The sequence below is a fragment of the Pithys albifrons genome, chromosome Z (genome assembly GCF_047495875.1).
Source record: "Pithys albifrons albifrons isolate INPA30051 chromosome Z, PitAlb_v1, whole genome shotgun sequence".
Taxonomy (NCBI): Eukaryota; Metazoa; Chordata; class Aves; order Passeriformes; family Thamnophilidae; genus Pithys; species Pithys albifrons.
Genome location: NC_092497.1, coordinates 79,490,569 through 79,562,657, shown reverse-complemented (window position 1 = coordinate 79,562,657; position 72,089 = coordinate 79,490,569). Strand labels below are relative to the sequence as shown.

The following is a 72,089-nucleotide window of genomic DNA, read 5'->3' as shown; positions in this document are numbered from 1 at the left end:
TCAGATCCTCTGCAGAGTGCATCCTTGCTGTGCCTGTATCTGCCCCAGGAGTGAGGTCAATCTACATCTTGTTCTGAGAAAGTGGACCAGTGATCCTGGCCTACCTTAGCATTAGATCTCTTAGTTTTAATAATAGCAGTTCAATGTTCAGAATCAGAGTTAATCAGGTCAATTCTTAAAATTGGTCTGATTAATTCAGTCAAGTCACTTCCCTCCAAGAAATGTGTGCTGCTTAAAAAACCCTATTAGGACTGAGTGTCTAAACAAGATAAATTACAACACTATACTTTTGATAGAAATACAATATCCATTACCAGCAAAAACATCTAGTTTTATGCTGATTCATTCTGTCTCACTAGAGATTGAGCCAGAGCCAATTGAATTCACTGTAAATCTTTCTCCTGCCTTGCTATCCATGCTTAGAGATCAGTACTTTCTGATGGACACTTGTAGAACTTAGCCTAGCCTGCACAGAGGAATTCAAGCCTACTATAGGCTGCATCTTTTCTCTTCAAGAAGTTATTTTAGGCTGTACAATCTGCAGGGAAAGGGTTGAATTTTCCAGCACTTGTAGCATTAACATATTCTAAGCCATTAAACAGCAGTAACATTAACTAGCCATCCCTATGCCTGCAATAAGTTTTCCAAGAAAGTGGCTTCACAACTTAGTATGTCTGACATGGGATAAATGTTCTTGTCCCCATGAAGGGACACTTTGCTCCACATCATGTAAGACCACCTACTGAACCCTATTCCAGCATTAGTTCTCAGCCTAGATCACTCCCCTTTTATTGCTCCAGTTCAGGCACCAGAGTCATCCAGCTCCCCCTTTCTCTGCCACCCCAAATAGGCTTTAGTCTACATCAAAGCAAAGTTGCCTTTGAATTCTTCCTTTACTAAGTATTTTTGCACAAATTGCCACATGGATCCTCACAAGTCCATTGGACCAGATGAGATCCACCCAAGGGTGTTGCCGACCAGGCTCTAGTGAGATCACACACACCAATATGATGTTCAAGCAAATCCCAAGTTTATTCAAAAACACAGGTATATATCACGTCAAGTGACCCACCCCAGGTAGAATGGTCTGACTCCAATTGGTTGAGGCTGGAAACATGTCCTTTTAAGGTGAAAACAAAACTTGTAAGGTGGTCCTTTGGACCTACCTGAATCAGAGGCTGCAACATCTCCCCCTTTTGTTTCAAAGAAAAAAGCGAAAATGCAAACAACATAATACCTAACTTATCCAATGGGGAAATTGTTACCATTAGGATACTATCCAGATTCATGCATATTGCAACTTGAACAGAAAGGCTGAAAATTTTGAAAATTGAGAAATAACATTTTGAAAGTCTTAGATTTTGCTAATTCAAGACTTAGGGTATTTTGCGGGTTACACATCCCTACCTCCCCCTCTCTTTTCAAACTAGACCTTTGGAAGGAGGTACAGTAACCTTTGTAAACTAACACAAACCAATACATGACTAAGACATGTATGTTTGGAATTTACAAACTTACAACTAGTGCAAAACAAGAAATTTTTCTTTCACGCATGAAGTTGTGGTCTTTCTGTGCAGTCATCACCGCACAGACCACTGTAAACAAACTACAAATTTTATTAAATTTTGTGCAAAGTGTCCAAGAGTGCAGAGTGACTTCACTTAGCAAAGAAGTAAGTTCAGTCCAGCTGAGCTAAATCTCCATATGCTATAGTTCAAGGTCCATTCTCAGAACTTCTGTGTGGCCAATACAGAGGTTTGAGAATGAAGCTTTGATTTTTAGTCACTTTATATACTCTTGGTAAAGCAGCAAACAAGTGTGAATTCACAGAGAAAATTCACAAAGGCTAAACATAACTACTTGCATTGTGCAGAAAATGTTCAGCAGCTGAGGGGACAGGTGTCCTTATCCCTACAGCCTGCTGGGCAACTTGGCAGTGCAATAAGCTTCAAACTGCACTTTAACTGAAAATTAACAGAATTTCAAAATACAGGCTAAACAACATGCTAACTTGAACTGGACTGTTCTTGTTTGATTGGACAGTCTTGTTTGATTGTTTGATTGACTAGTCCTGCAAATAAGAACAATCAAACAAATCATAATAACAGCCAGGATCAATACTCCTTGTATCAGCGCTGCTTCTTGCCAGCTTATTAGGCTCAGGGAATGAACCCATTTCTTTAAAGGAGAAATGTTAGCTGTTAGCTTGTCAGAATTATTTTTCACTGCTTGTGCTTCTTTGGAGTGTTTGCTTAATTCTGTGGAACATATCCCTTTAAACTCATCACATTGGTAACCATGAATCATCAACAAGAATCTCAGGGCTTCTCTGTTTTGTAATACTGCTTGTTCTATCCTATCAGCATCTGTTGAGAAATCATTAAGCATTTTGGCAATGATGTTTAGTTGTTCCTGCACCCAGTAGTTAAGCATTTGCACTAAACGTAATGCTCTGTCTACACCAACTGGGGAAAAAACTGCTGCTAGCAAATTTCCTGTATCACTCCAATGTTCTATGGTGTTTTCCTCAGCTTGAGGACTAGACCACTTAACATGCTCTTGTATTGATTGTGTAAATTTGGTCAGCTTGCCTAAGTAACAAGGTCCACTTTTTACCTGGGCAAGTATTCCAGGCCATGCTCTATTACCAAAAATTAAGAAATATCCAGAAGGCAACGCTCTTCTCTGGTTACCTTTGGTGTGAACCAATCTTGGTTTTGCGTAGCTTGTATTTTGTGAACCAACAACATTCCAACACCAACTGTTATTGGTGTAACTCTTATTATGAGGAGTGACATCTGTGCTTCCCACAGGAAAATATTGCTGTGACCAGTGTTTGTTTGACCATTCAGATACACTAGAAGGCACTGGGTGAAATTCAACACATGACTCATTTCCAGGGAGAGCTCCTACCAACTTTAGCTCTCGCGGATCTCTCTCTAAGGAAGTATTCAATTGCCATATGATGTCTGCTATGGTTTCTCCAGTACTACAATAGGACACTTTTGCTTCCTCAATACCAAAAGGAATGAAATCTTTGATGTTACGATAAGCTATTCCTATAAGGCACACTTTGTTTGGTTCTCCTGCTTTAACCATGTTATCTGAGCAGAAATTTTCTAGATTTGCCTGTTGAGAAAGCATTATCCATACATTTTGATTAGTAACAGCAACAAGTCACAAATGCAAGAGATACACTTAGATACTCTCTGGATTTAACTACCCTTTGTATTATGGTGGTTAGATGCTTTTCATCTGGCTTGACAATAGCTGTGAAGGCTTCTGAAATGGTCTTTTGAATTACCAGAGGCTTCCCTGTTCTAGGAAGGTTAGAAAAGGCAGCTAAAGCAGCATTCTTGGATCTTTCAAATCCCTTTTTTACTACATCGTGATTCTTGACTCCCCCCAGCATGTCCCAAACAGAGGCTTCTTTTTCTTTCGGTGCCGTGCTTTTAAATGGCTGTGATGTTGCTCTCCATTCTGGAATGCAGCTGGTGGGTGTGGCTGTCGGTGATGGAGGCTGCAGGTACCAGGTTGCCGGCGCAGGGGCAGTCTCTACCGGCGCGAGGGGTTCCAGTGCCGGTGTTGGGGGCTGCGGGCAGTGTGCGGCTATCAGGGAGGGGGTCCCCGCCAGCGCTGCAGAGCTTGTGTCTTGCGCGCCCAGCGCTGTGGGCGCTGTGGACAGCACACAGTGGATGGGACGCGCAGGGGCGGCTCTGCTCCACTGGGGTGGGGCCCCTCCCCTCTCCATGATGTAGTCTATCCACGCAGGAGGTGGTGGGGGTGGCACGGGAACTGATCCGCCCCTGGGGCGGGCGAATTCGGAGCCGACCCTGGCCCCTGCGGGCTGCGGGGAACTCGCGCCTTGCACATGCGCCGTGATTTGCATGCAGTAGGGAGGGGGGTTGGGCGGTCCTTGCGCCTCGTGGTAAGGGCACGCAATTCCTTTGTTTGATTTTGCGGGCTTTTCAATCACATGGTCTCTTTGTTTTCCTGGCCACGCGGTTTCGAGCCCTGCTGAAATGTCTCCCGCGGCAGTCTCCTGCCGCAACGGAGCGACTCCGGCGTACCCGCGGGGTGGCGGGGAGTGCGGCGGAGGCACCCCAGCCCTGAGGTACCCACAGGGCATTGCCAGTGGTGGCAGTGGCAGCAGCACTGAAGGTGGATGAACAGGGGAAGAGAAACTCCACGGGGTTTGTCCCCCCCTCCACATGTCTCTCTCAGCTGAGGGCATCTCCCATTGCATTTTCTCGGATTCAGGATATAAATAAAAGTCACTCATGGCTTGGCATGGCTGGATGCTTTCTGCGGCGTGTCTCGTGGGGTTCCAGGGTTGCTGCTGAGGTCCGGCCGCTTCTACAGCGGCAGCCGGTGGTCTCATTTGCTGTGCATAGGCTGTTTCTTGGTAGTTATAAGGCGGTGCAAAGACGACTTCTTGGCTTTTTGTGGTGACGGACGGCGTGGAAAAGCTTTGATTCCATGGTTGCTGTGATTCCGTCGGGTTTTCCAGAGCGGGAGCGGACAGTGCCGCACGTGGGTACGGGAACGGCACAGCACTGGCTCCGCAGCTCGGCTCCAGGCTCCACTCTTGTGGATAGGGCAGTGGCGATGCCGAAGGGAATGGCAGCGAGGGTCCGACGGACGACACGGGTGATGCCGAGGGGTACCACGGCGGGGGTTCCGCGAACGGCACGGGCGGCAGCGGTGTGGCAGAGGGGTACCGCGGCGTGGGTCCCGCGGGCGGCGGTGCCCATGGCGGTGCAGAAGGGTGTTCAGGGGAAAAACCGCTCTGCAGAAGCAGGTTTTTTTTCCTTCTCTCGGGTAGTTCGAGGTTTTTACAGGCTCGTTCTACCTCTAACAGCATTTTCCTTATCGCTGTATGTCAGAGGAGACCCGGGGTTTACACAGTGGCAAAAATACTACAAGAGATGGATAGACGAGGACGCCGAAGTCCAGGAACCCGGCTCCCCGAATATGGAAGCTCTGCAAGAGATTTATAGGGACTCTAATAAGCTCACACCCTATATTGATGCTTCCCCAGTCTAAATGTTATACCCTTAATGTGGCTACCCTGGTTATTTTTCCCTTACTCGTTCCTTATCCACGTTTCCTCTTCCCACAAAATCCTCCGGGTCGCAGCCCCCTGTCCTGGCCCAACCCGGCCATGGGGGCGGTTGCCGGCGGGGTCGCCCATGAGGCGCTGCTGGAGCCCATGCGGGAGCTGTCCCTGCCTCGGAGTGCCAGAAGCCCTGTGGTAGAATTTCCCCGCCCATCTCATTCTCCCATTGGTCCTTTTGCCGCTCCTCCCCTCACTCCTTCCCTTTGTTTGCATGCACCCAATGAAGTGCGTTACTCTGCCCCATCTCCACCCCTCTTCCCCGCCTACATCCGGGGAATTCCCATGCTCTCCTCAAAAGCTACCGCGTGGCAATAAACTTGGCTTTTCTTCGTGGACTCCTGGCAAGTGCGGACTTGCTCCGTTTGGGGCGGTCGCCGGGCCAGGGGCGGGAGGAGCCGACCTCGCTTCTAAGGGGCCTGATCCTAGGGGAGCCCTGCTTGCCGCTTTCCTAGCCTTGCTCCTGGAAGCAGAAACCTCTCCACTGTATCGGTGTCTATTTACAATCTGCTGATGGCTGTATATGATGGCATAAGATGCAAAAATTCTTCGGGTGCAGTTTGTGCTAAATTCCACAAATCTGCCCCAATGTTATCACACAATTCTATGGAAAACATGGAATTGGCATCAGTTAAATGCCCCCGACTATAGCACCAGTCCAAAAATTCCTGTAATACTTGTCTTTCAATGTTTGTTTTTGTAACACGAGCTAGTTTTTCAAATTTATCAAGCAATAAGTTCGTTTTAGTCGAATTGGAATTTCCCATGTTTCTTTAACTCACTGGTTTGAAGGTCGTGGTTCTTTCAGTCCACGTTCTTCCAGCAGCTCTCAGGCCACTACAAAAAACTTCCAAGTTTACGGGAGACAGAAGCTCTCGGAGGTTTCTCCACAAAGCACCCAAAAAAAAAAATTGGGGCACAGCAGCTCTCGGGGGCCACCACTTAAGGTTCTAGGCAGGTCTGCAGATGGCTTCCATGTCCTCAAATCACGTCGAAGTCCACCAATTGTTGCCGACCAGGCTCTAGTGAGATCGCACACACCAATATGATGTTCAAGCAAATCCCAAGTTTATTCAAAAACACAGGTATATATCACGTCAAGTGACCCTGCCCCAGGTAGAATGGTCTGACTCCGATTGGTTGAGGCTGGAAACATGTCCTTTTAAGGTGAAAACGAAACTTGTAAGGTGGTCCTTTGGACCTACCTGAGTTAGAGGCTGCAACACAAGGGTGATAAGGGAGCTGGCAAAGGAGCTTGCTAAGCTACTCTCCATCATTTACCAACAGTCCTGGCTTACCAGGGAGGTCTCAGATGATTGGAGGTTGGCCAACATCATGCTGATCCACAAAAAGGGTCGGAAGGAGGACCTGGGTAAACTACAGGCCTGTCAGCCTGACCTCTGCCTGGCAAGGTGATAGAGCAGATCATCGTGAGTGCAATAACACAGCACCTACAGGATGGGCAAGGACTCAGACCCAGCCAGCATGGATTTAGGAAGGGCAGGTCCTGTCTGACCAACCTGATCTCCTTTTATGATCAGGTGACCCACCTGGTGGATGAGGGAAAGGCTGTGGATGTGGTCTGTCTGGACCTCAGCAAAGCCTTTGACACTGTCTCCCATAGTATACTCCTGGAAAAGCTGGCAGCCCATGGCTTGGACAGGGGCATTCTGTGCTGGGTCAAGAGCTGGCTGGATGGCTGGGCCCAGAGAGTGCTGGTGAATGGGGCTGTGTTCAGCTGGCAGCCGGTCACCAGTGGTGTCCCCCAGGGGTCTGTGTTGGGTCCAGTCCTGTTTAACATCTTTATTGATGATTTAGATGAGGGGATTGAGTCCATCATTAGCAAGTTTGCTGATGACACCAAGTTGGGAGTGAGTATTGACCTACTGAAAGGCAGGAGGGCTCTGCAGAGGGACCTTGATAGGCTGGAGAGATGGGCTGATTCAACAAGGCCAAGTACCTGGTCCTGCACTTTGACCACAACAACCCCATGCAGCGCTACAGGCTGGGCACAGAGTGGCTGGAGAACAGACAGGTGGAAAGGGCCCTGGGGTTTGGGTTGACAGGAGGCTCAACATGAGCCAACAGTGTGTCCAGGTGGCCAAGAAGGCCAATGGGATCCTGGCCTGTATCAAGAATAGCGTGGCCAGCAGGATCAAGGAAGGGATTCTTCCCCTGTACTCAGTACTGATGAGGCTGCACCTCGAGTACTGTGTTTAGTTCTGGGCCCCTCAGTTCAGGAAGGATGTCAAGGTGCTAGAGCAGATCCAAGAAGAGCAACAAGACTGGTGAAGAGACTTGAGCACAAGTCCTGTGAGGACAGGCTGAGGGAGCTGGGGTTGTTTAGTCTGGAGAACAGGAGGTTCAGGGGTGACCTCATCAATCTCTACAACTACCTGAAAGGAAGTTGCAGCCAGGTGGGGGTTCATCTCTTCTCTCAGGCAACCAGCAGTAGAACAAGAGGGCATGCGCTGAAGCTCTGCCAGGGGAGGTTTAGGTTGGATATTAGGAAGAAATTCATTACAGAGCCCATTGGAATGGGCTGCCCAGGGAAGTGGTGGATTCTCTATCCCTGGAGGTTTTTAAGACAAGACTGGTTGTGGCACTTAGTGCCATGATCTAGTAATCAAAGTGGTGTTGGATCAAGAGTTGGACTTGATGACCTCAGAGGTCTTTCCCAACCTGGCTGATTCTGTGATTCTATGAAATACATTTTTACCTTTATTTCTTTTCACTAGTTGTGTAGTAAATTCTAGGTCAGTCGTATAGTTGAAGACAGTGAGAAGAATTTTGATGTCCATTTATTTAATTTTCATTGATCTATTCACTCAAGATTATTTCCCCAACACAAACTCACACTGTTCTCCTAACATAGTAAGATCTTCCAGCAGGAGGACATCTCCCCCTAAGTCACAGTATGTCAGCAGAATCTCTTTATGGTACTGAATCAGGCCTTTTATCATATTGAACAGTAGCAAGGTCAATTGTTTAGCTGCACAGAATTTCCAAAATGTTCCCTGGGAAAGACCAGTAGATTTAAATCTGTTCATACAGAGTAAAATCCTACTTGCCTTGATACTTCAGGGAGGTACAAACTGCAATAGTTTCTCCTCCAGTAGATTTTATACTCTCCCCCTGTGCTAGCAAATCTCTTGAGATGAGACTTTGGTGTGTAAAGCTAGACCTTGCTCTCTACTCACTCTTTCTGAACCTCTGAAGGTTGCAGACTAGCAGAGGGAAGATAGGAATGTAATACCCCTCTTGGGGCAGCTGACTTTCTTGTGTTTTTCTTCACTGAGCAAACAGGCAGGAATGTTAACCAAATTATTTTTTTCATATAGCTTTCATTCTTGGGAAAAACAACAAAAAGCCTCACACAAAATCAACCAACCAACCAACCAACCAAAAAACTGCCAAAAAACTGCCAAAACCAAAAAACCCCACCAAAACAACCTCCTTCCTGCAACAAAACCCAAACAAATAAAAAAAAATGGGAAAAAAAAACACCAAACCCCTGAAAACCCCAACCAAATAAGCAAACAAACAAGCAAACAAAAAACAACCAACCAAAACCCCAAACCAAGAAAGCAACCAAGGAAACAAAACCACCACCAACAAAACTCCAACAACATTGTGGAGAGGCAGAACGCTGTTATAGGTGGTTTCTTTCTTTGTCTAAATGCTCCTGGTTTTCATGACAAATGCCTACATTCAGGTAGATTTGAACAATTGGAGAAGTTTAGATAGCTTTAATTAGAAATACATTTCATCAGTCACTCTTGTTTTTAGTAATTTCTGAAAGGTTAAAATACATTAAAATCAATGTAAGATACTTTAGTCAGAAGTGTATTTTGCTATCATTCTCTCAATTCTCTCAGTAAGCTGTAGATCACACATACTGTTCTAAAATGCCAGCCTAAGTGTGTAAGTGTGGATGTAGGTATCTAGCTTTAATAATCAAGACCGAAAATGTGCTTTAGAAAGCTCCCACTATCTTCCAGCTGTCCCAAGAGATTCAGGGGGATGTCAAGGGGCAGTTTATATCAAATGTCTGTCATGCTACTGCTGCAGTTCACAGATGGTGACTGATGGTCTGTCTCACTCTGAAAAACACTGAGTTGTAATGCTGAACTCTGCCTTTATCTCCAGAAATCCATATGTACCAAGATCTATGCTACCATGGCTTAAGGTCTGCAAGAATATGCTTAACAAAGAATGCTCTTTTTTAAAAAAAAAGGAGGTGGGAAGGGGAAGACAATTCTCCCTTTACACACATTATGGTTAATTTGTGATACTTGAAATGCCACTATGGTGGAAAGATGAGAGGACAGAGGAAAATAGTCAAGAGACTATTTGAAGATTCTCTGTCTTCTGTGCTTTAGGAAGACTGATGTTTTCTGGAGTGCATGTAGCAGTCTCTGCCAAGGCCAATCCCATCAGCTGCTTTCTCAACAAAACACTCCTCATTCCTACAGTTCTTTCATGCAACTATCACATACTGGGATATCACAAACAAATTCTTCAGGCAAGTTGCCATATCAAATTCTTTCTCTTGTGGGTGGTCCTTGAGATAAGTAGAGCCCTGTCTGTATTACCAGTCTTGGTAACAGACTGTTTACAATATTGGGATTCAATGGTTTAGATTTTTTCCCTTGCTGCAGATTGCTTGTCTAGACAGATTTGAAGCTCCAATCTTTATGAAAGTAAGGCTTTAACTCAATTACTTATGTAATCTGCTGATTGAGTGCAACATATTGTTAAAAGCAATCCTGCACTGCATAGTTCCTGTTCCCATTAATCTAGTAGTCTTGCAGAATGACTAGCTACATTTTTTGGAGTAATTTTCTTCTTTGTTTAAACATGTGACTAGTGTGATAACTGAAATTTATGTGAGACAAAGATTTGCTGTTTGTATCCCATAACTCTAAATTGTTTTAACTTTACTCAAAAAATAGTGATTTTGGGGAAAAGCAAACAGAAAAATAGTCAAAAGTTAAAAAAAAAAACACACCAACCCACACTCAAATCTGTACTGGCCAACACATTCAAAACCCTTAGTGAACACTTCCACTGTGATACATGAAAGAAGCCTGAAGGTCAAAAGACAGGATTTTCTCCAAACTGGGGCCCTTGTTGCAGACCAGTTTCAAGGCAACCCATGCCATCAATACTGTGCCATCACACCTGTGTGACCAGCCACATGCATACACACAGAGTCAAAGAAGGATAACATACCCAGTGTGAATGTATGAAGGAAAGTAAGATTCTTAAAATGTACATCATACTTTCAGATCCAAATTCTTCTTTCTATAGGTCCAATGCTTTTCATTCTATCTCCCTTCTGCTAACTCATTGCTCAGATAAGCAATGTAGGTTTAGTTCCCTTCAAAAAAATGAACAAACAAGCACTCTTTGGGAACAACTGTAGGTACAGCACAGTCTTGAAGGGCCTGTCATCCCATGCCTTTCACTTAAAACTTTTGTAGTGACATTAGTTGGGCGATTGCCTTAGGACCACAAACAAAATTGTGATTCAATATCCCTGGCACCTGGCCCATAAGGAAGATGGCCATGGCCAAGGGTCTTGTGCCATTAAGGTGCCATATCTGAGTAGAACTATAACTGATGATGATCTTTCCTGTGGCCTGCTTCCCTTGCAACAGGATCTGTATGGAGGTTTTGGGGGTTTTTCCCATTCATGACTCTGGTTGGGGCCAAAATTGACATACTGTGTGTAGACAGTTGCTGAAGCAGCCCTAAGAAACACAAGCCTGACTAGATGGAGCTCTTCTTTCAGCTGAAGCTCATGAAATTTCCCAGCATTATGTCACTTGGGACCATTTCTGTTTAATCTGTAATATAGAAAAATGGATCAAGTGCACCCTCAGCAAGCCTGTGCTCTTCCCTCAGCACTTGAGGGAAGGGGACCTTGATAGGCTTGAGGTGTGAGCAAATGTGAACCTTAAGAAGTTCAACAAGGCCAAGTGCAAAGTCCTGCATCTGGGTTTGGACAATGTCCCATCTGAGTACAAACTGAGGGATAAATGAATAGAGAACAGCTCTGTGGAGGACTCGGGTATACTGGAAGACATAAAAATTACATACGAGCTGGCAATGCGCATTTGTATCCCAGAAAGCCAACCATATCCTGGGTTGCATCAAAAAAAGTGTGGCCAGCAGGTTGAGGGAGGTGATTCAGCTTCTCTTTTCTGGTGAGAACAGAGGACCAGTGCACCTAGGGCACCGCGTGCAGTTCTTGGGTCTCCAGCAGATGAAAGGCACAGACCTGTTAGAGTAGGTCCAGAGGGGGGCCGCAATAATAGTCAGAGGGCTGGAACATCTGTCCTATGAAAACAGGCTAAGAAAGTTGGGCTTGTTCAAACTGGAGAAAAGAAGGGTTCAAGACCTCATTGTGTCCTTCCAAAATATAAAGGAACCAAGGAACCTTATAAGAAAGAGAGAGACTTTTTATCAGGTCTTAGTGACAGAAAAAGGAGTATGGGTTTTAAATTGAAAGAGGGTAGATTTAGATTATATGTAAAGAATAGTTTATGCACTGTAAGAGTAGCAAAACACTGGAATGGGTTGCCCAGAGAAGCAGTGGATGTCCCAATCCTGAAAATGTTTAAGGCCAGGTTAGATGGGGTCTTGAGCGACCTATCTAGTTGATGGTGCCTCTGGTCATAGGGGTGTTGGCATTAAGTGTTCTTTGAATGTTCCTTCCAATCCAAACCATTCTGTAATTCCATGATTCAGTGACCCTGGGTAAAGGAGGCATAACCCTCCACTGAAGGCATGGATGGCAGTTTCTCATCAGGCTCCCTGCTGGAGTCAGCATATAAGCACATAAGCAGAATAGAGTTTGACTTTAGGTGAATAGCCATTACTTTTGTTACTCAGTTTGAAGATACTCAACTTTCTGAGCCATGGGGCTTCTTAACAGGCTCAGGCTCCTTAGAGGACAGGGCTGAGGAGAGGTGAATACTGTTTGTTTTGAGGTGATCCTCCTTCCTCTTGGTGGCTTGTGGCACTCTCTGCACCTCCTCTTCCCACTCTGTAAACAGGAGTAGTGCTGAATCCTTCCACAAAGAGTCACCACTCCCAAGTATAGGCATTTTAGTTGTAATTAGCATTCTGACAGCTTTCTTTTTTCCTTCTTGCAAATTTCCTCAATTTTTCCAAAGAAACCAAGGACACAAAACACTCATTGAAAGCATGACAACACACTGCAAACAAGTTGAAAATAAAGCAAATTATCATTTTATGCATGAACATCAAATAAGCATAAATATTTGTGGCCTCTAAACTTATGTTAAAATAGTATATAAATTCCTTTAGAGCCTGTTTAAGGCCCACAGAAGCCACTGAAAGAGCTCTAGCAAATTTTATGCTCTTTGGAAAGGGACCCGAATTAATTTACTGATTGGTTCATTGGATCAAATCACATCACTTGGTAGGTAACTTAGATGGAGTTATGGCTCAAATTAATTTGATTCACACATACAGAGAATAGGTAAAGATGCATTTTGCTGTGATTTCCTATTGCATATCTTCTGAAAAGAATTACTCTGTTAGAGGTTCCTCCACCTCTTCTTCAGATAGCTGGTAAACACATGCAGGACTTCTTCTTGAGGTCTGTCACTGTGTAATACCCAAAAGGGGCAAACTGCAGGACACAGACCTTCAGAATAACCAATCAAAAACAATACAAAGGCAAATGGTTATAGAAAACTCTTGAAAGAAATCAGTTGAGTGTTCTGAAAGGTCACAGAAAGCAGAAAAAGAAAAAAAAAGTTACTGTAGACCTTCAGTATGTACTTTTCTCTTAGAGTGAAATGTTAATTCCTCTCAGTTTTCAGTAAATCTGTTCCCTTCCCTATACTTTAATTTAATGCTCATTATTAACACATGCCATGTATGAATACTTATTCCATTTTGTTAGCATCGTATTCTAGGGAAATTATCTTTCTCTGATAGCACAGTCTAGTTTTATGTCCTTCCTTTTCCCCACTAAAAACTTTTGAATCTGTTGGCCAAGTCTTGTGATGAAGCAGAAGTCTCAGAAAACTCCTTAACACGGTCGTGGGAACAGGCAGCTAGAGACAAGTTAAAGGTTAACCAGGTATCAAACTGAGCTCAGGTCAAGACATGTAAGTGGAGAAAACCATATTGTGCTGTTACCACTACACTTTACTTGAGTATTCCTCCCTTTATGTTTTACTGGTGCCCTATTAGCCTTCACAACACATTCTCTGTTTCTCATTTAATGTCCAAGGTCTCTGCAACCAGTCAACAGAACCCACTGAGCACAAAGAGACTTGTTTCAAGTCTTTGGAGCCCATTTACACACAATCAAATTCAATTACCAGAATTTCACGGGCCAAATACCCAAAAATCTCATCTCTAATGGTGACAAACTCCAGTGATTCATTAGTAAACTCTTGTGCTGTCTTTGTAATAAGACCAGGATTTTGGTACATTGTCATTGTAGCAGAAACACTGCAAGGACTCACCACCTAAAATATGAAATCATAGTTAAGAGTGTAATGCCATCTCACACTTCCATAAGTCCACTCACTCTGCAGAATCCCGCAGCACCTGACAAATTTTAACAGCACCATGTGGAACAAGTGATACTACCATGGTGGAACCAGGAAAAAAGGTGCATATGGGTAGGAGACAGAGCTTTGACAGGACCACCCAGCAGTATACTGAGGACAGCTACATGATACAGATTTAAGAATCTCAAATATTCTTGAAAAATGTGCTAAAAGGAAGGTTAATATGGCAAGATATAGCATCAGCTATAGGATAAATCCCTTTGCCTTATACTCTGCTTGTAGTGCTTTGGAAGAAGTGCTTATAAAAGTCATAGAATCATAGAATAGAATAGAATCATAGAATCGATTGGGTTGGAAAAGACCTCCAAGATCATCGAGTCCAACCCTTGGTCCAACTCCAGTCCATTTACCAGATCATGGCACCCAGCGCCACGTCCAATCTGTGTTTAAAAATCTCCAGGGATGGGGAATCCACCACCTCTCCGGGCAGCCCATTCCAATGCCTGATGACTCTCTCTGGAAAGAATTTTTTTCTGATATCCAACTTAAATTTCCCCTGGCAGAGCTTAAGCCCATCGTGCCCCCTTGTCCTATTGCTGAGTGCCTGGGAGAAGAGACCAGCCCCCACCTGGTTGGAACTTCCCTTCAGGTAGTTCTAGACAGTGATGAGGTCACCTCTGAGCCTCCTCTTCTCCAGGCTAAACAACCCCAGCTCCCTCAGCCTCTCCCCACAGCACTTGTGCTCCAGTCCCTTCACCAGCCTTGTTGCTCTTCTCTGGACCCGCTCCAGCCCCTCAATATCCTTTCTGAACTGAGGGGCCCAGAACTGAACACAGTACTCAAGGTACTCAAGTCCAGGGGAAGGATCACTTCCCTGGTCCTGCTGGTCACGCTATTTTTGATACAGGACAGGATACAGTCTAGAATATAACAAACAATTAGCATAGGAAACTAAGTGCTTTCATCTGTGCTCACAAATAAGTGTGAACACGTCCTTAACAAAAATGACCAAGCATCATAAAATCTAAGGCACAGTGCAGTGGTGGGAAACACAGAAATGAAGTTTTCAAGCTATGGTTTCTGCTGATGCACATGAGCAATGGCAAGACTTGATTCTTCTTCTGCACCAGAAAAGATGGAACCTGGCATTGTCCTGAGCTAAACATGTAACAAATATTACTGCAGACTGCACTGAAAGCTTTGACCCATTTGTGAAAAAATTGATATGTACATACCCAAGTCCCAGTTACTCTAGCTATTGTTTCATGTGGCTCTCTTCTCTGGATGACACTTATCCTGCCAGTCAGACACTTGCATTACTGTTTCTCTTGCAATAAAAAGGGTAGAAAAATAAAACTCATGCCTTCAATGTTTACCTAGTAGCATAACCCACAAATAAGATTTTTTAAGTCAAGTATTTCTTAATTTGTAGGGAGTTTTAGCTTCAGTCTTTTAGGTTTATCATTCTAAGTTTTTTTCCATATCATGAAAGTATGCATATACTAAATAGGAGCAAATGTTGACTGACAATTTATCATTCTATCTATCTATCATTCTATCTATCAATCTATCTATCAATCTGTCATTCACTCATACAGCACTAACAGCAATAGAAGAAATCTGACTGACTGATAGACTGTAAAGTCCAGAAGTTAATAATTAAAAAGAATAGGACCAATGAATATACTGAAGGCAGGAGTTAAAGCTATTCAAAGTTGTATACAAAATAATTTTTACCTTGGTTCCATCTGTTTCAAAATTCTTTTCGTCACCTGTAAGACAAATATTTTAAGAATTACATCCATTCTCCCTCTTTCTGATAGCATTTTTCAACTTAGTTTTAAGCCTAAGACTTTTCACTTGATCAAACACCAGACATAAAAGTACACCTCAAATAGGTAAAAGATGGCACATTCAAAATTTTGGAAAACATTTAGAAATGCTAATGGCCTGCAAATCATCTGAATTGTCAAAAAATTCCAAAGGTTAGTCTTCTAAGCAGTGGAAGTCTTATGTTTATTCAAAGGTTTTCAAGAGTTTCTGAATTTTATCACTTCTCAGTATGGAATCATAACTATAAGGAGAAAGTCAATTCCATGTTTGTTTTACACTTTCCCTTCTGGCTCTACCTGAATCAGAAATAGTAGAAAATCATGAAAAGAAAGCATTTTTTCTGCTACCAAAAAGAGTTTTAGGGATCTTTTCTGATGCGTATTGTTTAACCATCCATTCTGATTTTAACAATAGACTTAATCATGCATCTGATTTTTACAGTGAAATTAAATCCATTTTTTTAGGTGAGAAAGCTGCTTCTGTTTTTCCATTTGAAAAGAAATACTGACAGTAAACCTAAGTCCCTAGGGGAAATCATGCTTGAATCATCTTAGAATAAGAGTGTGCTCTAACTTGTAAAGGGCAGTAATGAAAAGTAGTGCAAATTAATGATGCAGTTTAATTGGACAATCATTTTTCTTTTTGCTTTTGTTTCAGTAATGATAGTAGGAGAGCAGTGGGCTTCACAAAGTATGACACTGCATGTTGGTCACATGAGCATGGGTGAAGGGGAATTTCCAACTAAAGTGGAAAACATGGGAGAAGGCCCTTGTTTTGCAATGCTGAAGATCCCACTGATGTCTGTGGGAGCCAGGATACCTGGAGCTCAGGATACCTGGAGCTCAGGATACCTGGAGCTCAGGATACCTGGAGCTCAGGATACCTGGAGCTCAGGATACCTGGAGCTCAGGCATCACACAGCGAGAAGTGGGGAACAGGATCCTAGCAGGAATCCAGACAGAGAGGGGAAAGGAAAACCCAACAAGATTTAAAGATTATTTAGACAAAACCATGAGGAATCCTGGTTCAGAGAATACTTCCTTTTTTGTAATTTGGATGAAGGTGAATGTTCATGAAAGACTGAAAATCCTAGGACCAGAAAGTTAACCAAACTACTTACCCAATTTGCTTCAAATGATTGACATCACATTGTTTCCTATCTGAAGTCATTAAACAGCAGTACAGATTTGGGATGTAAATTTTGCTTGCTAAAAAAGACAAACACCTGTTGTTAATTTTCATATCATGGTTAGAAAAACAGGAAAGGCATGAAAACCTAGGCTGAAATGAAGTATAAAGCTTTTCTTCTGCTTGTGTTTATGTTGACGTGCTGCTTGCAAACAGCAGAGCAATATAAATCTTAATTAGTTGGTGTCTCGGTTTGAGGGGAAAAAACCAAAATGTTTTACCCACAAGCAGGGGAGGGGCCTCCTCCACGATAATCACACCACTCTTTATCAAATTTAAGAAAAGGAATTTTAATACAAGAAGGATAACTGTTATATATATATATATATGTAAACAGACTAGTGCAACCCACTTCCCCAACACCACAAGAGAGGAAAAAAAACCAAAAAAACAACAACAACAAAACCCAGCAGGTTTTTTCTCCGGGAGGAAAGGTTATACTCAAGTGTTCATATCACAGCCCGGCTGGCTGCAGAGTGAGTTTCAGTCCCTCTCCAGCGAGACAGACGAGCAGTGGGCTTTCAGATGGACTCAGTCTCTTCCCCCTGTGTTCCCCGTCCAAGAAGCAGAAAGGTACGAGCAACCAGCAGCAAATCCAAGGCAGGCAGCAGCAGCAGCGCGGCACGAAAAGTAGTCCGGGGTAGGGAGCGGCAAGACAGCCAGGAAAACCCCAGCAGTAACCAGCAGGGCAGCTGCCTCCTTGGAGCCCCCACTCCCCCGTTCCGCCGAGCCAAGACTGGGGAGAATATCCAAAAAAAAAAAACCAAAAGAGACAAACCTGCCCCCACCCCAGCGATCAACAGTTAACTGCTTCTTTTGTTAACCGCTGGCCTGGGCAGTTAAGTGGCAGGGGAGAGAATTTACATAATAACCCCAAACTACAACAGTTGGAAAGCATGAAATACTAAATGTTCTTGTGAAGGAAGTAGCCAATCAAAATTAGCACCAAGAGGTAACAACACTGAATTGGGAAGCAGTTCCTGTAGTTTCTGTCCTGTATTAATACAAAAACATTTTTGCAGAACAGAATTGTGACAACAATTGCAAGTACTGTGCTTGAAGTCAAACTGCAGATCTGTCTGAAACAAATCTGCCTGCATATCCAAACAAATTTTTGTAAAATGTTTCAGCTGTTTCAGCTGCAGTGCAGCAATGTGTCTCAACCAAGCAACTATGTTAGAAGTTTCTAGTCATCCCTGATCAAAAGTTTTCATAGGCAATAGAAACAAATGCAATCCTTAAAATACCAGTGACATTCCGCTGAAAACCATTATCTGCTAATGAATTAAATGAAAATACACAGAAAAGCTAGTTGGTCACTCTTGTGTGGGACTAATTTTTTTCCAATGAAATACATTACAGACCTACTACAGATGGGAGTGTGTCATGTACTGTGCTGGTTTGAAGGTGAACCAGCAGGGGAAATGAACTCACCACGAGAGAGATTATAAGTCAGAGCTAAAATTTAATAATAATATTACAATAACAACACTGACACACAAGGGAAATTGCTTTCAACTCACAAAATCCCAGCAGTATAACCCAGTGTCCTGGGGCACAAACCCAAGGGGGTTTGTTTGCCCTTGTGCTGAGACCCCTGTGGTTCCCCCAAGTCCAGAGCAAAAGGAAAAGAAAAACCTGTTGGTGCAGGCGAGGGCTGTGGTCTGGGCGAGAGCAGGGATCTCCTCCTGTCAAGGTCCTGCTGCTCCTCTGGATCCCACGAGAAGTTCCCAAGGTCTTCTTACCCACCACTTATGTACCCTCAGGGAGCACTCAATCCCTCCCCCTGGGCGGGGACTCACACAATGGGTGATTAACTCTGGGAGCCAGGGGGTGTTGAACTGTTGATGGCCCATTGGCAGCTCCGCCCCCCTCAGGCTGGGTGTGAAGGTGATAATGGCTCCCTGGGCAGCTGCTGCTAATGGCCCATTGACCTTGGGGAATGAATAGAGGGGGTAGAATACACAGCTTTGATCACCCCCACACAGGGTTAGCTGGTCCCTCCTGCTGAACTAGGACATGTACCTTTGTAACAGAAATAATGTTGCAGTAAACAAGGTCCTGCAAGAAGCAACAAAACAGTAAATTCATCCTTAACTCAGAGCTTTTAGCTCTCCTAGATAACAAAGTTAACAATGCCAAATGGAAAGTTTTCTAGCAAGGCAGGTGTTTTTAGAGTTGCTTAGCTTGCCTCAAATTGTTGCTGACTCTGCCTAGATGCTTTACTTAAGGGCAGGTAAGTCCTGATGCATGTTAAACAGTGCTCCTATCTGCTTTTCCTTTCTTTGATTCTGTGCACTCTGTTTTCCCAACCATGTCATTGCATGTGGCAAAACCAAAAAGCCTGGTGTCCAGGCAGCAATGGCATCAGCAAACCAAGCAGGATGTGGACAGGCAATAAGTGACAGGTGCCAGGCAGAGACTGAGTGGCTTTCAAGGACACAGGCCATGCAGCAAAAGCTCTGTCACACAAAGATGTCCTCCTGAGACTGGCAAGCAAACACAAGCCACAGGAGCAGCAGAGATGACATCATATGGCTGCCAGGTCTGAGAGAAGTAGCCTGCATGGGTTCTATGATTTGTAAGAGATGATGACATATAAACTGAATGCATCCTGAGACAGGTGCTAGCAAGAAATAAATACATTTAGCAGTTCTGGGGGTTTTCATTACTAATGTTACAGATGTAAATAACAATGTGGCAATGAAGATCCTGATGACATCCTTAATCCTGTCAAACTATTTTGCATGTGTAAATTAATTTGCCCCACAAAGTAAACTGTGTTTAAATGAGTTGTCTTTTTTCTACTTTTTTTTCTGGTTTGGTTTGGTTGTTTCTTTGTATTTTTCCACATACTTAGGCAAGCTGTTCCAAAGAAAGTAAGTTTTAATAATATGAACAAGAATCTCATATTTTCAGCTGTGGCTGTGAATAGGCTGGACCCCATTACACTAAAAGCAAGCAGTGAGCTGGGGGTCTGCTAATCCCTGCTACAATCAGACTAGCTATACTCTCCCCTCTATCACTGGATACTCAAATCTACCTTTTTTTTTTCTCTTGAAAGCTCTTCTGAGTGTTAAAACCAAATAAAAAATTCTTCTTCAGGCCGAGTTCTTTTCAAGCTCAACTGAACAGTTAATACATGCTGATTGTAGCAGGGGCAGAATCTTTCCTTTGTTCAATGGAATTCCTCATTGTTATATGAGAAGTAGAAATGCACAGAATAATCCTGCCTCATCTATGTCTGGTCCATTAAGGAAATGGCATGGAAGAGGATTGTGAGGCATTTCAAAGTTGTTAACTAGTCAAGGAATATATAGTGGTAAGAACCAAATCTAGACAAATTGCATAGTTCCTCTGGTTAAACAAATGGCTTCTCCTCAAGATCCAAAAGATTTTGAGCTGTATGGGAAGGGAAACACCGCACAGCATCAGGTCTTCTTCTCACTGACGTCACCAATGCTGATCAGTGCTGAACTCTAGTGAGCACAAAACCAGAGTATTGCTACAGTTTGGGGGTTTGTTTGTTTGTGTTTTGTTGTTGTTTCTTTTGTTTCACTATTAAAAGGATGTTGTCTTTAAAAAAATAGGAAAAAAGCCAGATTATGTTAGCTGCAGGCTCATTTCAGACTGAATGTAAGAATTGCACACTGCTGTAAAATAACCAATATTGAAAATTAATTGCTTAAACCTAAATGGGAAAGAAGTCACCCCACAAGTTGGGTGCTGCTTACAAAACAGCAGAAGAGGTGTCACAGTCAAGAACCCACTGTACATAGAAGTAAGAAGACTGGAGAATTCTAATTCACTTTTAGAACTCATTCATGATAAGTAATGTTCAAATGCATTAGGCAGCTGTATGCTTGGTTTTAAGCATTGGCTAATTTGTTATGACATCATTTATACAAAGGTCTGTTTAATACGCTACAACCATAAAATATTCTCCCAATATGAGACCTTAATGACTCACCCAGAACACCAATACCCAAGCCTTTCAGACTTTTTCAGTGTTCTTGTACACTGAATTCTTAGTGAAATCAGCTTGCATAACCTTCACCTTTTGACCTGGGGTCTGCCCTATAATTAAAAGCAAATGAAAAAAACCAAAATCAAAACCAAACCAAACCAAAATTCAAAACAAAACAAAACAAACAGCCAAAGCACCCCTTTTAGCATTGATGCAGAAAGATGGAGAGCTGTAATTAAGTAATCGTTACAATCAATGGTGAGAAACAAGATGATGTCTTATTTAATAATGTCCACTGTACAGTAAGCAATTGTTTCAACTTTGTTCCTTTAAGAAATAATACAGCACAAACATAACTAACCCTCAGTTTATCCAATTGTTTTCAGAGAAATAGCCTGGCAAATATAGGACGAATTTATGCCCCCAAATCAGTGGAATTTTTCTTATAAAATTTAAACAATATTTGCTCCTTCAGTAAGATAAAACAAAACAAATGCAGAAATAAACCACACAGGACTTATTCTTCTGGTTATCATAATATTTATAGATGAATATTGTCAGCATAGGTTAGACAAATGAATGTGGGTATCATATCCTCTCCATCAGCACAGTTTTGCAGAGTGGTTTAAAGTGTTTTGATGGATAAGATGAGCATTTTAACCAAGTGGAACTTATCTTTTTACACAGGAGGAGGGGAAATAAGTCTGAATGTGATGCAGTAATTTCTGCACTATTTTCAAACAATTCCTTGCCTTGTTTTGACATTTGTACTCCTGTGGACTGAGCCTTACCCAGGACTTTGCAGCACTAAAAGGCATTTTAGGGAGGGTATAGCTTATATGTTAAAAGGTCAATTTTCACAGAAGGAAAAGGGAAATGTGTGTGATTTTTCCAGTGTCATTGCTATGCAGGAGTGGAGCCCAGCTGTACATTACCATTTTTCTCAGCAGTTGATTTACTGCTCTTCATATTTCCAGTGAAGTTTCATGAGGAAAAGAAATAGATGCTCTCACTTACTCACTTTTAAAGGCAAGGCTCTCCTTCAAAGGGGCCCAGTAAGTCTCTTCTAACTACATGTTCACATTGTAAATTCTTGCTACTAAACCTGCTTTCAAGTTTTATGGGCAACCTGAAATCCAGATGAAGTTTGCTGAAAAAGTGACAGGTGAAGCTTGGAAATGTCAATAGAATATTGGATTGCAGGCCCTCTGCAAGTGGCAGGAATTCAGGTACACACAGATGGCAGAAAGGATGCTTTCAGGAAACTGTCTCCCCTTGTTTGAAGCCTGATTTTATCACACCGTAGACAGAGTGCATTGCCTTGAATAGGAATCAGAGATGCTGATCTCACCCCTTGGTGAGCTTTCATTAGGAGGAGACCTTGCATCAGCTCCTGCAGGAGACCAAGGCTGGCAGAAAGCTAGCTTTGGGTTCAGGAGGCCACTTTGCAACAGAACGGAGCCTTTGTTGGAGGATGAGATAAAGCTCTTCTCTCCTAATTGTTCATCTTTGCCCCTCAATAAACTGCAACTCTCTGCCCCCTTACACTACTCAAGTAATGCAGTTTGATGAAAACGCAGGCACTCTTGACTCCACATCTGAAATGTGTGTTGACTCTTCTGTGCCATTTTAGAGGACATCTGTCTCTATGACAGAAGAAAGGACCAAGGAGTGCCCTTTTTCTTGCCCTCTTTCCAAGCTGTGGTTCTGTGTATGAAAGGGACAAAACATCCTTTGAACCTTCAGTCTATAAAAGCAACTCTAGTGGCAAATGACCCCGTCATGGTCCCAGGCTGGGTGATTGGTGAAACTATAAATAAAAGGACATTATGAGAGTAAATGCAATGAGTGGGAAAGAACAGAGCAACAGCTGGAGCAGACACCTACAGTGACCTTCTGATTGAAGAGCTCTATAAACAAAATGAGATGGTCTTAAAAAGTGTAGTGATGTTGTGGCCATCTTTCTTGCGGGCAATCAGGACGGCAGCCAAAACTGGAGCAACACAAAAATGAAGATCAAACCATTGGGACTTTCTTTGCAGAAGAACTTGTCTGTACAGAACTGTACTGCTGCAGCCAGCACTGTCAGCCAACAAACAAATACTCCAGATGGCTTTCCTCTGTCTCATTGAAGAATAAACTAATATACTGAAAACAATAAAACTCTCATGTTTACAAATGAATTATCTAGGGATAGCTTTTCAGAAAATTATAACAATTCTGCAAAGGAGAGAGCCAAAAACCAATTTCCAATATTTCTTACATCTCTCCCTCTCTGTGACAAAGATTTATGACAGTCTTTGAAGACACAAGCCATTACAACTCTGTTTAAAAGTCCTAAGCATGCCAGAAGCAAAGAGAAGCAAAAAGCCTACCTTCAGCACAGGTTATTGTCATTGTTGCTCCATTTTGTTTTAATGAAGAGACAATTAATATAAGGAAAATAAAGAACTTGAACAAAGTTGTTTAATCCAATGTGTTATAAAATGTATCACTAAGAGGGGTACATCTAAATGCTGACCTGTGGAGACCACTTGGGAATCCCACTTGTCAGGTAGGATAATATGCTGCCTTTTGAAATTTACCAAAAAGGGGAATAAATCAGGATGAAGCATGAAGTTCCTTCAGATATAGAGCATTTCAGAAACTTGCCCTTTCTATTCAGAGGGTTACAAAGATCTACTGAAAACTCAAGGTAGCAAAATGAATGCCCAAATGACACAAAACTTGGTATTTGTAGAAAGAGAAAATCCTTTTGAAGTGCTACAGCAACATTTGAATATCACAGAATCACAGAGCATGCTGAGTTGGAAGGGACCCACAAGGATCATCAAGTCCAGGCATTATAGCCCCACACAGGACCATCCCCAAGAGTCATACCATGTGCTCAAGAGTATCATCCAAACTCTTCTTGAGCTCTATCAGGCTTAGTGCTGTGACCACTTCTCTGGAGAGCCTGTTTCAGTGCCCAAGATTTTTCCAATATCAAACATAAACCTTCCCTGACACAACGTCAGGCCATTCCCTCAGGTCCTGTCACTGGTCACCACAAGTGCCCTCAGCTGCTCCTCATACGGCTTCCCCTTGCACTGTGGCTAAGATGGCATTCATATTTTCAGTGGAAATTTGCACAAAGGAGGGCAATTTGAGAAGTTATTTTAACAACAGGAAGAGATTAAACAAAGATTTAAGATTTGGGAGAAATATAAAAAGTTCTCTTAGACTAAAAAGCACAAGTTTTGACTGCATTCAAAAGCATTTTGGAGAAATGTAGCTCCTCAGAAACACAAAAAACCAGTTTCAGAAATAACAAGGAAATAGAGAAGAAAAAAAAGAATGAGGGTAATATCAGGACTGAAAAAGATAACAGAAGATACCAGAAAGCACTGACTCAGTGGAGTAAAACAAACAAATTAAGCAAAAAAATACCCCAACACAGGAATTGCTGATAGTTATCAGAGCACACAGAAAATCAGTCAAGGTCCTCAAGTCTCTTCTACAAAGTAGTGCATATTGGGGAAACAGTCTTGAGCAGTAGCACTTTACCTCAAGAGATTAGCAAGACACAACAGACTTCTTTTAACAGCCTTTGAGGATGAGGGAGGGTTGTGCAAAGTGAGTCATTTTATGCTAGTCAGTGAACTCACTTTGCTACCTGCTTAGAGGCTGGAGCAGAAAGGACAAGAGGCAGAGGACACAGCACAGCAGACTGGAAACTCAACTTATAGCAGGTAAAACAGCTAAATGAATTAGCACCTACACAGGGCTTAGTGAGAGCAAGGCACATTTTGTTCTTCACTGGGTGGGGTTCTTTTTTCTTTACTACTTTATTCTATATTAGCAAGCATAATTTCTGCATGCTTTCCTGCATCACCAAATCCAAATTCATTAACTGCATGCTTAACTAGTCTAAACTGATACAGCTGTATTTTTACTGTATCTGAAGATCACACAGCATATTTTTCCTTAAACTAAGATTTATTTCTACCAAAAATACTCTGAAACCCCATGAAAACCAAAGAAACTACCCTCCTAAACCAAACTCAAACGAACCAATCAAAACAATCAAACAAAAAAATCCCCACCAGAGCCCACAAAACCCAATCACACTTTCTATGAAGCATTTTATATCTTAACAGAAATGTGTTTTTTGTTGTTTATTTCACATTAACAACCAAATGGTACAGATCCTGGTCACATATATAGAACTTAAGGTGCAACGTTGCAAGCAGGACCTAACCAACTCTGCATGTGCAGCTTGCTTAGGAAATATAGGCAGAAGAAATAAAAAAAGGAGCGCAGGTAAGAACATTACATCATTTCTAATTCCCTGATATGGCATTTGGATCAATGTTTCACAACCACGGTACTAAATGCATTAAATTAGCAGCATACTTGGTGTAATGGTTCTCTCTGATCTCTGTAACACTGACTTTCCTATCTTTTATCTCCTTTTAAAAGAGCTTTCCAGTGTGAACAAATGGAAATCTGGTTTTCTATTCTAGTGCATCTTTAGAGAAATGTTTTTCTTATTGTGGATTTCCTCCTGCACCAGCTCTGCATGCATACCTGTGGACCACAGGACTTGGAAAGCCAGACACTGAGATCTCTGAAATTACCCACAGTTTAGGTTCTTTTAATTTATATTATTCAGTATCTAAACTGCAGTGACAGAATGATTAGGAAAATAATACTATCTGTTTGAAAATGGAGGTAAGTCTTTTCAATATGGTTTCCAACTGACTGCAAAAAAATGCATGCTGTAGAAGTCAAGGAGGAAAAAAAAAAAGACGAAATAAGAATAATGTGTCCAGTCGTGCAACAAATAAATATTACATTTTTTTCTCTTTATCTTTCTGTGCCTTGATTTCCTTGCATGTGGGCTCAGGGCACCAATAGCTGCTTTAGGTGAGATACTTCATGTTTAGGTAGTTTAGAAAGAGAACATCACTGAGAGTTACAAAATGTAGAAGAGTACAATCAGTCTTGATTATGTTTCTGCTTCACTTTTGGTTTCTGATCTTTATTTACTCATAGCATCAGAGTAAGTTTAACTTTCCTTCCTTCCTAACAACTGCTCAGCTTAACTATAGGAAAGCTTGAGACTGAACATTGAAATCACCGAACATTTCCAAAATTTTACCATACGCCCACATCCAGAACTCCCTCCTGATTTCAGTGCCTCCACAAAAGATACACTATGTTTTCATCGCTGTATTTTTCTCTCCTTCTTTTTGTTTGTGCCATCTCCTTGTTGTTACATACTCATTTCCAACCTGACACAATAAATAACAGATGACTCATTCTGGACCTCAGCCAAAACCCACTGAAAACTGGAAAGATCTCGCTGGGTTTTGCCACCAATTTCAGCAATCTTTGGGGAAGATGAAGCCCACAATGTCCTGGTTTGAGATAAGCAACTGCCAACCCCCCCAAGCACAGAGAGAAAAGCCTCCCTCCTAACACCAGGGAAAGGGAGGAAAAGAGAGGGGAAAGGAAAAAAACACTTCAAACTGCATTTATACTAAATCTACATATATTTTTCACAGAAAGAAAGAGACAATTAGAAGAGAGTACAAATATACACTCCCACAAGTCTGCAACAACAAGTTCCCCACCTCAACTTCTTAACGAACACACAAATTCTACTGTCCTAACTACACATTACTTAAGAAGAAGCTTATTCCCCAGGGAGACAAACCCAAGCAGAAAGGAGAGACCCAGAACAACACATTTTACTTTCCTGAGGTACCCTGTGAGCCAGTGGTGGGCCTGGACCTCTCCATCCCCCCTGGGACAGCATCGTGAGTCCTCCCAAGAGGAGGCTGAGAAGCGACTGCCTTAACCACTCCCACACTGGTTCCTACTTCCCTGGAGATGATGTCATAATGTGGGATGGAATACAAAGTTACTGGCTAGAAGAGGTCAGCTGTTAGCTCAGCCCAGCTCAAGTCAGCTGACAGCTTCGGCCTAGTCCAGACTTCAGAGCCCAAATCTAGGCCCACCTGGGTGAACCCATGACACACAACCAAGTTGAATATAGTGTAGAAACCTGATGAGTGTAGCTTGAGATCCTGGATTCACCTTGGATTACACGGATAACACTGCTACTGTCACTGAAGCTTCCTCATGCCGGAAAGGTCACAGGTCACTTTTTGCATAAGGTGTAGGAGTATTTGCAAGTCAGGCTATCTCAGCAGTACCTTTCAGGACACAAGAAGTCCTTTATTACCTGCTGCTACACTGTTCAGAGCAGTATGGCCTCAATTAGGAAGCTGTCCAGTGGATGGCCTTGTAATAAATCAGAGTGCAGAGGAATTTACAGTATGTGTTCTTCCCAGCCCTCCAACATTTTTTTTCTTTACTTAGCTATGCTAGTCTAGGGAAACTATTGGGTTTTGTTCTTTGTGCCTCATTATAATTTACAATACTGAGAAACTAGAAAAGCTCTTAAGCTTTTTTCTTGAGGTTTCTATTGTTGCAATTCTCTAACATTTAGCTGCAAAGAAATGCAGCAATGGAACCAGAGTTCACCTAATTCCCACAGAAATTGTTTTTTATGGATGTTTACTTAAGAGAGACTAGTGTAGGCAATAGCCATATTGGTCTTATGGTTATGTGTTGCCGACCATGCCTAGTGGAGACTGTACACACCAATATGATGTTCAAGCAAATCCCAAGTTTATTCAAAAACACAGGTATATGTGACCTCAAGTGACCCCGCCCCAGGTAGAATGGTCTGACTCCAATTGGTTGAGGCTGGAAACATGTCCTTTTAAGGTGAAAATGAAACTTGTGAGGTGGTCCTTTGGACTTACCTGAGTCAGGGGCTGCAACAGTTATGGGTTATGACTTCTCATAATCAGAGAGTTCTTACTGTCCTCCTCAGACACCCTTTGCTTTCCAAGGGAAAACAGGTCTAGTTGGCATGTTGGATAGAAAATTTCAGAGTCTAGTCCTCGATTCTGGTAGCTAGACATTTAAAAGCTGGAGACTTTTTCACCCATTTGAAGTCTGCCACATCCCTGATAGATGCACTCCACTGAAGTTTTCAGGAAGAGAACTCTAATTGTCTATATATTGGCAGATTTCCCTTTGTCTACAAAATGTCTACTCAAGCCATTTCCAGTCTGACACATGGTCTCCGTTTCTGTGGTCACTTTCTTTCATTTGGGGGTGCCTGGATAGGGATTAATATTTGTGCCTTCAGACCCAAGACCAATCATCAGCCATGTCATAATACAAAATAAAAACAGTTTTCTTCACTCAGCTTTTCAGTATCGTATCAGCTTTGCCTGTGTATTTAATTTGGCAGAAAAATCCCTCTTAAAACATAAGTATAAAAGGATTTCTGTTACTAAGATTGTACCATGTTTCAGCTAAAAGGACATGTTAGGGGCAGTCTTATAAAATTGTTACCTCTCAGGCAAGAAAAATCTCTCTTGCTGCTGTGCACCAGACTACCCAGAAGCAAAAGGCATTTCTCAAGGCAAAGGAGGCTATACACCTGACTAGTCTCTTTTGCTTCCTCACCCACATAGAAAATGTACACCCTTTTCAGAAATGGACTTTGTAGGACATTGTAATTACATGAGATTCAAATGGATCCTCAAGCAAATAAAAAGAACTGTGTTTAGAATTTCCTAGCCATTTACAGGAAAGGTTACATCTGGATTCCTATTTCACATAAAGGTAACTTTTAGTGTAGAGGTCTTTAGCACAAAGAACCTTCCTAACATACAAAGGCTTTTGACATTAGAGGATGGCATTTCCCGTTACAGTAAAGAATAAACACTGATTCCCAGCACCACGTCATGTGAAGCTGCTTGTGTTAGGAAACTCTGCATCCCAGTGGCAAAGGACTGAAATGCTCCTGAGACTCAGCTTGCCAAAACGTTAAGATCATTATTACAGATTCCAGCCACAACAAATTATGACAAGTCAGCATTCAGAAATGCAGCTAATAATGAAGAAACTTCAAGGAGGGATCAGCGTTCTTGAATCCCACAAATGCATCATTAAAAAGTCTCAGCCTACATTAAATGAGTAGTAAATCACTGCACTTTTTAGCACACTTTTGAAGCTCAGTCTGAGTTGAATTTTTAAACAAAAAAGGCAAGACACAGGTTTTCATGAAAGGCCAGACACAGGTTTTACGTCAAATCATGCATGCAATTGCTACATTTACCCTGCCAAATTCACTGCATTCAACATGCATCATTAGATGTAATGCTTTAAAATGCCTAATAATGCCTTATGGAATCTGTAGCTGCCTACTGCAATTTTCTACCTATTAGAAAAGAGATTCTTCTCTCTACTCCAGGAGTGTGGTGATATGGCCTCAGTGTTTCACCCTCTGTCTTTCCTTACCTTGGGTTCAGACCTGTAGAGTCTTTATGATTCAAAGACTCATTATTTCAAAACCATCATTCAAATCTTTCAACTCTTTTTTGGTCCAGCAGACTAGGACTGGGATGACAGGGCACAAGGATTTTGTCATCTTTCTGCTAGTTCTGCATCTGTGGAATGCAAGTAGAATACCTGTATTTTCAGGAATAAATCCAGAATCAAGTGGAAAAAATAGAATACTTTTGCAACTGGAGCAGGAAAACTCAGATCATATTTATTACCTGTTATGATACTGCTAGTAATACTACTCATAGTTTCAGGGGAAAAACCCAAAGGTTTAAGACTTGAGTAACTGTTATATTAACAAGTTAATGCAGTGCATGTCTCAAAATGGTCTGCAAAACCACCGATTAAACACAAGCACTGGCCTGACTTCTATGAAATTATGAACTATTATCAACAATAGTGACCAAGTGAGCCACCAACATCCTGCTTATGTCCTGACATCCCATGAGAAGTGAGCAGAGGCTAAACTATAAATCTTAGAGTATGGCATGGCCTCATCCATAAACCCAGTGTGTCTGATGCGCTATGTCAGTTACAGATGCTAAAGCACATCTGTAATTGTTATATCAGAAAAGCAGAACAAATGATTACATCAGTACCTGAAATACTGCTAACAGTTAAGCAGGAATGTGACAGCCTAGCAGCATGCTCACAGGTGATTTATTTTTGTTTCTTGTTGTAAGTCACCAAGACTTGAGTTTAAAGCCCATCAACCCAAAACCTCATGGACCAAGTGTAACAGAAACCTGGCTTTTTAAAGAAGTATAGCAAAATAGATACAAAATCTCAGTACTCTGACATCACAATAGCTGGTTAAAAGGTCAGGGTCTTTATCCTCACAAAGACCAGTCCTTCAAAATCCCCCCAGTCTACTGGAAACACAGGGTCTTTAGAGAAGCCTGGATATTGATGCAGAAGAGGATAAGCTCAAGTTCTATGTGTGGCTGCCTCTCCATACAGCTTGGGAAACCAGAGGTCTGTGTCCTGGCATCAATAAAGCAGTGTTCTAAGACCTCACAGCTGCAAGTCTCTTCACACAGCCCCAGGCAGCTTTTGAACTTAGATTCTGCATAGGCCTGTATCTAGCCATAAACTAGACACAAGTGTACTGAACAAGCTAGAAACAAGTGTGCTGAATCAGTAAATATCCTAATGCTTCCCTGGACCTCAGTGTGCCGGGTTTTACTGATGAACCACATACTGGGATGTCCACATAAAACACTGAACAGAGAAACCCACATGACACTGGCCTTCTGAAACACAAAACCTGCTCTCCTTAGTATCCTGTAGCATATGTTACCATCAAATGTGGAACCCTTTAATTAGTTGTGAATTGTTATAAGCCCATGCCTGAGCTCAGGATGTCAGAAATCCATCACTTGATGTGAGAACTCAAACTCCAGAAGAACAGAAAACTGTGCTTGCCTTCTCATCAGCACATAACCCCAGAGCAACCTACACAACCAGAACATCAGAGAATTTTGTATCCTAACATTATAGCAGCAAGACAGCAGTCCTGAGCCAGAAACTCTGAAGGCATACAGATATCAAAACAGCAGGGTCAGATTCATTTATCCACAAGCCACACACAAGTGCGTGCTTCGACCTCAGCCAGCAAGATGTGCCAAGTATGAGCTCATGTGGTGCAGGCTTGAGATCTGTCCCACAGAGCAGTAGCTGAGCACAGCTTCAATCAAATGGACCACCTGGGGAGATTGGTACATCTCAGCATGGAAAAAGATCTCTCTCAGTCACCCTGCAAATGCCAAAAATAATGAACAAATGCTCCACAAAATCTAGCCAGCTCCAGGCAGGTTAAAATAAAAAAAAAGTTGGTTTACCCTTTCTCATAGTACAAAGCAGCCATTCACATGTTAGAGCTGGCCTTTTAAATGCAATTTAATCTTGCATACCACATACAGCACAAAGGAAGCAGAACAATGACAGGGGCTCTGATCTAGACATTCACAGGTTCCTGCATGCTTCACAAGGACAAAGTATCTCCAGGTGCTCACACACAAAATTAGTTAAGCAAGCTGCATGTATAGGGGACTACACACAGAGGCATGATGAATAAATATTTAAGCATTTCTGATGATTCCTCTCCCTTTATCAGTCCAACCCAATGCTCCCTTGATGTATGTATTCATCAGACTCATCCTATTTGATCATTACTACAGCAACTCAGTGAGTAGACAGGATGCAATATTTTCCCTTCTCTCCCATGGGACAACTACTGATTTTTGTCACAATTATGTCAAATGTTAAACTGTAATATCTGGTATTTGTATTTCTGCTTCCTACATTCAATGTTCTTTCAAAAGTAGTTATTGGACTGCCACTCCAAGTAATGGAAATCATGAGATAGGTGTTTAAACAAGTTTAAACTTGAAAAGACTAGTGCAAAAATCCTGTAAGTCAATTCAAAAGGCATCTCCTTTTTCTTTCCTGTGAGATTTATAATTTATGAGCAGAAGGCATCACATCTAAACTCTTGCACATAACCAGCTGCTGTCACCCTGTCACCTCAGCTCTGCAGACAGCAACTCGTTTCATTGCTGTTTAACTTCTAGAAAGGGAGACAGTTTAGAATGAAGACACGAAAGAGAAAATCCACCTCTTGGTCACTATCAGTAATACCAAGGCTGGTACAAGACAGTACCCTGCCTTCAGTGCTGAATAGCATGGGAGAACAGGAAGGTGCTGCTGTTGCAACTCTGTACAACAGCAGCTACAGACAGCACAGACAGCCTCTTACTCCTGCAGCCTCCTAGAGCTACTGATTTTTAATTAAACCATTAGGATTCCTTATCACTTTCATCACTTGTAGTTTATATTAATTTATACAGATTGGTCCCTTACTGGTTATTTAAGACACGACTTTCAATATGTTTTTGCAAGTGTAAAGACTATAAAATTACATTTTGTGTGTTAATGCTGGACCAGCTCACTGAAAGTAAAAAGGCAGATTAGCTGTGAAACTGAAGGAAAAAAGACAATATAGAAGACTTCCTACTCAGGACAGATATTCATGGATTATTCACTTTAGTTCCCTGGTTTGACGAGACCATTGAGGCCCAAATGACTTTTCTCTGAAATACAGTACAAGTTTCCTTTCAGAATTACATTAATATTATTCTGCTCATATAGGGGAGAAGGATTAGCACCATGTTTGTCACAGTAGCTTTGAATCCTAGAATAATTTTATTAACTTGTGGAGACTGATGGAGAGATAGCAACTGCCATTTTGTTAAAATAAACTGAAGGGTAAGTAATTTCTCTCAAAGGAATATGCTTTTACAAGTCCATCTCCTTCTCCAGTGACCACTGGAGAAAGCAACAGGAAGGATAAGGATTACATTTGAAGCTCTGCTTTAACTTTTTTTTTCTGAATCTTTTAATCATCATCTGCACTGCTTGAATGTTGCAGCCTAAATGCCTCTACTGAAGCATACAAACAATCCTCAAAATTTGTTTTCCTTGTGATCTTTGCATCTTTTATTTGCTCCATCCAGCACTTTTTGTCTTCAAAGCAAATCCCTCCTCAAAATAACCTTACTGTTAAAGGAGGTAATTATTATTCTTATTTTCAATGGTGTCAACAAGCAAGAAGTCAATCGCTCAAGAAGTGGCAGAATTTTCTTCCACGTATCTATTTTCCTAAGTTCTGCTTTGCAAGCTTTGCACTTACATGATGGTGGCAGAGTGGTAGGAGATGAGGACTAAATGGTGTCTGAAGTTGATTTAACAATTTCTCACACCACACATCTGACTGTAAGGACAGATCACAGCAATCCTGCCACCATCTATAAAATTATCTTCCTTCAGAGCTGTCCTACTCTGTTTCCTTTTGGATTTAGTGTTACTGGGAAAATAAACAAGCTTTGGCTATTGTAAAGCACACTGAACTTTAAATGCTATGCAAATAAATACCAAAGAGGAACTACAGAAAGAAAATCCTTATCACATTAGAAATAAAAAGAAATAATGTAGCAAAGTACAGAAGGAGTTTAATGTAAACCTTGTAAATTTCAGAACAAATAAAAAAATTAGTCAATAGCCAAAAAAATATGTGGATTAAGTACTTTTATGTTGCAAGAGAAACTGGGAAAGCAAGGTGTTTCTGAATGGTTAGGTGGTGTCAATAGAAAAGCAGTTACTCTCTCATTTCACAAAGCAATGAGAGCCCAGTGAAGCAGCAGTGGATTTTCAGCTTCCTGGTAGACCTAGTAGATGAAAAGCAAGTGTCTGTTGGGAAACAAGCTTCTCCATGCCAGTTTTAATTTTTATGATTGTCAGAATCTCATGTGCCACATGGTACACAAAATTATTCAAGGCTTACAAATTTTACTGAGACCAGAAGCTTTGTTTATATAGAGCATCAAGGTCCATTAAAGGAAACAAAACTCCCAGTCATCAGTGGAAACAAAGATTTTACACAGAAAGTTCCTCATGCTGCTTGCTCCTCATAAGCACAGAAGGAAGGTCCTTACCTCACTTCAATAAAAATGAGCCCCATGCACTGTCTCAGAAACATCTGGTATTAGGAACATCTTCTGCACAGAAATAGATTTAATTTCTTATTAGTGCATTGTGAGATTTGCTAGTTATACATGTATTTGATCCGTCACATCAAGTCTCTAATGCAGGATAAACAAATGAAACACAAACATACCGTTCAGGTAATTTCTTAAGAAGAAGTCACCTTCAGCAAAATCTGTAGCCAAGGAACTAAAAAACTGAAGTACTTGTACATTCTTTCTTCATACTAATAATCTAACAATCTTAAGAAAAACATCAAAGATCAATGGGAAGAAGAAGGTGTTTATTGAACTTTTCTGTTATTTTATGAAAATGCATACTATCTTTAAAAAAGCATGTCCAAGTTGCCACATTTGAAGTTTTTAGACTAGAGTACATTTAGCTCATTAGTGATACCATTAAGGATAAGTCACCGATTCCAAAAAACACACATTGGAGCATCATCACTGGGAACAAAGAAAAGTTGCTTTGAGAAGTAGAGAACATACACTAGACATAAACTAGTTGCTTCACATACCAGGAAACTGAGGATATAGGCAATGCTGTTAAAACAAAAGCCTTTGCAATAGAGAAAAAACCATCAGAAGTAGGAACAGGGAGAATTCACATCTTCACACCAAGGTCCAAACTGTTACCATTTTTACTTTCTCTGTTCTCTCCAAGTATTCAAAACGTTCAGGATTATAAACCCAAATTTTTAGGAGAAAAGAGAAGGAAATCAAGCAAACCATACGTAGGAGAAACTGCTTTGTTCTGAATGGATAGGGTAGAGAAATGCAAGGAAAGCTGTTCCTTATTAACAATTTAACAATCCACAAGTCAGTTAAAAGAAGGTGAAGAAGTGTTCTTTACTGCCCATTATCCCATCAATCGAAAGAAAGTCTAAGGAAAAGAACTCTAGATACATGGCAAAACATATTCCATAAATCTGTTGCATTTTACCAGAGCACAGACACAGATCAGACTCCCAACAAGACTGGGTAGCTGATGGTGAAACACTTCCTTGGCAAGCAAAGGCAGTGAGCTAGTATGAATCAAACACTCTCTGCCTGGGAAATGACTCTTTCCAGCCCACTGTTAGTTTCCAAGCCTTGGCAGAGAAGTGAGAAGACTCATCAAATCACATGATTTTGTTTTTCCAAGGAATATCCAGGGTTTATATTAGAACAACTTTCATACATTTCAACCAGATTTGTAAACTACTAAAAAAATCCAAACTAAACAATTATTTCTGGTGCTTGCCTTAGAGGCAAGGTTTCCATCCTTTTTCTGGAAACTACACAAGAAGAAAAAATATTTTTATTGTCACAGTGTTATGGGTTCACCTAGGTGGGCCTAGATTTGGGCTCTGAAGTTTGGATTAGGCCAAAGCTGTCAGCTGACTTGAGCTGGGCTGAGCTAACAGCTGACCTCTTCTAGCCAATAATTTTGTATTCCATACCACACTATGACATCATCTCCAGGGAAGCAGGAACCAGTGTGGGAGTGGTTAAGGCAGTCGCTTCTCAGCCTCCTCTTGGGAGGACGCACGATGCTGTCCCAGGGGGGATGGAGAGGACCAGGCCCACCACTGGCTCACAGGGTACCTCAGGAAAGTAAAATGTGTTGTTCTGGGTCTCTCCTTTCTGCTTGGGTTTGTCTCCCTGGGGAATAAGTCTTTTCTTAAGTAATGTGTAGTTAAGACAGTAGAATTTGTGTGTTCGTTATGAAGTTGAGGTGGGGAATTTGTTGTTGCAGACTTGTGGGAGTGTATATTTGTACTCTCTTCTACTTGTCTCTTTCTTTCTGTAAAAAATATATGTAGATTTAGTATAAATGCAGTTTGAAGTGTTTTTTTTTCTTTCCCCTCTCTTTTCCTCCCTTTCCCTGGTGTTAGGAGGGAGGCTTTTCTCTCTGTGCTTGGGGGGGTTGGCAGTTGCTTATCTCAAACCAAGACACACAGTTTAACAGTCATAGAGACCAAAGCTGGGTCTAAACCTAAACCCTGAAAAATATTGCTCCAAAACCTCGGGATAACACATATCAACACCACTTCTTACAGGGAAGAGATAAGTGGTAGTTCAGACATTTCCAGGGCAAATTCATGCTGAAACCAGAAAAAAAACTATCATGTCACATTACTGCCACCTTCAGATAGAAAATCACAATGTGCAAAAGATTTACATGTAAAGATCATATCAGAATCATAAGAAAGGTAACACTATCTGTTACAAGATGACAAAAATATCATTACCATCTTAACAACAACCCAACTTCTCAGACTAAAGCTGTCTTAATTTTTCCCCTCCTGTTTTACCTTAAAAGGCCAGTCAAATTAAAAAAAAAGGCAAACAATCAAATTACCCAAAGAACCACTGACTATTCAAGGAATACTTTAAATTTGAACAAGTTTCACTGTTTTTCATATGCAAAAATAGTGAACACTTTGTTTAAAGTAAGTAGTAGCAATAATAATGATATCCCTTCAAATTGATGAAGTCAAAACACAGACTTTGATGGCTGCCCCTTTTCTCTTCTGCACTTCCCTGTTACCTTGCAATTTTGTTTTCCTGAGGTTGGTAATGAGTCTCAGGTATGTCTACAAAACTAAAGAGGCCTAGTGTAAGTAAATTATGTCAAGATACTGAAAGGAAAACCAATAAATTCTTGAGAATGTTAAGAATTGCTCATTGAGTCCAGCCTAAGTCTTTTTTCTGAGGTATCACCTCTCTGACTTGCACAGGAATCACTGCAAGAACTTTACACAGTACATGGGTAGAAAGTTCTTTGGACTAAAACATTATGTCTCTTACTCACTCCACTACAGCTATGCCACTGCTAAGAAATCCCCACAAAATTTATAGAGTATGAACAGATCAATGTACAGGACAATATTCCTTTCTACTCCAGTTACTGTTTTGCTTAGCATGTATCCTTGTAACTACACTTCGAATCCTGCAACGGTACCAGTGTAATTTTTAAAACCTTTAATTTCATTAATATGAAATTTGTAGAAAAGTGAGGTTAGGACTACCAATAGCTGCACCCTAACAAAAATCACTTTTAAATTCATATCTTATTAGCTGAAAGACACAGTTACTGAGGTTCTGAATGAAATAGCCCTTTCTGTAATTGCCCACATTCTAACACAATAGTTGTGTCTGGTTGAGTCCATATTCCCAGAGTTTCAACCAGCAAATTTACAAGCAACATTATCTCTGCAAATACAGAGGAAAATAGTAGGGGACTGAGTTGCTTTGTGAAACTTTGCAAGTACTTGCAAGTCCTTCTAGAAAATACCAACTTGTTGCTATACCTAAATGTATTTTTAAATGATTCTGAGTAATACTATCATAAAGACTATGAGAATTGGGTCTGTGTTTTAGGTGAAAAGTCTAAGCCTGAAGCACTTCAAAACCATTACATTAACAATGAATTAAATAAAATTACTTCCACTATGTTACAGAATGAACTAATGAAACTGCTTCAAGTATGCTACAGCAGCTCATCATATAGAAAGCAAATATTTGTGCTGTGCATGTGCTTGAGGGCATTACATATGTTCATCCACTGAAAAAATTAAAAAAAACCAACCACGTATTAAAATTGTACATGTATCTTTTTATTTATAAAATGTACAGCAAAATATTAATGAATTCAATGTATACAGCAGGTGTTTCTTGGTGGGAACTACATCTCATTTAGCAGGTGCCATTGTGTGTTCATCAGTATTGCAATCGAATTGCACTCATTTCATAATGAATGAAAACATTCCAGTGTCTTGTCTCACAGCAGAGTTGAGGTTCAAGAATTTGGACTGTGGAGGTAGAGATGATCTGGAAAAATCTGAATCTTATAAAAGAATACAGTCAAAAATATGGAAGGTTGTTACGTATAAAAGAAATCTTTAAAAACAGAAGATCACTCTAAAATATTTGTAGCAAACCTTTCCCTCCCTGGATCTTCAGCAGACAGAAAATGAAGGTCACATCTCTTAGCCAGCTCTGAGAAACCTGATAGCTCAGATTTCTCTTTTAACTGTGCCCTTAAATTCCACTTCCAGTATCCCCAGTCACTGCTCCACTTGCCGTTTAAATCTGTGCAGGCAGTGGGAAGCCCAGTCATTCCCTTGAAGTTTCTGGTGTGAGCTATCCACACGTTTCTTTGATTTAATCCAGACTGGTCATTCATGTGCTACATAAAGAACTTTTCAGATTTAGCTCTATTTTAATTCAAGAGATCAACTAAATCACTAGATCATGCTGATTCCATGTCAAACTCTTCCAAAAATCTTCTTTTGTTTTGATTATTTTCAAAAATCTTGGCTCATACTCGCAGGGAACTGAGTTCAACAAGATTACTCTGCTGTGTCCCAGTGCTGCAATGCTTCTGTCATGTTTTCAAGGCTTAACACTTTATCCTTGGAGGCACAGGTAAACATTATCAACAGCATTTTCAGTGAAGGAAATACAGATACAGAACAGTGCCATTACTGCCCCAGATGGTAACTCAGACCACCATAGTGTGGGCCTCTTAACCACTGCAGCAGGTGGGCTTACTCTAGCAATCCCCAGGCTTGCTATGATTCCTTGCTCAGACTGAACTAGTAGTAAATAAGATTTCACTGTATATATAAGACACAATAGAACACTGACCCTTTCTCCTCACTTAAACACAAGTTAGTCTTCCACATATCAATCAGTTTTCCCTCCCTACTATGTTTGTACACAGCAGCATCACTTCTCTGCAGCATGGTAGTTATAGACAAAATCTCAGAGGAGGTGACTGTGATTAAAAAAATATGTAAACAAAAATAGATTTACTTTTTTTTTTCTACTGGCTCACACACACACACACAAAATACCTTTAAATATTAAAAACCGCTATGTCATTTTCCTACTCTTCTTGATCCCACTGCAAAGTTATGAGGGTTTGCTTATAACAGCAGTGCCAGTTGTGGCAGACCACCACAGTGATATTGAGGATAAGACTGAGAGAGAACGACTGCACTGTGTATACTGAACACACTCAGATATATTCCAAATTCTTTACTCAACACTTACACAGGAAACAATCGTGGGAACATGTCCTCTTTGCACCATATGTTCTGTATAACTTACACAAAAGCAAATGTGTATATGAAAACAGCCTGAATCACTAGGATTTTTCATCAGTTCATTGATGTCAAGGATTTCATATGACACCAAGCAATGATGAAATCAGGCTTCATGATCTTCACAGGGAGTTGTGCCTCAACAGACTACTGGCAGACACTGAAAAAGAACTCACAGATCTGAATGAGTACAAATATCACCCAAGTACAGGTAAACACAGCTTCAGATTTGTTCATGGTATTTTCTTCCTATAAACTGTTTGTGGTGTAAAAAAACCCTTAAAATTAGACTAGTCTATCAAAAATATGGTGTGCAAGAATATTTCTGAGCCAATGAACTGGGTGCATATCTGTTACAATTGAGGTAGATTTTCTTGTGCCAAATACATTCTATCATATACTTATTTATATTTTCAGCAATGCTAAACACACTTTATCTTCAGTCTCTTTCAAGGCAGGTACTTTGGCTAACTCTTTGATGCAGAAAGTGCGTTCTCTTCATCCTCAGGGCCTGTAGGCTGGCTGTTTCCTCTTAATGTTAAAAATGAGTATCTCAGTCCTCCTGCCATACTAAAGAAAAGAGAATGAACAGCAGTGTTATCAACCACAGTGTTGACATTATAGATGCCATTTCATAGGTATATACTTTTCCTTCCAAAGGATTAAAGAACACCAGCTATCATAAATTAGGAGTGTCTCAGAGCTATGTAAGCCATCTGAAAAACCAGCTTCAAGCAGGCAAAGATCAATTACTAGTTGCTCACAAAGATTCAAATACACAGATGTCCAAGCACAAAAAATACATCCAAGCACAAAAAGTAACAACTCACAAGTTAGAACTTATATTCAATGAGCATAACTTATTTAGGCAGTGTTCTTGCTTCTCACACCACTTGGCTCAGAACTGCTGCTCATAAGAAAAAAAAACAAAAGCATCAACTCAATCCCACACAGTAAACTGCACAGTTTAACTAATATTTCCATAATTAAGACCCTACCACAGTTAGATTTGATATCTGAAAGCAGATACAAAAAGATATAACTAACTGTAATGCATTTTACTTCCTAGGCAGTGTTTCATCAGGCTAGTAGTACCAAAGCCACATCACCCAAATGGGCCAAAACCCACAAAACACAGAACTGTAGCTCACCAAGAAATTTTCAGCTTTAACAAATAAAAGCTATTCAAGTTTCACTCACCAAATATTTAGGCCTATAAAGTTTAACACAGAGAATATGTAATCTCCACCAATCAACATCCCGATGTAAGCAATGGATATATTCTGAAAGGAAACAAAAGCCATTTATTTATTTGTTTAAGTCAGGTTTCATCTCCATGAATGTAAGTGATAGTGATATCAACTAATTTAATTTTCTAGGGAAACAGATACACTCTGTTACTGACCACTCCAAAATCAGCACTTAAATTCCTTTCATGGGATGCCAGCCTTACAGATAATGTAGCAATTAACAGAATAATGAAATCAGTATGTTTTCTAAATGAGTGTAATGCACTGAGAGTGACTTTCTGGGTGAAAAAAAAGTAAGAGAAGAAAATCAGCTATTTGATACTAGGCAAAACTAGCTATGGTCACCTTTAGCAATCTATTTAAAATCTGTGGAAGCCTCCTTCAAATCCCATGTCTTTTAAGTGGATTTTGGATTCTCAAGCATAAAAATGATGCTTTAAAGTTGCAATAAGAGTCCATTATTACTTTAAAAAGGTTATCTGCTTACTTTGCCAACTAAACATGCACTGAAAACAGTGGGTACCAGTTCCAGACAGGTACAGTTTAAAGTAAAAGATACTACCTCCTACCCACATCCCTCAAGTTTTGGAAAAATTGTCTCCTAAAGACAAGGAAAGCTATATAAATGTGTGATCACTTTACTGACACTTCTGTTGCTTTCAAATGTTTTTGCAGCTAGGCTGGACGACAACATCATTTCTACCAGTCTCTGCTGGAGACTGGTACATCATAAACTGCTTCTCAACTTAGAGCTCCACAAAGTGTCTCAAAGACTATTATAGCTCAGAAAATAGAAATGGTGTTGCTCTGACTTAATGGTTTGATGTAGATATATAAAATTAAAAAGAACACTTTCAGGGCCACAGAATGAAAACCACTAGATTAATCTTACCAGCTTTCAAAAAAAGGAAAAAAAAACCTGTAAAAAGGGAAGTACTATCCTCCTTTTGCAAGATTTTGTTGTGCAGAAGGTATTGTTTTCCTTAGTCACCCATACAAGCAAGAACCTTGAGGACTGCTATTCCTATGCCTTAACTAATTTGAATTCTGATAGTGGTTGGTCCACAACTGCATAGGTTTTATCTTCTGCTAAAGCTCTTCCAGCTTTACACCTTTGTGTTTGTCTGCACACTGGCCTACAAAAGTGGTGCATGGGCAGTCAGTGATATTCCCAGTTCAGACATGCTGGTCTCATCAACACAAAGAAAGCTGCACCAGTTTTAAATTAAACTGGGTTAAAGAAAACAGACCGTAAAGACATCAAGTTCAGTTTTTAAGACATGCATGTTTTGGTGTTGACCAGATTAACTAGAATTTGTACAAACCAAAATGAAATCAACTATTCAGCTAGAACACAAATTCTCACAAAGGGGCTGAAGCAGTTAACCATAATGCAATACATTCCTTACTTCAACTTAGCCATTAATCTTTGTGTTGGTTTAAAGTCATATATGGGGGTGGGAACTCCAGTAAAATGAGTCTCCCTCCCCTTTTTTATTCCCTGCCAATACAGAGAGGCAAAATGTGAGTAGGTTTAAGTGAAAAAATAACAGTTTACCAACAACAAAGATACAAAGAAAAATGGCTTAAATCAAAAAGGCTGGAATTGGGTTTTAGCTTTCTCCACTCTCCAACCCTCAGGACAAAAACAAGAGACAGAATAGTGGGGGCTTCTTTGCTGGACCATAAAGCTCAGGAGAACAAAGGAAACAATATGGTAAATTAGTTTCTGCGGTACTACGCCCTTCCCACAACCAGAACACAGTGGAAAAAAATGAATGCAGACAGGTCAGAGCAAAACCTGGACAGTAAGTTCATCTGAGTCAGGGGTTGTTCTGTTGAAAATGCCAACTCAGCAATGGCAACACGGGTGCAGGGACTCCCACTCTGTCTGTGGCACCAGAGGCTCCAAGCAGCAGTGGGCTTTCAGCAGCAGTGGCTGGGGCAGGGGCAACCCCCTGGCTGCTTTGAACCTAGCACGGCGCAGCAAGGTGGCAACTGCTGGCCTGCTATAGTTCCAGTGTTGAATAGCTCCAGAGAAGTGGGGACTCCCAGCTTGCTGCAGTTCCAATGGCAAAGAGCTGCAGTGAAGCAGTGACTCCTGGCTTGCCACAGTTCCCGTGCCAAAGAGCCATTAGTGGTTGTGGCTGGGACTCAGAGCAGCTCCAACCTACGGCACTCCCCTCTCAAACACCACATGACAGGTGGTGGATTGGCCTCTTCTGATAGTGTATGGTATGAATATTCATTGCTATAGCTCCATTCCCTCGCTTGTAACCATAACATTCTGTATCTATGTATCAGCTGCAATGTTCAGCCCAAAGTAAAAGTGGGTTAATCTGTATCAGTTCACCTGCACTTGCAGCAGGCCAACCTAACACACAATAACCTAGTGAAGAACAGAAGCAAGTGATAGTACCTGATGAAACATACTTAACTATACACCTTTTCATTAAAGTGGTTTGAGTTTCTCTTGTAGGAAAACCAAAAATAAATCAATACTAACACTGCTTTCTAGAGCAAATGTGAGCTTTAGTGGCAGACAAAAAGGTCACTGTGGTGTGACCCTGTTTTCGCACAAGTACTGTCTCTGTATTAGCTTTCATTTTGAGTTTCCATCTCAAAGTGTCATCAGGAACATTGCTGAGCCAATGGTCTTTGAGCATTCTTGTTTCCCTCTTCTGCTCCATAACTCACCTTGATGGCACCAACTACTGTTGTTGTGAGCGCAGAATTATAATGACTGCATAGGACAGTAGAATACATCAAGAGAAACCTAAATAAAAGAGAAAATTTTATAAATTCCTCTCAGGGACCTCAGAAGTTCAGCAACACTTGGAGATGCTCAACATTTTTTGGACCAGTATTCTTCTGGGATCTTCAGTTTCACCTGTTTCAAATCCTAAAAAAAAAATCAGTGAATCTGTATTTTAAGTTAACAATGTGCATATACGGGATATTCAAAATACATGTTAAAATGTGATTCTTGAGCTCTAACAGAATCATCCCTTTTCTCTGAGCTTTTTTAAAAGTCAGTATTTGAAATTAGTTTGACCCTTTGGTAACGTAAAAGAGCAACTCATTCTTCTGTTCTTCCCTTGGCTCTGCAGTTCCAATAGGAACAAAGCAGTTTCACTATATTGAGTCTCCCACATTTTTCCAGCTACTTTAAAGAACAAACATACTGAAACAGTTCCTGTACTGTAGTCCTTACATGCTATTAACTGCAAAAAAAGTTAAATGATCTGAAGAGACAGAAGAGAAAGAACAGAAAGTACAAAGCTAAATATCATGTTGTTAAGTAATGTGTTGTGAGGTCAACAACACAGATAGTACTGAAACAGTTATTTGCAACATTAGAAATAATTAAAAGTCACAACAGAAGCCTGGAGAGGAAAATGTTTTTTTTTTCTCTGAAATTTAACATAACTTATTAGTGAGTCTTACATTTGAGATTTGTAATATGAAACACTGTCATGAAAACACCTTGCTTGATTCCCTTGTCTCCTTACCCCAACAAGCAGGAAATAGTAAATTGGAAGACAAACAAAAAATTTGTCCAGTGCTGGAAATGTATTGCCTATTAAAAAAAGAGAGAGAGAATTATGTGCTATATAATCAACTGCAAACACATATAAAACATACTTAACATGAAAATATGCAAACTCACAAATACATTTAATTTATACTAAAATTATGAACCATTTATACTGCTACCAGAAACAGTTCAGTGCATCTAATTTGAGAGACAACAGGATGATAGCACCCATGATAACTAGACACATAATTGTAACACATATAGTAGTGCAGATACCCAACTGCACAATGTAAGCAATTAATATAAATACAGTACAGATACTAACACTGTGATTAATAGTATATAATAGATGTTGATATGAGACAGACAGAAACAGCAATAAAAACATAATTTCCTTGAAATCTGTTTCACATCACAGATTCAATCAATCATGAACAGCTTTCAAGGCCCAAGCCTGCATTTTTGAGCATTACTAAGGTCTCTCCTCAATGAAGGTTAACAAAAATGCTCAATTATCACTTTGAAGTCTCCTTAAGGATGTGCAACAAACAAATACACAGTGCCACACAACAGTCACTAAAAACATGTCACAGATACCTTTCCATCTCTAGTAACTCCAGGATATGCCTCATTTTAATCTGGCTGGTTAAGGTCGCCTGTATTAGCACAAAGTTCAGCAAAGGCTGAACTCATCCCTGAGAAATAGGATGAAGGCTGTTAGTCCATGCTGAGCTGCAGCTAGCTGAGCCTCCACCCCCCAAGGCAATAGGTAAGACAGATCTTGTGCAGCTCTGCTGTGCTAGAATTGTGCTGGTGTGCAACAACAAATTGTGGAGTATTACAGAGAGACATTCTGGGGCTTCCTTTCTTTTACATTGCACCATGGTTTCCTGTCCTCATAGTAAGTCAGCTGGTGAAATAAGTAACTGTGACACTCACAAGCTGCAGCCTCTACAAGATGTGGTAACTATGATTTCAGAACTAGCTAGAGGAGCAGAAGCAATGTCCCTATCACATAGACATGACTGATATTTTGACTGGCAAAAGACACATGCTATGCATACATCATCTGTGATGCAGTAAGACAAAAAGCTCAACTAGGTTCTGCTGGCTTGGAACTCTGATAAATACAGGTGTTATCTACAACCATTTCTTGACTTTTTGTTACAATTTTTCCATTTGTTCCCTTTTTTACTGTGATTTAATTTCTGTATGTCACATTAACACTAGTTACCTGCATCATTTAATAGGACTTCTATTATTGAGTGTCCAAGTCAATGCAATGCACAATCACCAAACTGCATCTCTCTGATACATATTTATTCAAGTAATTGAGCATTAAGTTGTTTGCTTCATATCAGCCAGTGGACATACCACAGTCCTTATTTTTTCCATGCAGCAAACTCAGCAACAAGTTAAACTTCTCTGTCCAGGTCTCCCAAAATGCCTCTAGCCTGTGTGCTGGAAAAGCAGTTGAAACCTTACAGCAACAGAAACTTGTGTCCCCTTTCCAAGAAGGACAGTCGTTGCATTTTCCTAAACTCACATAGGATCATGCTGAACTGATATCACAAAGAGATTTCACATTCACAGCAGACCAAAATCCATCACTTCCAGGAAATTATAATTTTACCACTTCAAACAGACTTCTAAGAACACAAATACAAAATCATGTGAGTCCAGGGCACAATAACATGCAACAAAGAACATAGCAGTGATTTATGACATCCTCCAAAGAATCTTCAGTGGCAAATTTCAAACATTTCTGAAAAGGAATATGAGTGACAAGATTCATTTTACTGGTAAGAAAAAGGCAACTCAGCAAGTCTATGAGGGACCCAGAATAACACAAACCTTCTGGTCTGAACTTTTATATGTCATGACATACTGACTACAATACTGTATTAGGAGTAGCTATGAAGAGTCGTACTGTCATTCTATCAGGATGCAAAATGTAGGTTTCCAAACTAGACTAAGACTAAAGAGAAATCTGTCCTGCACATCAAAACAAGCAAAGGACTGGAAGTTGTCTGTGTATTTGCAATTTCATTTTAGAGCACGAGACAAATCCCACAGTGCAGCCAGATTATCAATCATTTGCTCTAGCCAAAAGCCTCCAGACAGACATTAGTTCTTGTAGACTCATGTAAGGACTATCATGCAAACTCACTTTCTTGTTATGTGAATAATCACAAGTTCTTACCTGTGAAGGGCAAGTCCAAGTCACACTTTTCATATACCAGTCAATAACATGGAGGTAAAATTACCTCTTTAGCAACAAACAAAAGCTCACCTACTTTCCAACTGAAAAAAACCTGAACTAAATAAAGTTATCACTCTGAATTATGCAATACTGCTCTACTTACCTGCTGAAAGTCTCCAGTATAAAAGCTAATAATGACTGTTGGAACCACCATAAAGCAAGCATTATAGAACAGGACACCATATTTTCCCAACTCCTGTGAAAAAGAAAACATGGTGTTGGAACTAAAAGCCATCTGGGAGCAAAATGTTACTCTAGTAAACCTCCTGATATTATTGTCAATGAGCAGACAGAACATAATACATTTCAATTTAAAACACAACCTTGTGATCCTTGGATTCAGTGTTTCATACTAAGGTTAATTTCCACTTCAGTCACTTAGTCTGTACACTCAGCAGAATATTACAGCTCTGTTGTACCTTGGACAGTTTCCATACAATGACAGCTAGTCAGAAACTTCCCAAAGCACCGGTGCAGAATTGCTCTGTGTTTGACTCCACATAAGTCTCTGCCTGGCCAAGGGATTACCCTTTCCATCTACTGCAAATCAATCATGAAAACACGTAACAGAAACATGAATGAAGTCTGACTCCTAGATGGAGCTCTGTAATCACTGGTAATCATTGTAACTTTAAGCAACTTGAGGGATGCCATATATCATGTTGGTTAACTTGTCTGACACAAAGGCAGAAGATCAGGAGAATGAAAAAGTAGCCTTCCCTTCCTCCAGATTCAACCATGCTACTTTTCAAATCTCTCCAGTCTATCTCTTGCTTTACAATGAAATCCCGTATTTTGCAGAAAACTGTGAGGCTGTTAAGTGCTGCTTATAAATAAAAATACAGTCTGGAATTGGTGTGATGTCTAGGATTATTAAAAGATATGTATTTCCACTGTATGGAGTGAACCACAGAAGTCAGTAACAAAACCTCTATCCAGCACCTCCAAGACTGCTCTTTGTTACAGCTTGGTATGTTTCACTGCACTGCATTTGAAGAACAGCCGGCTCAATGTTTACACAAAGTTATATATATCAAGATACCACCTAGTTCCTTGGCATACCTGGCTTTGATGTAGATTTGCTTTTAAATAATTGAAAAAGACAGCAGTTATTATATTTATTGACTGAGACTGCACAGGTCTTTGTTTATTTTACATAAAACTCACTTAAAGTGTGTTTCTAGTAAAAGATTTCTTCCGTATATAAATATATATTGAATTTACAGATACATTATTTGCTTATGGTTTGGATTCATTTTATATTTTCTTTTTAGCCTAAATAAAGGTTTTAAAGTAACTACAAACTCCATCTAGAAGACTTGGGAGAAACTAAAACACACTGTTTGTTTACCTAAGCCTGGTCAGAGATACAAATAACGAATTTTCCCAGAGTGTTCTGTGTTAAAGGTGCATATATCAACTGAAATGAAAAAGTAAATGAAACTGTTAATTAGCTCATAACTGAAGTACACGAAAGTACTATAATAAGTAGCCCGCTGTTATCATATTGTCATAATGCTAAATTCAATATAATCACCCCACAGTTACCTTTGGATCAATTTTCTGCTTTGTGTAAACTCCATTTGCTGCTGTAAAGATATCATTTAGGAACACAAAGATGTAGCCCTCCAGATTGAAAGACAGATCAGACCTGTGAAAGAAATTTACTATATTGTAAATAAGCAAACAGCATGCAATGCATTGCATTACCTTGCTTACCCAGAGGAGTATCATAAATGAAGATACGCATATCCTGAGAACTCCAGCAAGTCACAGGTTTTGCTTCAAGCCTTCTTTGTAAGTCAAAGTACTTTACATTTCTCCAGTTACAGGACCATCACAAATGAGTCATCAGAGGGTTCCTACCACTCAGTGTGAAAGTGGCAGGAAATGATCAATTTTCATTCAGTGAAAAATTCCATCCATTTCAACTGTGACAACCTGTCCAATTATTGCTGGGTATATTCACTTCTTGCTATAGAAAAAGTAGCTAGGGAATAAGGTCTGGCTGTTTTTCACAGTCAGGCCAGACATATTGGCATCCTTTCTGTTTTGACTGGTTATCTCATGGGTATAGGATATTTCACTTGAGAGGACATAGCTCTTTCTGAGTCACATCACATGGCAATTATTTACCTTTTACATGACAAAGCAAAGAAACAAACAAACAAAATCCATTACATTTCCAGTTAGGTAAAGGAATATTCAAACAGAAACAAAACACAGGACAACAGCATATGAGTGCTTTGTGACCCATAAATGAGCTTACTCAGAGTGATTAACAAAAGAGACAATGCCTACCTCAGTATTTGACCAAAAATCTCAATCTTTCTATCCAGAACAAGAATATACTTTTGTAAGAACATTAAAATACACTGATACTATGAAATAAATGCAACATTCCTCACACAGTTTAACTTGCTTCATTTATGATTCTGCAAACACAGAAAACCTAGAGGTGAAAAAAGAAGCACCCAACTACTTTCAGGAGGAATTAGATGTTTCCTTTTGTATTCCTGCACATCCTCATGATGTCAGTAGAGAGATTTTCAAAATTAACTTAATCCAGAGTAACTGACCTCAACTTAGGTTCCTTTGGAACTACACAAGGAAAAAGCCCTTCTGTTATACCTCCCCTCATAACATAACTTCATGTAACAAACTAAAACCTTACCCAACTGCTATGAAAGCTCCAAGAATGATGGCAAATACGCTGATTATAACACTCAGTGGGTATCGTTTCCTGTAGGCAAAAATTAAGACAGTTCACATTTTCATTATTTGAAGAGGAGATTAAATGGCTATCTCCCTGAAAAGTTTCAAAGCCATTAGTAATCACAGAACATTTAACAGGAAGGCAAAGTCTTGATAACCTTACAGAAGCCATGTGATTGACCATGTGCCATGCTATCTGACCTTGGCTCTGAGAACAGAGACTGAAAAAGCACTGTGAGCACTCTGCTACTAGATAATTACAAAAGTAAATATTAAAGGTTTAAAGTGACAGCACTGGAACAAACTAATTTAATGCATCTTGGTATTCATAATGGATATATTTCAGTGTCTTCCAGCAATTCAATAAAGGAAATCCACTCCACATTTCTCAAGCAGTTTTTCATATCACCTTTCCTGGGGAAGATGCCATACAGCACACTATCTGGACTATTTTTCAAATAGGTACTTATTTTGAGGTCAAACTGAAACTTTCTACTTGAAAGGGAAAGCATAGAGCTTACGATATTTTTCACTATCACAGCACTGCCACAGAGTTGTCAAAAGCATAATGTAAAACTATTCTGCTTTTTATATCTCTCTTACTTTATTTGGAAATGTCTTAAGTACTTATTTTTTGCACCATACTGCAACATGCCTTAAAGACATCCCTTAGTCCTTAGTCTGTAGGACTCGCCTGAGAAAGAAGATCCATCAAAACAAAATATATAATGCTCTTGGAGAAATGCTCTTGGTGAAATCCTGGGTGTCAAAGGAGCACAGCTGTGGACGACTGTCCCAACAATAAAGCTGTACTCTAGATACATTAGTCTTTGGTCATAATGACTCTCAACAGTAACAAGCCAAACCTTGACTGTTCTTCAATAACCCTGTACAGGCTTTTTGTAGTCCTTTCATTTTCAGACATGAGGAATTACACTGTAACAGTCTGTATGAATGCAACATTCTGCTCCTAAACTTTTCTTAGGTTAGAATACTGTTTGCACTCATAGACCACATTGCTGTAGTCCATCTGAGCACATACTACAATCTCACTGGCTCAGATTTCTCTCACTTGCCTGTGGGATTCTTCAGGCCAACAGAAGACAGCAAGTTCTGATTTCCCTGTGTGAACCTATAACTACAAAGAACACCAGAGCATCCCCAAAAATGAATCATATTGATCTACTGCTGCTTCAGCTGGAAGGAGATGACAGTCTACTTGTGGGCTTTTTGAAAAGCTTTTCCCCTGCCATCACTCTTACATTGCCTGGGTTCAGCTTCAGCAAGATGTTTTTCCCCTTCTGACTTCATCTTAATCCAGCACCAGCCATGTGGATAGAACTGGGAAATTCCAGACAAAGTGTGATGTATTTATAGTTCTGTTCTTCCAGCCCAGTACAACTGAAATAGCTGTCCTGAGCTGCTAGCCTATACTTCTCAATTTCTCATTAAAAAATGATGTAGGTGTCTGTAAGTAAGGGGGTTTCTGACCTAACAACACACAGTTTGCTTCATTAAACTGATGTGTTTTCAGACCTGACCCAGAAAGCTACTCTACATAAGCCAAGTGCCATACTATCATCACTGTGTTGATACATAAGGACCTGCCTGAAGCAGTTTGCAGCTTAGGGGCCTTCCAGATGAGCCACAATTATGACCACTAAAAGTGTCTTGAGTTTTTTCTGCTTACCTAAATCCTGTGCAACAGACACAAGAATGAGATGGGTAAAAGCTTATTATTTTTTCTGCATTCACTAAAACGTATGCAACTATGAGTTCAAAAAACCTATATAAGCCATTTTCTTTGCTTTTCTTTATTTATCAGAAAAATTCAATATTCTGATGAGAAGTCACAAGTAATCCATTTGGCATGATCTAAAATAAAGGTATCTTAAATTAAAAAAAAACAACCCCAAAAAACAAAAAAAAACCCCAAACAACAAAACCAAACTGAGAAAAATGAAAAAACCAAAAGGATCACCCAAGAATGATGACTTCCAGCAGTAAAGTAAGTGGAATGGCAAACTTCCTGAGCACTGTAAACATCGGCAAACTGTCAAAAAAAAAAAAACAAAACAAAAACACCAAAATAAAAATCCAAGCACAGTGTCAGATTAACAGCACTTTTATGTTCCAATTCTTATTTTATTAAACAGAGGATGGAACCATTAGTCCAGCAATAAGAAACCAAAATAAATACCTTGGCACTTAGCATGTATATAAAATAATTTTTCTGCAAAATTCAAAGGCAAGACTAAATAAAGATTATTTCTATTGTAAACTTAAAGGACAAACGATAAAACTGTCTCTGAAAATATGTAAGATAAATAAAATACAAAGAAAACATGCTTAGTAAGCAAAACAAATCCATGACAAAAAAATCAGAGGAAGTACAGGAAACATGAAAGGTGGGACCAGCTGCAACTATCAAAAAATTGTTACTTTTGAGCAACGTACTGTTGATCTTCAAGAAGTAATAAAATTGGAAACCTTTTTGATTCAGAAACCACTTGCATATGACACTTGGGAAGTCTGACAGCATGGCCATATGGACCAATTAATCCTCTGCTTAAGATAGCTATTACCAACTACATTAATAAATGCTACAAACTCTTACACTGAGTTTAATCACTTTACAACAGACATTTTTAAGTTATGCATAGGATCATCTACACCATCCAGACAACCCAAGCGAAGCAGAGAATTCCACAATATAAACAAATGTCACATATTGCAGCAAAAGGCAATGTAACAGAATGTTAATGGTAGAAACACTACAGCCATTTTTAATTTTCTGTTATAAAAATTAGTTATGAATAGTAAATTTAAAAGAGGTATGTCAGCCACAGGAGAGGGAGATGGTGCAGTTATGTTTAGAATGCCCTACTACATATTCAAAACTACAGTCAGGGAAAAGGGAAAGAAAATCCCACGAATCGAGCTTTTACAGGATTCAAACCACTTCCATATTCACAATGGCTGAAGTGCTACTAGGAACAGTAATGCCTAAGTCTTTATGTCTGCCTGAACAGTCACTTTGGCGGAACAACTTCTGAACGCATACAACAAAGAGCTGCAGAACCAGGCACCTGGTGCTCCTAGGTAGAGAAAATTAATTCTATAAATAAAAAGAAATGTAAACAATTAAAAGTAGTACATTGCTCTCTACAGCTACCTGAAAGGAGGTTGTAGTGAGGACAAGAGGAAATGGCCTTAAGATGAGACAGAGGAGATTCAGATTAGATATTAGAAAAACTTTTTTCACTGTTAGGGTGGTTAGGCATTGGAATGGGTTGTCCAGGGAGGTAGGTGGTGGAGAGTGGAGTCATCATCCATGTAGGTATTTAAGAGGTATCTGGATCTGGTGCTGGGTGATATGATTTAGTGGTTTGGGGGTTACAGCGGCAGTGCTGGGTTGATGGTTAGAACTGATGATCTTAAAGGTCTCTTCCAACTTTGACAACTCTGTGATTCTATTTTTTTTTCCCCAGCATCTGTCTCAAAGTTACAAAATGACACAAACCTGCAAAATTCTCTGTTTTGGTTTAGCTTACAACCTTAAGTCCTCAGGAGCCTGCAGTAACAGTAGTGCTGTATCCTCCAGTCCTGGTGCAGCCACCACGTTCCTGCATTCCTCTTCCACAGAAAATTAGGTCATTCGATCTCTTATAGTATGTTGTCTACATAATTTCACCTTTTTAGCATTAGCATGGAAGAAACTCATGGATCTATGCTTATAGGCACACAGGAGTCAAGGTGCCCTTCAGCAACACTCCCCAAACAACCTGATTTTGGTGCTCAGCAAGACTATGCCACCACCACCACCTCACTACACAGTAGTTTTTCCATCTCTCTGTGATTCCTAAATACCTGCAATGACATCATGGTACAAATCTTGAATTTATATTTCTTCCTTCAGAAACATCTTACAGTTTTCCAACTCTTTGGTTAGGACACCATGAAAAGCTGGACACTTTCATGGTCACACAGAAGCATTGTGATTTTATGTCAGTACAGACCTGGCTAAGCTTCCCTTAAAAGAAGCAGACCACCTTGTAAACAGATTAAATGACTGCAGAAGAATTTCATAATAGTATCAGGGGTTGAGACAGACAGTCACCACATGCATTTAAGATGCTACACAATGCCTTTCATTAGTGTTCATTTTTTACCCCGCAGGAGAAAAGGATAAAATCCAAACAAGTCTACTTACAACTTCCATTTACTGTACCTGAGTTTTCTGGTACTTGATAATCCACTTATGTGGTTTCCAACATAAATCAGAGGCAGAGGAAACAACTGTGATAAAATTGAAAGCACAACTCAGATTATTATGTGTTGAAGCACTGCTGAGAAACTTTACTTAATAGACTTTGGTACTTTCTAGCAAGGAAGAGGTTTTGGGTTTTTTTAAGGGAAAAAAACTCATCTGCAGCTCACATTTATGTGCTCATTCAAAACCACAGCTTCACCAATTCATTAAAAGAGTTGCAATCTACCTCTAAGAAAATTTAGCCTCCATTTACAGTACCTGTAAATCAGTTTTCATTACTGTAATCCTCAGATTAATACCCATTCTAACCATTCATTATAGCTACAAATTTTGGTAACAGTATCCAAATAAGCAAGTGAACAGGTGGCATAAAAGAATTAATAAACTGTAAGCATGCTGTGCTTCTCTAGAGACTCCACATATATTAGTATGCCTGGAAGTTAGAACGTTTTAGATCTACTCAACAAATTATGTTATGTGAGATACTAGAAAGAAAAGATAAGTATTTAAGGGTAAATTAAGGTTTATTTTCCTCAGCTTCTAGCATAAAGAGACTGACTTGCACAGAATTATATGGTCTGTAACACAATACAGAGAAAAAAAATGAAAATAACAGTACTTCAGAGCTTTAAGAAAATATACAAGAAGTCAGGGATCTCTACACAGTAATCACCTGCAATTCAAAGCTGTTCATTTTCCTGTTACAGAGAAATTGCAGTATCACAGAATGAGCAAGGCTGGAATTTGCAGAAGATTAAAACAAAACAAAGTGTATGTACATGTGTGCTGTGTGTGTATGGCCAAACTTCGTGAAGGCAGATTTGGGCAGGGCTCTCCCCTGTGGGTGTGCCCTGCCAGCCTGCACAGTGGATTTTAGGTGAGGCTCAGCATGCACAGAACTGGCCCCACCGTTTAACTCCTGAGGTCCGTCTGCCACGGCTGAGCGAGCTTGGACAGTGACAGTGAAGTCCTCAGGACTGTCACAGCACCCAGTACTAACCGTGGCTGACCCTGCTCAGCATCCAAGATCTGACAGGATGGGATGGCAGGGAGGTATTTAACTGCCCAGGGGACGGTCCCACTGAGACTTGAACTCAGGACCTTGGGATTCAGAGTCCAGAGTGCTCTCCATTACACCACAGGACTGCCCAAGCCAAAGTAACCAATGGAGATCAAGGTAGTGTGTACATTTAGTCCCATTCACTATCAGTCAGGTGGGGCTGGAATGGCAGAAAGACAAAAGAGGTCTCTGTCCCAATGTGTTAATAGCTGCTGTTGTTCCTACACATGCTTCAGGAGACAACGTGTTTGTTGGAGGCTCAAAACATTGTCTGATGGAAAAGCATACAGTGAAGTGGGATGCATTTTATCTGTGTTAAAATTCTGCATTTCTTTTACAGCTAGCAAGAAGAAAAGTGAAGTAAACCTTAATTGTAGTTAACTGAAGTTCACTTTTAAGTGAAAGTAACCGCAAAAGTAAACAGGACTATAAAGAAAGCAGGATGACACGTGAAAGGGAGGAGGGAGACAGAAATGCAAAGATTTCTAGTCTTAACTGTATTAATAAAAGTTATTAGCTATAAGTGCCCTCGGAGTAATCAAAGCTTTATGAACCCAGCACTGCCTGCTGAACTCGGGAAAGAACACAGGCTGGAAAGATTTTTGACTCCCCTATGAGGACCACACTTAAGCCAGGGAGAAATTGTTAGCAATAAGCGTTTCTAGACAATCAGAGCCGTATGTCCCCAACACTGTCTGTCGACTAACGGACAGCCCACAGGTTGGAAGGGTTTCTGACCTCTGATATGAAGCCACACTTCAGCCAGAAAAGAACTTTCCCCACAACAGCTCCCAATTTATTAATACAAATATGTGACAGTTATTGTGGATTCCTCTTTGCCGGTGATAACGTTCAGCTGCAAGATTGTATTTAATTGATAATAAAAGACCCCAAAAGAAACCAGCACAAAACACATTCTACAAACACACTAAACTCAAGTTACAATACAGCAATGTATCCCATTTTCACAACAGACAGAAACTAGCAACAAAGAACTACTAACTAAAAACACAGCCACTTAAAACACCTATCTAGACACTCTGTCAATAACATAGGACAATAAAATATCTTGCACACCACTCTCTCTAACACAAAACAAAAAGAACAGAGCTGCTTTGTATCAACACACGTTGAAAAACAAACTGCGCATTGAAAGTAAAGCAAGTTACTGTAGCTGCAAAACAGAGCTGGTCTTATAAAGTAAGAGTAGCAAGAAGCAATAACCAATATAAAGTAGCAAAGTGTGAAGCGAGTTACTGTTATTAGTATTAAGGTAGCAAAACATATTTAGTAAAGGAAATGCTTATAAAGTGAGAATCAAAGTAGCTGTTAGCATAAGATGTAAGATAAGGAATAAGCTTTGTAAGAAAGTAAAGAAAGTAAAATATAGAAAAAATAGAAAGCACATAGTCTTCTTTCACCTACATTGTTCCCAGAGGTAGAAGAAGGCAGTACAAGCTGCAGCAGCTACCTCAACAAAGACATGGCATTTCCCCTCCCTGCTGGAGTTTAAACCCCACACTTTTTATACCTTTTTTTTCCTTCATGCGGTTTTGTGTGACTAAAAGTCAATCTTTTGGTGGGGTGATACAGACGCCTGAGAGGGGGGCAGCTCTTTTACTGGTCATGGAAGATATCACAAAGGGAGGCCGTGTCATTCCTTAAACAACCCCTTCTCCCATGTTAATCTTATCAGTTTGAAAGCCTTTGTCCACGGCCAAGAGCAACCCTCCGGGGGGCTGAGGCATTTCCCTCAACCCATCAGGGCTTATCAGGGGCCATCACGCCACACAGGAGCATAAGTAACAATAAATATTCAGCCTGTCAACATAAGTTTGCAAAAAATTTTGCAATGCACTATCTTTTCTGCAGACTTTTTTTGGAATGTTTAGGTTTATTTAATTTATAGGCCAAAAACATTGTATTATCTTTCCTCTGAAATTCATCCATTGTAAAAACAAAATTACAACATCCAACACAACACCAGAGATCAGCGAATCATATACTTAAAAAGGTCAAGAACTCCAAAACTTCATTATTAAAGTAAGTATTTCATTACTTTAAAACTCTAGATGAAAGCCCCGAAGACATAAATGATTTCAGGAGTGACAAGTAATGATTATCTTAATGCCAAAGCAAAAGTTGACAAAAGGATGAAGAGTTGGTTAAGTGTTCTTTAAAAAGTAAAGAAATGAATGAGCAATTTGTCTGATTCACTGTGACTAGTCAAATCCAGCACTACAAGCAATATGCCAGTCCTGGCTGCTACAGTGCTGACTGACCCCAGCCTATTCAGGGTAGTCTTCCAAAGGACAGATATTAGGATAAAGAAAAGGGGTGCTGTATTGTGTTAATGCCTTTGTACTGACATTAAAGTGAAGTCAACAACAGAGAGGGAGCACAGTGGGACTGAGGAAGATGGAGGGAAGAAACTTCTCAAGGTCTCAATGAGTTGTTTATACATGGAACTCAAAGCTATCCACTGGGAAACCTTTCTTATTCTGGAGTAAAGATGGATTGTCCATTTTGTGATTGACACCACAGATTTTCTACCAAGATTTTTACATGTAGAAATGCCAATGTTTTGAACATGCATTAAGAATGAACAAGTCTGCAAGATGTTCACAGTAAACCTCACAAAGATAGTAAGACAAGATTCTGCAATGAAGACGCTGGCCCGAAAAGCTGTAACATCTGAGCCCTGAAGCAGGGCTGGAAATTATCCCTGCATCTCTGAGCAAACACTGATCAATACCATGCAACAAGACATAAATACATGGGCTGACGCATGAAAGTAAAACTCCAGCAACATTGCACATAGATGCAAAAATCTACAAGGATCACTGTTGCACTTATTTCACATCCTAGTTCCCCCCAACTGAGGTAATAGGAGATTCTATTTGCTCTGTCCTGCTTCTTGAGACCATATGCACTTAAGGTCTGTACAACGTAGCTATCTGCTACTTACAGTATTTTCAGTGGGCATTACACTAGTCCCTCCTATGGAACATAAATCTTACATTTGGAATGAACCATTGTTCAGGCTTTTGTTCTATCACATGTTCTTTTTCTATTGTTTTATCACATGCTCCATTCAGATTTCCAAGCAGCCTTTCTCCCTTGATGCTGTGTTCAAAAGTCTTTCACAAACACGTATCTCCCACTGACCCCACAGAGAGCTGTACATATGCAGAAAAAATTTCAGGAATAAGAAAGAGTTCGTCCAGCTGCATGAAGGTACAGCATCCTTTCCCATGTATTCTGTAACAAAATGGCACCAGATTTACCTGCAAACAGAGCTTATCTCTACAGCTCAAACACACAAAAACATTGCAAAGAAATTAAAATTATCAAATCCAATATTAAACAAAAGAAAGATACAAACAATCCCAGTTGACGAACACATGCAAATTTTTTTCTTGTCTGCATAAGAAAGAATGCTACTGTAAGAAATTACTCCTTCCTATAAATATCAGGACAAATGTAATCCTTACCTTCACAGGTATACTTTTGTCAAAATCAGGGAAGTGAACCATATTATTTAATTTTGACACATACAAGATAAGTATAGTGGCTGCCATCTAAACAAAAAAAACCAAGAAGTCGTGTAAGAGAAAAATTGTAATATATGAATGAAAGAACTGCTTCAAAGACAAAATCTTTACATGCAATTAGCAAATGCTAGTTAATACACATTCTCTGAAAGAAGAACACAGCATGTAATTAACAAATTGAGATGGCTTTATTCTTATCAATTTTCCCAGCTATTTATTTAAAAGTAAAATACACATATGCACTTTCCTATCCTGAAGAATATTAGTGGTGCTCTGTGAAACAATGTATGCTGAAAGGGAGCTGACTAAGTATTAGTCACACAGATTAACCATGAAATTTTTACTCAAATAGTTGGTTAGTTCTGCAAAATCACTCCTACAGGGTTTATTTTCGTAATGCAAGATAGTGCTTCTGCATTGATCAGTGTGTTGATAACATAAGGAATAAATAATAAAGATACAGACAGAATGAAGAACAGTATCTTTGCAATCACACATCACAAGACTTAATACTGTCCCCAGGGAGTCAAAAAGGGTAAAATTTTTCTTGTAGAGAAGTACAGTAACTGCCTATCTCGAGGATGCAGTGGAGCCATGTTCTGCAGACTAAAGCATACCATACTATAGACAGCTCACAAATTGTTCAGGGAAATCTTTAAGGATCAGTCAACAAAAAAATGGAAATGCCATTAAGTCTTAAGTTCTGCAATGAAACAAAGTCATATCATTGCATGAATTATTGCTGCATTTTCTAGTCTTCCACTGAAACATGATCTGTGTTTCTCTGAGCAGTTTGGATTTGTAAATCTCTCCCTCTCTCACATCATAAAGACTTTACAAGACATTTTATTCTCTCCAGCACCAAACAGCAGAGATGTCAGGCTTGCAGTACCCTGATTTAACCCCTTCCTCACTATGCCCAGGCATGTAACCTTGACAGAAAGTAAACCTCTTTAAAATGTATTTGCCTAAACAAAACATGCTTCAAGGCTTCATCTTTCCCAGTGATTCCTCTGCAGTTCTGCATTCTTTTTTATGGACCATGTCTGAAAACATTTGAACACTGATTTAATTGTGAGACCTACTAACACAAAAAAAATAGGAAATACTTCTGCCGCAGTACTGCGATTTGCCCATAGGCAAATAAAGCAATAAAGAATCAAAAATCTGTGCTGGTCCTATTGCAAAACTGCTGGGAAATGTGGGATAAACTTATGAGGAAATACACGGTTTGGCTACAAATAGGGGCAATATCTTTGCATATAAACCACAAATGCTCAAGGACTCTGACAGGATATATGCACTCCCTAGAAAAACCTTGACAATTTTGAAGGCCTGATCTCTCAATAACTGAACATTACAAGGGGAAATAAATGGCATTCCCAGTCTTTTACATGACTCTCTTCAGGCAGTAATTTTGACCTGAGCTTAAACTTTCCTGTTCTCAATAAAACAAATTACAGTTCTTTATAGTGTATCTAATCCAGAAGACAAGCAGCTCAGCATAACCAGGATTTGGCCCCCTAAAATCTACCTTCATTATAATTAAACTTACAAAACAATGAATGCTTCTCATATGTTTTACTCATGAACATACCTGTCCAATTCCAAGAAACACTGGCGATGGGAAGCTGAAAAGGATTAACATATATTTAATACTGAGGAACTGAAAAAAATTAAGGAAAAAAAGGTTTAAATTCAATACCAAAGTCAACAACTGATATGAGAATGACAGGTCTATGTTTCAGAAGAGCTTAGGACTACATTTATTGTGGTCTTAATATTTTATTTATGCAGCAAAACACAATCCAAATAATACTAAAAATGCACAGTTGATCAGTTCTAAACTGCTAATTGTTTGGGGGATATTTGTAAGTTAAGGTAACACAGCTGGCAAACTCTTTAAACAAGGCATCATTTTTTGAGCGGCCTCATGTATAAATTATGCATCTTCACATAGTACAGTAATCTCTTGCACTTGCCCTAACTTGGAAGCTTAACTCTACAGTCCAAACACACTACCAATATGTTTTTGTGAAAATCAAGTTCCCAAGCAAATGTAGAAACATTTATTGTCTGCTAAAACAACTTTGTTCCTACCATAACCCGTCAGTTAGCTTTACTTGAAAGCATAAATAGAATCATAGAACAGTTTGGGTTGGAAGAAACCTTAGAGAATCATCTGGCTCCAACTCCCTGCCATGGACTGTGACAACTTCCACTACTCCAGGTTGCCCAGAGCCTCATCCAGCCTGGTCTTGAACAGCTCTAAGGATGGGGAGTCCACAACCTCTCTGGACAATCTGTTCAAACGCTTCACCATCCTCACAGTAAAGAATTTCTTCTAATAACAATCTAAACCTTCTGTATTTCAGCTTAAGGCCATTCCCCTTTGTCCTATCCCTACATGCCCTTGTAGAAAGTCCTTCTCTAGCTCTCTTGTGGCCTCCTTTAGGTATTGGAAGGCCAATAAGGTTTCCTTGGAATCTTCCATCTCCAGGCTGAACAACCCCAACTCTCTCACCCTGTCATTATAGGAGAAGTGCTCCAGCCCTCCTCTGGACTCATTTCAACAGGTCAGTGTTTTGGAGATCTGAGACCTGGACACAGTATTCTAGGTGGAATCTCATCAGACTGGAGGCGGAGAATCCCCTCCCTTGACGTCTTTTGAAGCACCTCTTTTGAAGCAGCTCAGGATGTGGTTGGCCTTCAGTGCTGCAAGTGCACAGTGCCAGCTCATATTAAGCTTTTTGTCCACAAACACCTGCAAGTCTTTCTCCCCGGGACTAGTCTCAATCCATTCTCATCCCAGTCTGTAGTTGAGTTTGGGATTGTCTCAACCTAGGTGCAAGGCCTTGCACTGGGCCTTCTTGAACTTCACAACTTCTGCATGGTCCCACATGTCAAGCCCATCAAGGTCCCTCTAGGTGGCATCCCTTCCCTCCAGCACGTTGACTGCACCACACAGCTTGGTGTCATCAGCAAACTTGCTGGGGATGCACTCAACCTCACTCTTCATTTCACCAACAAAGATATTTAACAGTGCCACCCAGCACCCCTGAGAACACTGCTCATGACTGGCCTACACTTGGACACTGAGTCATTGACTGCAGCTCCTTGACTGTGACCAACTAGCCAGTTCCTTATCCATTGAATGGTTCATCCATCAAAACCATGCCTCTCTAGTTTAGAGACAAGGATGTTACATGGTCAAATGTTTTGTACAAGTCTAGGTAGTTGATGTCTATTTCACTTGCCTCATCTACCACTGCTGTAATCCTGCTGTAGAAGGCCACCAAATTTGTCAGGCATGATTTGCTCTTACTGCAGCCATGTTGGCTGTCACCAAGCACCTCCTTTTTCACCATGTCCCTCAGCATAGTTTCCTGGAGGATCTGCTCCATGATTTGGCCAGGCACTGAGGTGAGAGAGACCAGCCTGCAGTTCCCTGGATACTAGATTACTAGTTCCAGGGAACTAATTCCTACTAATACTATTAGTAATACTAATTATACTGATAATACTAATTAGCACCCAGGGAATCAGAGATCCCTGGATATCCCTGGATTCAGATATTTGAAAGTTGGGAAGGCAGAAACTTTAGCAGAACACCTGAAAAGCCTAAATCCACATCAAGTTCAAACTAATCAAACTGCAGCAGTAACTTGTCATTCTCTTGATGCTTAGTGAAATACAAGCAAAGAAGTTATGTTGGATGGCTGCTTTACGCCATCACCAGCAGTGTCTGGCGCCTCTCAGCCCAAAAGCTGGTTGAGGAGCTCCCTGAATGTGACAGCTGTTGCCTTCCAGGAGTCAGTCATACAGCATTTTGCTAGACTGCAGTGTCTGGGATGGTCACACAAACCTGCATTCAGGGGGTCTAAATAAACCCCATTTCATTCTCTGTGCACATCTGTACTAACAAATGCCTAAAAAGGACCCACATTCTCAACAAGCTTTGCAATTTTCCATTATCACAGAAGCCAACAGAAAACGAAACAGAAACTAGGATAGGAACAAATGATTAGTAAAAGAAATAAGAGTGATGAACCATGGCAGGAAGCCCATAAGGGCACTAGTGCCAGCACAGGGAAAGTGTTAGAAGCAACCAGCAGCAATAAGAGATTCTGGGAAACAGAGGTAATATGGGGGAAAAAAAGGCAGAAGAACGAACAGGACTTCCATTTACAATCATGTAACATCTAAACTGTACTTTGTTTAACACTGACAGCCAGTCCTTATAAAGATGGAGACTTTACTCACCTGTACTACACAGATTTCTCCAGACATTTGTGATCTGCAGAGCCCTAAACATTCTCAGCAGTGCTATAAGCTCCTTATACAAAATTTAGGTTTACTGATGGACATACTATTCATGATTCTCTCTCATGGATGTGCTAGATATATGACAGGGACTTACAGGGAGCTACAGTTTATATGACAAAAGCCACTGAAACCCAAAATCTCAACTTGCCCCATGTATCATTTCTGAGATGCTATATGCAGCTGCTACGTGTTCTAACAGCACCAAACATTAGAAAATAACATCAAGTTTGGCTTTCTACCTTTCTTTTCCTTTTGTTTCTTCTTGTTCTGATTTTGATTCATGATGAGCTAAACCATGGCAAAACCAGAGCAAAGATTTTAAGTAAAATATATTAATGGTGAGAAAATAACAGCCACAGGACAATCATAGAATATCTTGAGTTAGAAGTGACCGACAAGGATCATCAAAGTTCAAGCATAAATCCACATCGAAAAATATGAATTGGAGTGGAATGCTCAAGTTCCTCTATTTCCCCCAGCTGCAAGAGTACGAGTAAAATGGAAGGTGCAAGAGGTCTGCAGTTAATTCAGTTGCTTTACACAGTGGTGAATAATGCTAATTACCACAATGACTCCACATGAGAATTAACGCCCCCAACTCAAAGACTGAGTCCTTCAGTGTTTGTATGATTACACAATTTTACGAGGTTCACGTTTTAATTTCTGGCTCCCTCAGAACAGGAATGTGCCAGCAGGACCGTGACAGGACTGGCAGGCTCAGCGAGCTGTTCCCCCGAAGGTGTCTGCGGAGCTGCGTTCAGCTGGGCTGCCACAAACCCTGCGAGGCAGCCTGGGCTGAGGGGCTGTGCCGGCGTCGGGTGGTGCTGCACAGGTGGCATGTTCTGGGCACAAACAGGGTCCGAAACTGGAAAAACTGGCCCGGCTTTCAGCACATTCCCCGCGAGCTGCCTGTCCGTGAACTCGAGCTGCACGGACGCCCCTGGTTCTCGGGGGAACCTTCCCCGACGAGCAGGGACCGCCCGGCACCGCCCTACCAGCGCCTGCGGCCGGGATGCCGGCCCTGGCCGGGCGCCGCCGCCGCCGCTCCGCAGCCGGCTCTCACCTGTAGGCGCTGAGCAGCGCCTTGTTGACCAGCACGAGGAGGAAGGAGCACGTCCCGTAGAAGAGCGCCGAGAGCACCCTGGGCAGCGCCGGGGACGCGGCAGTGCCGCCCGCCTCCTGCCCGGCGCTCATGGCGGCGCGGAGCAGGGCGAGCAGGGCCTCAGGGCCGCCGCTCCTCCTCCTGCTCCCCGCCCGGCCCCGGCCAGCCGCTTCCCCGGGGCCCGGGGCTGCGGCCGCGCCTCGCCTGCCGGGGACGCTACCGCCCCAGGGGCCCCGTAGCGCCCGCGCCCGACAGCGCTGCTCCGGGGGCTCGGCTCGGCTCCGGGGGCTCGGCTCCGGGGGCTCGGCTCCGGGGGCTCGGCTCGGCTCCGGGGGCTCGGCGCGCCGGCCGAGCTTCGCGGGCTCGGAGGACTCGCGGTGAAAGTTCAGCGCCCCGGGCCGCCGCGTCAGCAGCTCCCGAGGTTCAGCGCGAACCCCGACAGCATCCGGCGCCACCGTCCTGGGCTGGTGTTCAGCCAGCCCTCCGAGCACTCGCCCGCGGGGAGGGGAGAGCTGTGAGCCCGCGGAGGCAGTCGGGGCAGGGAGTGGGCTGCAGCCAACCCGCGGGCCTCCCACGGCACATGGCCCGGGCTTGGCACCACAGGGACTCTCACAAGTTTGTCAAACTGTAGAAAACGCTCCGTGGAATTTGCCTTGGGTTTAACTTGGGTCACATTTCGACCAACAGGGGAAAGCAATGCTTTCACCCTCTGCTGGAGCAAGTCGGGCTGCCGGGTCACAGAAACCAGGAAGAGGCTGAGTAACAATTACCCACATTAAACTTGAAAATTAAACCAATTTTTTATTCAAAGCATCTATTAAAATGACAGCACATCAACTCTTCTTCTTTTAACTCATGCCAAACTACAACTTAATCTTTGAAAGCACTGAACACGTCCTGATTTCCTGTATGTAATCACTTAATAAAACAAAAAAGTCTTCCGCACTGCACTTGTTTTTAACTTGGTATTTTACCCAAAACGTGCATGATCCAAAACTGCTTCAGCTGTCTGAATTTTGTCTACAGCCAAGCACAATTCAATATACTTGTAATACTTGAGGAAATATACTGCAAGTTGCCCAAAGCATTAAAACTGGCTAGGGGAAACAAAGTCCTCATGAGGTGACAATTCGAGTCTGCAACTGGCTGGTAATTAGTCTTCTGCTCTGTGAAATATTACTCAGGAGCAATTCTGAGTTATGACTCAGAATTACAACAGATTTATGTTCAGGGCTCATTCTGGGATTGGATTATTTGCATGAAGCCAGGTTGTCAATAGCATGTAATTTTTTTGAGAAACTCAAAACATACACACATGGATTATCAGTTTTATATAGGCTAAGAAGCCCTGTACAACTAGTGTTTCCTGTTTTTTTCGGGAGCTGAAGCAAAGTTAAACCGTATCACTGGTGCAAAATTATTCACATTCAATGAAAGTGATTTTTTTTAATTACTCAATTACTCTTTAGTTAAGCGCATCAATACAACATTTAAACACACTTGGTTAATGAGATTTTCAAACACAACATGTTATCAGAGAATACATTTCAATAGTTGCAGTTCCTGGTGTAAAACCACTCTACTTTTCTGAAACAGCTGTATACATTTGGTCAGCCCTTATCAAGTGATCAATAAAACGATTTCTTCCTCTTGTTTAAGTGAGAGGCAAAGAGACTTCTTCCCATCTCATCTCTATTTCCTGACCTTCAACAAGAGGAAGGAGTTAAAGCAAGCAGGTCAGGAAACGCATATTATTAATATCCCCTTATGCAGTAGCTTAACAATAATAACCAACAACAGAACCACACAATAAAAAGTCTAATTTGAAAACAAAGTTTTGTTGGAATATTAGCAATCTCTGGCTGCCTTCAAAGCAAAATATGGAAAAAGATCACCATGAGACAACGCTACTGAAAGTATATAACATTCACAAACTGACAAGATACCCTGTCAAACATTATATATCAGCATCTGAGTACTAGGCAGCGTTCTGTAACTTCATTTATTTGGGCAATACATGAAATCACACTGTTAACACACTTGTAACTATCTTTGGAAGCCTATTTTCTAACTGTATAGTGAATATTTTTCTGCAGTGTTTAATTCATAGCTGTGCTACGGTTAGTGAACACAAAATCAGCATGTTATCCTGAAGTAAAGCAGTAAGGTGGCTTTATGCACAGAAAGTATGGAGGCTTCTATTTCCTAATCATCATATAAAAGCAATACTTTAAAACTTAGTGTTTGCTAATAGAAGATCTGCAATAGTTTACTACAAATCCATACCACCCTGTAAATACCCCCTATAATAACAAAATCAAGTGCCAAATCACTACAGGGTCAAAAAACATCTGAAAAAATATTACCAATTGTTTACCGTTGTCTAGACTTTGCAAGACTAATCATTTTCAGATAAAACAAACAATGTGCAAAAGTTCCCAACGTCACATGTTAGGGAGTAACAAGTGCTACCAAGAGATTCTGCTGAAATCAAATTAGAAAAGGTAAAGCAGCCAAGTCAAGCCTCATACCTTGAGCAGTCACAGTGAAGATACTGAACAATCTTACGGTTTCCTGCATGAAGCAGTTTCTTTTCCTCTGCAAGCTGAGAAAATTAATCTTTGCCTTTCACGTAGGTGATACAAACTAAGTATATACTGACATAAGAAAAACACGGCTTTGTTGCTGTTTAACAGTATCCCCAGACTTACCACTTCTATAAATTTACTTAAATAGTCAGATAAATACTTCTCCTTGTGTCAGCCTTCTTTGGCCATATGTACCATGCTGCTAATTGCAATCACTTTGTTCAGAAAGTGCTTCCTGTGAAAACTGCTTCAAATAAATGAGTTAACCTTGCAAAATCTAGCTTCCCAAGACATGTAAATTTGCCAACCCTGCATTATGCAGTCACATATTTACAAAATACTCAAAAACTTTACATCTGTCTTCTACCTCATCAAAAGTGCAATTCTCTCACCCCATGTTATGGGGCAACAACATTCTTCATAAATTCTACAGAATAGCAGCCTATGAGAAGCAAATAAGGTGCTTAGCTTATGCTCAGGATCCTAACTGGTTAAGTAACACCAGAAAGTAACTTGGGTGTAGGCAGAGACTGTTTCTATCTACTGTAGCAGGGGTGCCACGGCTAAGTTTGCAAGCTCGATGAGAGCCAGCGCGCCATGCATGCGCTCACGCTGCTCCTGGAGGCCGCGGTGGCAGGCAGCTGAATGAGCACTATTTTTCTGTTCATCATCCTCTTCATCAGATTGAAGATACTCCACTGGGTCCTGCTGTTCCTGATCCGTTTTCTGAATTGCTTTGGTTTTCAAAGCAGCAGCACGCTGCTCTCTAGTCTCCCAGTATCTATAACATCAAATGTGGGGAATACTTGTAAATTGCAGAGCAACATTTCAAGGCTGGAGAAAAGCTCCCAACTTCGCATGAGACTAAGCACTACATTTGGCTTTATCTTTCAGCACTTAATGGTAGCATTTAAGCTGTCAGAAACCTCTTTTGTTCAGTATTTTAAGTGTAAAGTGCCTGAGTGAACATCTGTGATAGATTTCTCTCTACCTGGTGTTCAAAGCAGGCATTTCTCCCTAGGTATACACAGGTGTTGCCCCTCATACAAATGCAAATTTAGCAAGACTAGCACTAACTAACAAGGTATTAGCAGGTGTTGATCAAGCAAAGAAAAGCATTTAAGCAGAGAGCAAAAACAAAAGCAAAGCAAAACGTGAAGAAAAAGTCTCCCGAGGAACTGTCTTGACCAGGAGTTCCTAGACTTCTTTAAGGAGAGGCAAAACGTACTGGAAGAGCAACCAATTTTGGTTTGTGGGGGTTTTACTGTACCAGAGAATAAAACGCTTTCTCAGACCACCCTTGTAAGTATTTCAAGAAAGGTGACACAATGAGGGAACTTACTTTGCTAGCCACTCAGCCACAGCTTTATTGTCAGCTGTTTGCTTCTTATTCAGCCTGTCTGTGAGCTCTTCCCTCTTCAGTCGGGCATATGGATGTTTTGGGCAATGACGGTTTGCATGTGTAAATCTGCTTAAACAGCCTTAAAAAAACACAGAGTGAAAATGAAGAAAGTGTTATGGGGAGCAGCCAATCAATGAGTAAGCATAACATCTGTGGGATGAAGATGCCACTGAATCCAGCCTTCCTCATTCACAAACCCCTAGGTTTAGTTGAAAACAGCATGCTCTAGTTGTAAGGTTCATAACATGCCACATCACTTTATACATTAGTATTTACTGACAAACAACGTATTCAATCCTTAATTACATATTTGCAGAATTATGCAGATTCTGCATGGCTCCTTACTTCCCTAGAAGTTCCACCAAAATTGCACTCCAAATATTTTATGTATCTCTGTCGCATGAACATGTATACATTTCCAGCTGCAAATTGTTCTCTGAAGACTCACCATTCTCTGAGCAGACAAATGGCTTCTCCCCTGTGTGGAGACGTTGGTGAGTTTTGAGCTGCCCACTCTGTACAAAGGCTTTCCCACAATCCGGGTAGTCACATAAATAAGGCCTTTCACCTTAAAAACAGTGAATAGAAGATATTTATGCAAGCTGACTGTAAGCCTCATAGTATCCAGTTGCCATCCCTGGCATGAGGCTTACTAATATGCAAGCTCTCCTCTTATACACTGAAGACACTTGCACCTACTTGAAGTCCTGGTTTACTTTTAAGTACATGCTCAATGCTACTGGGCAATATACTTATTTCCAGAGAGGAAAAACAACTTTTTTTTCCTTGATATATTTTCTGCTTTAAGACACATAGATAGCACTCACATAGGCTTTGTCCCATGAAACTGTGCACCTACAGAGCAAGACATACAGGAAGGAAATGGACGGGTAGCGTAACTCAAGTTGCAAACAGAGAAATTTTATCCTTAAAACACCCTGAACTAGGGTAAAATACTTCAGATAAATATTATAGTAGCATATGAGGTTGCAGAAATAGCTCATCAGGAGAAAGTCTCACATCTGAGAAAAGTTGTAATGATGGAAATGGCACAAGAAACTTATTCCAGATTTAAGTCAGTAATTTACTTAGGACAGTCATCCAGGAAGACTTCTCATGCAAACTGCAACCAGAACAAGGTAAAAGGTGTCTCTTCCTCAAGAGGATCTGACTACCTGCACTAGGCAAAGGCTCCTCAGGAAGGAGATAAAATGAAGGTGATTCAGGGGCATGACCTGAGGGTAAGCTTTGCTCAGTTAAGTAGTTCTTACAAGTTCACCACCTTGTAAAACCAAGTAAAGTAGTAACATCTTTTGACCAAAACTGAGGAGGAAACTGGTGTTTCATATTAATATCTAGATTAATAGGAGGGACTTGAATCAAAAGAAAAGAAGGTGAGAGCCAAGGTTTTCGTGGAGTTTTATTTGGTTGGCTTGGGGGAAGTGCTGGTGTTCGTGTCTGTACTGTGAGTTGCATTAGTTCACACGTAATTGCAAATAGGGAGTGTCGTTGAAACATGAAGAAAAAAAAAAGGATTTGCTTCGTTAAAAAAACAAAGCAACAGCATCTCCAGTTCAAACCCAGCTGAATAATAAGTGACTTCATTGTGCATTTTCATTTAACTGCAAGTTGTCTTCTAAATACAGTTCACTAAATTAGCAAGACCACCGCCACCCTAGAAAATTAATCCTAGGTGGTGGGAAAAAAAACAACTGGGTGGTGATTTTAAGCATGTGGACTCTTCTTAATATTTAAGGTACCCTTCTGGAGGTGTTACAGTGCTGAAGTTGCCAGCCACTTTTTAAGTTAACTGTAACCTCTTACAGCAAACTTCACTTGTGGTGTGAAAAACACAACAGCATTGAGGAAACAAATAACAGAGACAGTCAGAATACAAAGTGCCACCAAGCTCAAAAAAGGTTCTCCCTCTTACCAAGTCTGTGACTGCAACAGTAAAAAATCTATGCAATTTGCCTGTACCATTTATTATACCCCTAACTGCTACTACAATTTCCCACAACAAACATGGTTACAAAAACTGATTGACTAACAAGCACTGGAAGCAAAGCATGATTAATTTAGCAGTTACAACAAAATATTAACAGGCAAAGTTTTTTGGAGTCCCTTTGTGGGTTCATTTGCAGCATTTTAACTTCTTCCCTGGTGCTTCCTAAGTGGGTTACCCTAGCAATTCACACCATCCCTTTACTCACCAGTGTGAGTGCGTTTGTGGGCTTGAAGAGACTTCTCTCGTGGAAAAACCCTGTTGCAGATATTGCAGCGTATCCTGCTGGAAGAGTGCTCTCCTTCACTGATCAGGTCTCGGACAGTGTCTGCTCTTGGCCGGCCACGTTTTATCCCATCCTGGGTGTAAATAATGAGGGAACTAAACTCCAGCACCTTCCCCAAATTCCTCAAGCTGTAGTTTGGCCAACGGACAGAGCATGCCCATGAGTCATGGCACGACCGAGGGTGGTACCATGACAGCACAGAACCGAACTACACAGAACCACATCAGACTGTGTCCAGCCCATCCCTAACTTGCTAATGGCTGGGCTGTAGTTGGTGCAGCAGGGGAGATGCCAAGCACTGTCAACAGTTCACCGTGTGCTCAGAAACACAGGGAGCAACTGATAAAAGAATCATAGAGTGAGTAAGGTTGCAAGGCATCACAGTGGGTCATCTGGACCAACCTCCCTGGTCAAGCAGGGTCACCCTAGAGGGCATTACACAGTTGTGTCCAGATGGTTCTTAAATATCCCCAGTAAGGGAAACTCTCTCCAGCCTTTCTGGGCAACTTGTTTCTGTGCTTGATCACCTGGCCAGTAAAGAAGTTCTTCCTCATTTTCAGGGAGAACTTGCAGTGCATCAGTTTCTGCTCATTGCCTCTCAGCCTGTTGCTTGGCACCACCGGAAGAGCCTGGCTCTGTCCTCTTGTCATCCCCCGTTAGATAATTTACACACATCGATGAGGTCCCCTCTCAGTCGTCTCTTCTCAAGGCTGTGCAGGTCGAGCCCCCTCAACCTTTTCTCACAAGAGAGGCGCTCCACGCCCCCCGATCATCCTCGTGGCCCTGCGCTGGACCCACTCCAGGAGCTGCACGTCTCTTGTACTGAGGAGCCCGCAAGTGGCCACATCGCTCCCGGTGTCGGGTCCGAGAGGGCAGGGGATAACCGATGGAGGGGAGGGGTGCGGGGCCCGGCCCAGCCCTGCCCATCCCGCGCTCCCGCCTGCACTCACCTTCAGATGCCGGTGGCGGCCGCCGCCCCCCGCCTTCTCCTCGTCTCCGGCAGGGGCTATGCCCGCTCCCCCGCGGGGCGGCGGGAGGGCTGAGGGGCCCGCGGTGCTGTCGCCGCCGCCGGGGCTGAGGGTCACATTGTGCGCGTTCTCGCCCCAGCGCCACGGGTAGACCATGAAGTCGCTGAAGCCGGGGCTGGTGGGGACGGGCGGGACGGGCATCGGCTCTTCGCTGCCGCCCCTCCCCGGGGACGGTTTGATCGGAGTGGTTTTGATGACAGAGACCAGGACGCGCTTGGGAGAGTCCTGGCAAAAAATCACCGAGGGGGGGACCGGCGGCAGCTGCTCCGCCATGGCCGACCAGTAGCGGGCAGCGGCGAAGGGAGCGCAGTGAGAGGGGAAGAGGACGGTTCTCCGCAGCTGCACAGCCCCGCTGCCTGCGTCCGCACCCGGGAAGGGCCGTGCAGCTGCACAGAGGTCCCGCGGTCGCCGCCCCCTGTCGCCGCCCGGGTCCGCCTCAGCTACTCATCACCGGGGATGGCAGCTCTCTGTGGTTTCGGTGCCTTTCCCCCGCGCCCCTCCGAGCCACCCCCGACCGGATCCGCCAAGTCAGCGGCGGCCCCCAGCCATAGCAGCAGCCGGGGTGAAGCAGTCGCAGCGTGCCCGCACCTTTCCGAGCGACACCGACTCCGCTGGCAGCTCAGGTCCCGGAGAGTGCCCGCGGAGGAGTCGCCGCCGCGATCCCTGCGTAACTCCAGCGCGGGCCGAGCCGCACGTTTTCCCGCGTTACGTTTCGCGCCCGAGCACAGCCAATCACCCGGCGCGAGCGTCACAGGGCGCGCGTTCTCACCGGCCAACCACTGCCCGGGAAAGTCGCCGGTCCCGCCCTCGGGGGCGGGGCCCGAGCGCGAGGCGCCGTCGCTGTTCCCATTCTATTGGGCGGGCGCCGGGTCACGGCCCCGAAGGAAGCGCTGATTGGTCCGCCGGGCGGGGGTAGGCGGGCTTGCCGCTCCCGGGCGGGCTTGGCGCGCTGTGGCTGCGGGCGGAGCGGGGCCTTGGCGCGCCCGCGGTTTAAAGGGGCCGCCCCCGAGGGGGCCGTGCCGCGCTCCCCCGCTACGGGGGCCACGCCCGGCCGCGGCGGCGGCGGCATCGCCTTCCTGCGGCGGCAGAAACCCTTTCCCGGCCGCGACTCTGCTCTCAGCCACGGGCGCAGCTAGGAGCGCACTTGCCGGCGGGGAGGGTACCCCGCGATCTGCCTCCGCGGCACGGCGGCGCCCGTGGAGCGGGTGGGCAGACGGGTGCTGGGGCGGCGGGGCCGGTGTGACACGCGGTGGCGCCCGCGGTGCCGGGACACCTGTGAGTGTACAGCTAAGGACACCGGTCCCGGGAGTGTAGGACGTGGGCAGGAGGCGTCTGCACGAGCCTCGAGTCGGGAATTTTAGGAGGTGCTTCGAGTGGGTGGTATTTAAAGACGATGGTTGCCTGACTCTTTTTCGTGGCCTAATGGCCATAAACTAAAACATGACAAGATTCACCTCAACATGAATAAGAACTGTACACTGAGGGTGGTACAGCACTGGAACAGGCTGCCCAAGGAGGTTGTGGTGTCTCTGGAGACATTCAAAACCCACCTAGATGCGTTCCTGTTTAACTTGCTTGAGCTAACCCTGCCTTGACAGGAGGCATGGACTAGATGATCCCCAAAGGTCCCTTCCAACCCTAGCGATTCTGTGATTCTGTAAACTTTGTGCAGATCACTAGTTTTAGTATATTACTATTTGAGGGACAGAGGTATTTGGATGTTTCATCTTGTTTTTTTAATTTTTTTCCTTCCAATCCATTGTAGCCGTTCAGGTATTTACATGCTGTGATTTACTAAAATGGTATCTTAAAATCTAGTCTTCCACCTTGCGTCATTTGAAACAGAGACCCAGTCTAGTTTTGCAGCCTTTAATTCCAAACAGGGAGGCTGCAGGTCTGGTTGGGTGCAAGGCTCCCTCAGCTGCAGGAAATTGTGGTGTGGCTTTAACTTAACTATGTAAGAGATGTGTATCCAATGTGTGAAA

General features: G+C 41.6%; 3 protein-coding genes across 3 annotated transcripts; all 3 read right to left on the bottom strand.

The window, feature by feature from the left end:
• Window positions 1-12,687: 12,687 nt before the first annotated feature.
• On the bottom strand, window positions 12,688-34,765 carry HSD17B3 (hydroxysteroid 17-beta dehydrogenase 3; the record flags this gene model as incomplete). The annotated part of the gene is given in 11 exon segments (XM_071581580.1): window positions 12,688-12,782; window positions 13,467-13,632; window positions 13,924-14,039; window positions 14,526-14,569; window positions 15,415-15,449; window positions 18,724-18,759; window positions 19,932-19,999; window positions 20,669-20,698; window positions 20,701-20,775; window positions 21,457-21,472; window positions 34,475-34,765. Coding segments are annotated over 11 exon segments (972 nt in total), but the record flags the coding sequence as incomplete, so codon positions are not given.
• A 2,446-nt stretch (window positions 34,766-37,211) lies between these two features.
• Window positions 37,212-63,211, bottom strand: SLC35D2 (solute carrier family 35 member D2). Its single transcript, XM_071580523.1, has 12 exons — window positions 62,757-63,211; window positions 58,965-58,998; window positions 57,308-57,394; window positions 52,712-52,779; window positions 50,462-50,533; window positions 48,440-48,508; window positions 47,314-47,416; window positions 45,869-45,961; window positions 43,477-43,544; window positions 42,662-42,740; window positions 39,915-39,997; window positions 37,212-39,284 (listed from the first exon to the last, which is right to left on the bottom strand). Exons 1-12 carry the CDS (start codon window positions 62,885-62,887, stop codon window positions 39,182-39,184), a joined length of 990 nt encoding a protein of 329 aa, XP_071436624.1. The 5' UTR covers window positions 62,888-63,211; the 3' UTR covers window positions 37,212-39,181.
• Window positions 63,212-63,570: 359 nt separating this feature from the next.
• ZNF367 (zinc finger protein 367) lies at window positions 63,571-70,608 on the bottom strand. The gene is made up of 5 exons (XM_071580547.1): window positions 70,027-70,608; window positions 68,999-69,149; window positions 67,234-67,353; window positions 66,726-66,864; window positions 63,571-66,164 (listed from the first exon to the last, which is right to left on the bottom strand). The coding sequence occupies exons 1-5, from the start codon at window positions 70,375-70,377 to the stop codon at window positions 65,924-65,926; spliced, it is 1,002 nt and encodes a 333-aa protein (XP_071436648.1). The 5' UTR covers window positions 70,378-70,608; the 3' UTR covers window positions 63,571-65,923.
• Between the last annotated feature and the right edge of the window lie 1,481 nt (window positions 70,609-72,089).

Coding starts and splice junctions, on each gene's coding strand:
- ZNF367 (XM_071580547.1), bottom strand. CDS start 70,377: ATGGCGGAGCAGCTGCCGCCGGTCCCCCCCTCGGTGATTTTTTGCCAG. Junction 69,150..70,026: donor GCCGCCACCGGCATCTGAAG/GTGAGTGCAGGC, acceptor ATTTACACCCAG/GATGGGATAAAACGTGGCCG. Junction 66,165..66,725: donor GTGGCTGAGTGGCTAGCAAA/GTAAGTTCCCTC, acceptor TTGATGTTATAG/ATACTGGGAGACTAGAGAGC.
- SLC35D2 (XM_071580523.1), bottom strand. CDS start 62,887: ATGAGCGCCGGGCAGGAGGCGGGCGGCACTGCCGCGTCCCCGGCGCTG. Junction 50,534..52,711: donor TCAAGTACCAGAAAACTCAG/GTACAGTAAATG, acceptor TTTTTTTGACAG/TTTGCCGATGTTTACAGTGC. Junction 43,545..45,868: donor ATACTGGAGACTTTCAGCAG/GTAAGTAGAGCA, acceptor TTTTTTTAATAG/GCAATACATTTCCAGCACTG.